Here is a 64683-nt window from a genome sequence, read left to right as displayed (position 1 = left end):
TGAAATAAATACTTTTTGGGTATGTACAAGGTATAAAACATATATAGAGGCACAGAAAGGGGGGCACCAAATGAACCCAGAAATGTTCAAGTGGGACTCTTTTTTACTCCCTCTATCATTTGTACTTGAATTTAAAAGAAGTGCTTCTCCAAGCCATGTCTCCATTGTGTCTGTCTTTGCTCCCAGCACAATAAGTTACTCAAGAACACTCTGGAGTCTAGAGCCAAAGTAATGTGGATTTATTTGGCGCCAAAATATGTTCAATACATGGTACACAAATGCAACAAGTCTCATTTGTAGAGTTGCTTCAATCGACTCACATTTTGGTTATCATTCCAATCGCAAACACAACTTTCATTGAGGTTAATTAGCTAAATCAATATCTCCATGTGGGACTGTTTATCTTTCTGTCAGGTAATCTTATTAGTCTGCACACAGAGTGGTTGTGTGTTCACTTATACTCTCACATCCTTTGCTGAAATGAATCTTTTATTGATCAGAGAATTGCATGTCCAACTCTTGCATTATACATACTGCAGTTTGTGCACTTTTAGAGTACTTTAACTCTTTATTTATTGTGGAATACATTGCAGTATATTTCAATTAAATGGGTTTAAAAGAAAACACATATGGCACTGGTGCTTGTATCTTCTTTCCTGAAGTCAGTTTTTAAGTTGAAGTATGTTATAAATGTTTCTATTCCATCATAATATGCAGAAATTAATAAATTTCAGCCAAAAGTAAAAAAAAAAGAAAAATGTGGTTCTATCAAACATTGCTCTGTCCTGATACAGCAAAATTGGCTTAACCAGTGGTCTGAGTTTGGAGTGAGACCATCTGTTTGTCGACCAGAGGAAGACAGGAGTGTTTTAGAAAACCTTTTGAAGATGATTATTATTTTTGATGTTTTGTTTGGCACAGATAGTCAATAAATTCTACACTTCTGCTTCAAGCATACATCGGAATTGCTAAAATGTTGTCTACTGGCAAATAGACCCATATTAAACAATAAAATAAAATAAATCAATAACCTGCCTGAATGTGAAATATCAAACAACAGTCTGCTTTCTGCAACAATAGTCCAGGAACCACACTTCTGTTTCTTGTAAAGTCTGCATCAGCCAGTTCAATCATCTTGAGTGGGGCCCTTAATTTATTTTCACTTGCTCTTCATTTTTCATGGCTTCTTAGGGGTTTCAAAAGGATTTCTGTGAGTGGGTCACCATCTGCACTACACAGTAGAAACATGAGTCCGCCATCAGGCCTCACACCTCCTTAGAGAAGTTTATCAAGGGAGAGAAACACGGAAGATCAGCCACATTCATGTTTAAAACAGAAGTGTGAAAGATCCAAGTTCGTGGGCAATGGAGGAATCAGGAGACAGTGAACAGTTGAGTATTTATTCTCTACCCACACTTCAGATTAACACAAAATAAGAAACGGCTCTTAGTGGCCAACTCAAACAGGGCTTTGCGATATATGCAGTCTCTGTATTTTGCTGCTGGTCCTTCAGACACCACTATTCATCGCCACACTCTCCCCCACAATGGCGTTATGGCGAGCCTTATCAGGTCTCCCTCTGCCATCACTATAATGAGAGACAGGTGTTAGAGTAATTACAGCCCAGGAGACGAGCCTTACCACTTTCTCTCTCCCTCCTACAGACAGACACATGACTATGCCCCCCATGCCACATACCCCCACCACCGACTCAGGCCGGGGCAACATCCGGCCTGCCTAGCCCCCCAATCATTTCTGGAAAGTCAGCCACAACCATCTGCGCCCCCGGTCTGTGGATCACCTCGAATTTAAAGGGTTGAAGAGCCACATACCAACGAGTGATCTGCACGTTAGGATCCTTCATGCGGTGGAGCAACTGCAGAGGAGAGTGAACAGCGAACAGAAGGTGAAGGCCCGCCCTAGCAGATAGTAGCGGAAGGTAATAACAGTCCACTTAATCACAAGACACTCCTTCTCGATGGTACTGTACTTTATCTCTCTGAAGAAGAGCTTGTGGCACTAGCCGTTCCTCTCCTCCCACCTCCTGCGAGAGCCCCCTGTCAGATGCATTCATCTGCAAAAAAAAAAAGGTGCATGTAACAGCGGCCCCCCACAAAGTACAGACTTTACCTTAAGGAAAGCCTGTCGGCACGACTCTGTCCTCTGAAACGGAAGCACTCTTTTTAGTAAGGTCAGTCAGTGGGCTGGTGACATCAGAATAACTAGGCACAAACCTCGTGTAGTAGCCAGCCAGCCCCAAAAACTGCCTTACCTGCTTTTTGATCTTGGGCGTTGGCTAAGCTGCAATTACTGCGGTTTTATTAACTTGTGGACGTGCCTACTGTTGACTCAAGTGGAACCCCAGATCCATAACTTCCACCTGCCCAATTGCACACTTTTTTGGGTTAGCCGTGACTCCCACCTGTCGCAGTGCTCTCAGGACAGCCCTCAGATGTTGCATATGCCACCGCCAGTCATTACTATAAATGATGAAATCATTTTCATTCAATCATCGGACTGAGCTTGTTGTTATTGTAGGATCTCAATCCCGTTGAGCATGTCTGGGACCTGTTGAATTGATGAATTGAATAGGGTGAGGGCTAGGGTCATTCTCCCCAGAAATGTCTGGGAAATTGCAAGTACCTTGGAGTGGGGTAACATCTCACAGCAAGAACTGGCATATCCGGTGCAGTCCATGAGGAGGAGATGCACTGCAGTACTTAATGCAGCTGGTGGCCACACCAAATACTGACTGTTACAAATTTTTACCCCCTTTGTTCAGGGACACATTATTCCATTTCTGTTAATCACATGTCTGTGACACTTGCTCAGTTTATGTCTTAGTTTTTGAATCTTTTTTGTTCATGTTATGTTTGCTGAAAATAAAAGCAGTTGAAAGTGAGAGGACATTTCTCTTTTTGCTGAGTTTTGTTCAAAGACGCCTACAATTAGGATGTTTTGTGTTTTGTTTTGTGTGTGTGATTTCTATACCCTACAAAGTAAATTTTCACCATCTTAATTTTTTTGTTATAGCTCTTGGATAAACAAGCAAACATAATCAAACCACACTGGCATACATTCAGACAAGGTCAACTTTATAATGAAGGTAGATTTTAACTGTTTCAATGTTTTTTTCAGCAATGAATCAACATGGAACCTTACTATTCAATGTACAGTCACAGGTGTGTTTATTTGCATTTTTATGACGGCTTTGAACGCTGCACATACAATCAGAATTTAGTCTGAACTATCCTATTTATATACACAGCAATTTTCCACCACCACAAAGTCACTGAACCTTCCAAGATTTACAGCTGTTCCTTTCCACACTTATTCTCCTTCTGACTGTTTCTATACAATTATCCTTCCATTCTGGCAGAAAATGATTCCTTTTGTTCTCAGAGTGCATGAAACTGTAATGCTGTCTGCAGGATTAGAGTTGCTACCGTGTTTGGAGGGGGATTGTCATAGTTCCAGGTTGAACTCGCTCTGACTCCATCTCCATGCAAAAACAACTACTCACCGTGGGATTAAATTCCATTGTTCAATGAATCTTAACATGGGCACTGTTGTATCTAAGTATAAGCTTCTAATTATGCCAAACACCATGCTCTGCCAGTTCTCCATCTTTGCCTTCAAATACAGTGTATTAGTTTTGAGAGCCTGTGGATTTGAGTGCACAGGTGAAATGGAACAGATGGGAAAATGTATGGAGCCCCTATAGTTACTACCAAAGTTTAACCATGGTATTAGTAGTAAAACCATAGTAACCACAATAGTAACCATGGTTAATCTGTAGTAAAACCATGGTTGCTATATGGATACAGTTAACTTGTCACGGTTCCGGTGAGTTTGATGGATTGTTTTGTACGTTTTGTCATATTCTCTCCCTCATGTCTCACAGGCACGGCCGGCATGCATGATCAGCATTTCCATGGGAACACTGATTGTTCCCAGGGCAACGCTGATCATGCCACTTATTAACGTGCTGAGCAACACCTGTTTTCCCTTAATTCATTCCCTTCTTAAGCCCGTCATGTTCTTAGTATCTTTGCTAGATTGTTGAAATGATGAGTACTAAACTCACTCTTCTGCCTCATTGGTTCTGTATTGTGTATCTGTTGATTGCTTGCATGTCGGGTGTGTGGTTGCCTTCCAGTACTGCTGCGTGTCAGCTGGTCTTCCACGAAGGATACCTTGTCTCTGCCCACGTGTCGGGAGAAAAGTTCGCTCTTCTCTGCTGGGCGTTATTCTGAATCTCACTAAGCTTTTAAGGAGAATTCTACTAATCTGTTCCTGACTTCCACAACACACACATTCATCCTACGAACACACTCTTCACAGATGGTCCCTTGCGTGACTACGATGTGCACGCCATTGATGATTGCTTCACACTGCTACAGCCGGTGTTGGGATTTTCGACATTCCTCAACCAAGTGACTGCTCATAATTGCTGTTAATAAATCCTTTGAACTGTTCCTCTGCTCTTGGATCTGTTTGTTTCACTATTGTTCGTTACAGAACAATCTAGCCAAGTAAGGACCCAGTGGAGGAATCCACTCTTCGCTCCGCACACTCAGCGGGGAGTCTTGCTGGGAAGACAGCAGGATTAAATTGCTGCCTCGAACTGGGATTTGAAGATGATGGCTTTGCAGCTCGCCAAGCTCACCTCCTTTGTTCAGCAGCTCTGCCTATCTCCTGATGCTGGCTCATCTCAGGAAGCAGTCCTCTGGCTCCTGGATGCTTTGAATCCTGCATTCCCCCTCCAGCCCCGTATTCAGGTGAGGCTGAATCCTGCAGCACATTCCTTTTGCAATGTTCCCTGTTTTTCATGTTACAGCCCTCCAGGGGATTGCCCCATGCGCAATTACGATGCGCACGCCATTTGAGATCGCTTCCCGCTGCTGCAGCCGGAGTTGGGATTTTTTTTGGGTTGCACTTCATCCATCATCTGTTTTCCTACTACAGCTGTGGCTCAAGTGGTAGAGTGGGTCGGCCACTAATCGCAGGGTTGGCGGTTCGATTCCCGGCCCATATGCCGAAGTGTCCTTGGGCAAGACACTGAACCCCAAGTTGCTCCCGATGGCAGGCTAGTGCCTTGCATGGCAGCTCTGCCATCATTGGTGTGTGTGAATGGGTGAATGGGACACACTGACATGCTTTGGTAAGGCGCTATATAAGTGCAGACCATTTACAGTCATAGTTACTACAATATTACTATAGTAAAACCATGATTTCCTCCAAAAACTATGGTTACAGTCTACAATACTGTAGTAAAATCATGTTCCTGCCAAAAACAAACATGGAATTTTCATGGTTACAACTAGAGTAAAGCCATGTTTTTTGGCAAAAAAAAAAATTGTTGCTACAATATTACTATTATTGCAAGGGGATGCTAAATGTATTGCAGAGGAACTCAAAGTTATTGCAAGGGAATGCAAACTATTGCGTGGGCACTCAAAACTATTTCAGAAAAAATACATCCCACACTGTCCTCTAAAGGGCTCCATAATAATTACATTTTTAAAATAAAATGTGACAAATTCTGTCATTATTTACTCAACGATTATCATCATTATTTACTACATTTATTTACTCATAAGACTTATATGAAACTCATTAAGAGATGTTAGGCAGAATGTTAGGGACAGGCAGGGTCAGTCACCATTAACTTTAATTGCATCTTTTTCCATGGAATGTAAATTAATGGTGACTTAGGCTAACATTCATCCTAATGTCTCTTTTTATGTGCCACCAAGTTATATGGGTGTGGAATGACATTAGAATGAGTAAATGATGACATAATTTTCATTTTTGGGTGAACTATTCCTGATAATGAGGAAGAAATGGGATTGAGAAATGCCATGAGCGAGACTCGAACCTGCTCACACGAGCACATAACCACTAATCTCTTGGCCACATCTCCAACAATATTACACATTGATAAGACATGAGAAAAGAACAATGAAATAATTATTATTGTTTGACCTAGATCCATACATACAGAGTTCCAGAAATGAGAAAAAGACTTCACATTCACCTGAATTGAATTCATCTTTTGACATCCATGTTCTTAGTCAAACAAACTCCGTTTTACTTTATTGTGCTTTATTGTGACAGCATGTTAAGAAAACGCCAGAAAGCAACAAAACGTTCACAGGGCAGCTTCATACCCTGTGTGCCCAACATCAAAGTAAAAATGTGGCCATACAGAGAAGAAACACAATTCTCAATATCATTCCACCCTGTCAGTTCGCAGTTCGTCTGCCCTAGTTTTTGGGTTCATTCAATCGTTTCGGTTTTGCTCCCGTAGATATGGACCTGTTTTTCAGAAAGTTCAGAGAACTGGAGCTTCAAAAACATGGCAAAGAGATGTCACACACACACAAAAAACCTTAGGAAGAGATAGTTAATCCCAAAATTAAAGTCCAAAAATTCTTTCAACATCATCCTTTGTGCTCCACAGAGAAAAAAACAACATGATGTTACGCAAATGATGACAGGTTTTTTTGGTGAACTATGCCTTTAAAGCAGATAAAGCTCTTCTGCTATGCAGGTGAAGTGTGTACATCACAGAGACTGACAGCAGTGCTCTCCATTATTCTTTGTAGTACAGCAGGATGAGAGACAGACAGAAAGACAGAAGTGAGAGAAAATAAAAAGGCACTTTCTTTGATATCCCTTCTCCCGTTTCACACGTCTCTGCTCTGTCAGTCATAATGAGCATTTATGAATAAATGAATGTGAAAGAGAGCCTTAACGAGGTAAATGACTGGCACACATACATAATACAGCATCTTTTCACCATATTCAGTCTAAGAGAATATCCTTCGACATCGGGACCATAACGCAAGTCAGAAGCAATTTCTAGAGAGAGTAATTAAGATAAATTTATAGTGCTGAATGTTAAGCTCAGGCCAAAGTTTGAAAAGACGTAAGATGGATATAAGGCAAAACCTAAAAAAATGGAGAGGATATATTAAGAGTTGACTGATCCACACACCTACACATGCTAACATATTTAAGAGGGTATTCTGTGGTATGAATTTTCTGGCACTCATCTAAGTTAAAAATCTGCAAAGTTCACCCAAAACTGAACATTCTGTCATCATTTACATAGGCCATGTCCACACTAATAGTTTTCATTTAAAAATGGATCTATTTCTCTATGTTTCTTCTCTACCTTTGAAAATGCTGTCTTTGCTTGTAGTGTGGGCTGGAAAAATGTATATATCTGAAAACGATGTGATCCATTCAACCAAAACAATCAAGATGGTGGCCTGTGTTATAGTGGTGCTGTTGTGCTTGATTTCACATTGATAGCATTGTTAAAGACAAATGCTACTTCGCACAACATTCACATTGCATTCCTTCAAAGGCGACAGAAAGTGTACTCGGAATCGGCATCCGGCAACGGTACATGAGAACAATTGCGTTTCAGACCGTACTTGCAATGGCGATTTTTTGCATGCACAGTAAGGGGATTTAAGTGTTTTCATATGTTTCAGTGTGGATGAGCTACTTTTGGAAAATGCTTAAAAATGGCGGTGTGAATGAAGAGCATTTCAAAAACAAAAAAAGTTTTCAAATGTATCCGGATTAATGTAGATGTATCCTTACACTCAGGCTGTTCCAAATCTGCATGACTTCTTCTGTGGGACTAGCAAAGAGTTCATTTCATTCTCAGTCACTTTTCTCTTTCATTACACAGTATAATAAAAAAATGCAATAAAAGTGATTCTTGACTGATGCTGTCAGTCCCAAATATTTTGTTCCACTGTATTCAACAATCAATGCCAAAGTCATGGGTTTAATGCCCAGGAAACACACAAGCTGATAAATGTATGCTTTGAATGCACTTTAAGTCACTTTGGATAAACTGTATCTGCAAAATTTGTAAATGTAAAAACGTTTTCTAAAAACTGTATCATAGCTTATTAAAATTAAATGGTTTGTTGTTTTTAAACACTAGGCAACAAACACATTGTAGGAAATGAATTTAGGACATAAGTGCAATAAAACATTTAATGAGGATAACTAATAAACTATAAACCTGACCATAAGAATAAGAAGAACTATGACCTAAAGCATGGCAGCTAATTTACATAAGCTTTTCTGAAAGATCTGTTGAACAGGAAATAGACACTTTTGCATATCGTTAACAGGAATGACAGTCCAGTAAGGGTGTTTTAAGGGGGTACTGGGTTGAAATCATTGATCAACTTACCCAACACAGCAAAGGTTTACATCATCCATGCATGAGATCCGCAGTAGCATTATCACTTTGAAACAGAAGCAGACAGGTCTTTAAATGCAGCACACATTCATTCCAAAGATGAAAAACATACGACTTCAAAAAGCATCCACCCTCTCTTACTTTTTCTAACACAAATGCACACACCATCCTCACATCCTCATGAGGTTTCAACCATTCCAGACAATCAAAATAATATGCATGCTTTACCCTTTAAATTTGAACTGATTAAATATTTGATTTGATTTATTTATAAATCTTTCCCAATCCTGGTCCTGGATTACCCCCAAAACTACACATTTTTAGTCTTCTTAATCAAACACACCTGATTCAAATCATTAGCTCATTAGTAGGGTCTATGGTGTGTCAGATTAGGGAGACATCCAAAATGTATAGTGCTGGGGGTACTCCGGGACCAGGATTGGGACACACTAGGATGTATGATGCATGCAATCATAACCTTTAGCGGTTTTTGGTTCCATTGTTCAAAGAGCTGACAATGGCAACTATTTTGTTATTTATTTTGAGAATTCAGCTCTATGCTTTCAATCTTTTCAGCATATATAATGAGAGTGATGCTTATCATGAAAATATCCTCAAAGCCTTACAATTGTATTCAAATGGGTCTGATATTAATGTTACTGTCTGACAGGATGTCAGTTTACCAATGACATGTGTGGTATTTGAGTTGAGATGTGAATTGGACAAAGGCCAATGTTGTCTAATTATGTAATCACAATTAATCCTGGCAATGTGATTCTTGATCTTGATCTTAATTAGTTCAAGCAGTCAATCAAGAACAATAATCAATCAAATCCCTTAACTTTGTAGAATTTGTTTTAGAGATTGCAGAGGATGTAATAATTGGGGGCTCGTCCAGGATTTGAATTCGGGACCTTTCACAATACAAATTCTACAAAACATAATTTGAGAAGGAAGGATTACAAAGCTGTTAATGTTTGAGTAATATAACAATAATTTATTCCTTTTTCCTCGCGTTGCACACCTAGAACATGTCTTATACATCAAAAAGACATTGAAAACATGACAACAATCACTCAAGGTCTCTCTTCAAAACCTGTTGTAGAAAAATGGGCCTCAATTCAAGGCACAATGAGAGTGGTAGAAATTATATATTAACTCCATGTTTATCTGTTGAATGAGATACAGACTGGATCATTTGGCATCATAAAGATGGAACAAAGGCTGCATAACTTATAAGATTTAAAAATATATATAATGTTCATTAGTTACAGAACAGTACAAAACCTGTACGTATTGTATCCACTACCTTTACAATGTGTTATGTCAAAGAAATATTTAAACCTGATAAGTTGAAAAGAAGACCTTTACCTATGTAGATATTGATAAGAATAAAGGATATTTAAATTTCTAGAGTTAAATGACAGAATGGCAGCAAAGGCTGACATTGTACATTCAAGTTCAGTTTTTTCTTAAAACCCCATGAAAACTTGCCATTTATAATATACAAATGTATGAAAAGAAACAATGCTGTATGTAAAATCCTTTTTAAAACTGTCCTTTAAGCATTATAGTAAGAAAACACAGCGAGAGTTTGAACATTCACATTTGAGTTTTGAGACCACAGCCAGTTGAGTTGAAATGAGTTTACACAAAGTGTTACTCAGTTTCACAAAACATGAAAAATATCTACATCTTCACGTTTATAAAATGGCCACTTGGAATGAGGCAAGTACTTTAAAGTAAGACCACACAGGGTGGCGATCATCAGTTCAGAGTGTCACTCTTTGCTAAACGGTTGTGACTGAGAGGAAGGCATTGTGGACTTTAGTGCCCTCTGGTTCTCGAGCACCATGGCTCATTAGCTCTTGAATGGTCATCCAATTGTCCAGGATCTTCTTGTTTCGTTTTTTCAGCATCTTCTTATGGCTGAGCTCCAGGATGCTTACCTCCCCGCTAGCTGTCCCCATCGTTTCCCTGAGGCATTCCAGTCTGCTCTTTTGCATGAACTCCCTCCTTCGCCGCTGTTCTCTCGCCCTTGCTAGCTGCTGCTTCCGCTCTTCTTTACTCCAGTACCGGCCCATCTTCAGCTCGCTAACTGCGTCGTCATCTGTGGTCATGCCACCACTACGTTCCTCACGGATCCGTAGGGCCCGTTCCCGTAAGATACGGTCTCGCACAGGACGACGTGCTACGTACCTGGTTCCGTCTGCCCGTACTTTGACCTTCCATTCAAGTCGTCCAGGTTGCGAAGGACCGGGCCGACCACGGAGACTAAGGAGACTGAGCTGGCTCTGGGAGTATTCCAGAGAGGAAGAGGAATGTTGTTGTAGAAGTTGTAGGTAGCTTTGATAGTGGCATGTGGTGGGAGGTTGGGTTGCTGTGGTGTTGTTGTGGTAGGGTGAAGGGTGGTGGCAAGTGGTTTCAAATTTTCTACGGTTCCTTTCTCTTTCACAGCGCTCGTCATCTGCAGGAAGGGCTGGGTCGGACTCTGAAGGGTTGCTAGGGCTTTGCTCAAGGCTACTGGAAAAGGCTTGGCTGGGGCCTTGTGAACCAGGACTGGTAATGGGAGTCTGTAAGGGGGGTGTGGAGCTGGTGTAGTTATGGGCACGACTGCAAGTCGGGCTACTATGGCTGGGTAACGACAAGATGGAACTACTGTATGGACTCTGTGTGTGTTGGATGCTTTGAAGGTTCCTCTGATTGGTCAGGTGGATGCGACGCTGTAGCGAGTGGTCGGGTGATCCTTCTGTTCCCAGCGGTGTTGAGCGGGAGCTTTCAGCTGTGTTATAGGCACTAGAGCTGTCTTTATCTTTCATCTTCTCACTTTGTAGTCTTTCAGGATGTTCATTAATATCTTCAAGCTTACCACGGTGCAAACGATTTTCCATATCTGTTCGAGGTGAGTCATGCTTGCTCCTGCGCAGCTGGTGCGCCTGCATGATGCTCTGGCACTCGCGTTCAATGCTACGTAGTTCCTCATTGAGCATGTGCAGTTCCCTTGCTACACTGCCTCCACCCTGCTCCGTTAGGCTACATTCGATAGTGCTGCTTCGCCTGTACACCAACCCGCACTCTCCGCCATTACGGATCTGGCACTTGAGCTCTAGGAGTTGCTGGAAGCTGTCTAACCCATTCTCAGTCACTCTGCTGTCTTGCCCCAGTTCCTGCCTGGCTAAGCTGATGGTGTCCATAGGAACCAAATGCGAGCTCGCCTCCCACCTGTTCCGAAGATGCTTATGAGTCCTTGTTTGGGTGTGAGGGAGTGGTTCATGTTCTGAGCTCTCTTCAAAGCTGCATTTCACTCCACTGTCCTTCCCTAGAACGCTAGACGAACATGTTGTTGTATCTGTGGTTGTTGAGCTTTCCTCACATCTTTTGGACTGCAAAACAAATATATATGATCCCTTTAATGCCTGTTAGAAGACTTTGAGGTACTGCTAAAGAACATACAGTAGCTACAGTGGTCCTAAAACGTATTTGGACACTTAAGTCTTAAAAATGTATGAATTTCATAAGATAACAAAATATCAAACCAAGTGGCATCTGCATGATACTAGCCATCACAGTACTAACTTATATTTTCTGAGCCATTTAATATTATTACCTTTAACCAACTAGTCCAATGTAATTTTTGTTCACAGCACACAGCTGTCATAGCTATCAGGTGCAGTTCATCACATTAACTATGGACATGTTTCACTAAAGTTTAACAACCAGAAAGTGTCCAAATATTCTGTTGTCTAAATTTTTTATGGTATACCTAATATTTGTCATTTAAAACCTAACTGTCTTTTTATGTTTTGCTTGAATAGTGGGATTGTGCTATCTTTAAATAAATGTCAATTGGTTTGTTGTCGTTTTATAAACAAGGCTCGGGAGGAGCATGGTAATTTAATCCGACCAATCACATCGCTACAATAAGTGTACATAAACAGCCGCTTACCTCTACATGGCGTAGAGTCTTCTGGCATTTGGCCCCACCCATTGCCCACAAACAGACTCATGCAGTGACTTGGATAATCGGATGTAACTTTGCTGCAAAGCATTCTCTTTCATCAGAACAGCTCTTCCATCCAAACAATCTTGTTATTCAAACAGAAGCTGCCACAGCAGCTAATTTGTTTTTGCAGTATTGACGGCTACCACGTTAAATGTTATAATTTTACTCTGACTTTATTTCTATGCTCCGTTCACCGAAGCAGTTTATAGCTTGAAGTTGCTTAAGCAAACAGGCTGCTCCGGCGATGTATACACGTGAAACAGCTCCCTATGACTGCTTATATCTTCAGTTTTTTGGCAATTTCAAGCATTGTATAACCTTCATTCCTCAAAATAATGATTGACGGATGAGTTTCTAAAGAAAGCTGTTTCTTTTTTACAATTTGTGACCTAATATTGACCTTAAGACATGCCAGTCTATTGAATACTGTGGCAACTCAAAAACAAACACAAAAACAATGTTAAGCTTCATTTAACAAACCAAATAGCTTTCAGCAATGTTTGATATAATGGCAAGGGATTTTCTAGATCCAAATTAGCAATTTAGCATGATTACTCAAGGATAAGGTGTTGGAGTGATGGCTGCTGGAAATGAGACCTGTCTAGATTTGATCAAAAATAGCTTTTTTTAAAGAGTGATGGTGCTGTTTTTTACATCAGTAATGTCCTGACTATACTTTGTGATCAGTTGAATGCCACTTTGGTGAATTAAAGTACCAATTTTCTTACGAAAGAGCAAAATCTGTACATTATTCCAAACTTTTGGCCGCCAGTGTACATTTCATGGGGAACTACCTTATAGTAACTTAAGTGTTGATGTAGATACGTTGTGATAGGTTAACACACATGTATTGTTCGATTGATATGAGCATGACAAGCAATATAAGCTTCAACAACACTACCAGACAACATATCCAAGCATTAAAGCAGTTAAACAACTTCGCCAAACAGATAAACATCCATCCAGACAGCAACAATGCTGTCCTGAACTGTGTGACAGTGTCTGACTGAACTGAACGGGGTTAGGAACAAGTGACAGCGGTACTTCTATTCTGTGTTTACAGATATGACGTATTGACGCAAGGTTAAACAACTTAACCCGGATATTTCACGCCACATCCGACCCAACAGCTATATTTGTAGGCTTACCACAGTGAATCTGTGTGAGCTAAGGACATTGTTTTGAACACTGATCTTTTTTATGTACTCAATTAATAATAACATTTTGTTCAATTTTAACAAAAATAATCTTCTGAAGTGCAGCTTTAAGTGTCCAAACTCTTTCTGGGGCCACTGTATTCATATAAAAAAATTCACTGCTTCATATGTTTATACTCACCCGCTTTATGCAACCTGCTGTTTGAAGAAGTCCATCTTTGTTCTGTTCCTCTAAAATCTCCATCTTCAGCTCCTCTAGGAAATCATGATGGTCTTCATCAAGCCAGATTCCATCCATCTAAGTGAGAAAAGACCAGAATTCAGTCCAGATTTCAACTAACGTTCAAAACCAGTGGAGTTGCAGGTATATTAATCAGAGTGTATGTGAGGGCGCTTTACCACTGTGGGTAAAGTTCAGCAAAGATGCCTATTAGCTCACCTGTCCTTCAGGTCTGGTGACGAGAAACACAATGGATCTGGAATTTTCATTTGAAAGGAGAGCGACAGCATCTTCCCTCTCCTGCACATCATGACCATTTATCTGCAAGAAACATGGACACAGAGAGACAATCAAACACACATAAAGATAATGACAGACTGTCAGGATTTTCATACCGGAAGCACACTTCATAAGTGACAGAAGTGGCACAAAATTGCATTTCCTTACACGCACACTCACAAAACTAGGCCCCCTCTGCGAGATAACGATCTCCAGTCAATTATGCATTTACTGATTGAGAGACTTGGCATTGATTACTAAGACTGCCGACTGGGCTGCGGGAACCACAGCGTTTATAAAAGCATTCTGGTGGTACATGCCCAGACACACAATTAAGCAGCCTCTGACAGGTGCCGTTCATCTTTTCTTCTATAGAGTAATGGCACTGTCAGGGGAAGATAATAGGGGTGGAGCGAGTGAGACAGAAGGGTGTTGAACCGCTGTATTCATCTCCCTCACTGTTCCATCCACAGATGCCTTGTGTCCTGTCTTTCACGCTTTATCTTCTGCTGCTTATAAATTCTCTATACCTTTAACCCTACTGTCTCTGATAAATGTAAACAATTGGAAACTATATATTTAACTGCAGTTTATCACGATGATCCAGTTTATTTAATAGTGGCTGGCTTAGTTAATTCAAGATTCATACAGCTGGACACATTCTTTATAACTGTTCATCATCTGTAATCATAGGACAATGGAAATACCTTGTAAGATTTCATGTTGGTTATATTTTGGGACAAAAACATAAAACTCCATTTGGAGACATATTCAATTGGAAAATGATTCATAAATACAGTAAATATTGCTTTTCCCCTCCCTGTGTCCATCTACGATTTTATGTAACCCACCTGTAAAATTCGATCTCCTTCTCTGATCCGTCCATCCCTTGCAGCTATGCTGTTGGGCTCGACCTATAAATGATACCAAAAAAATGGCATTAATATGCTGTGACGAGGAGGAGAGCATGGCTGGGCCGTGAGGACGCACACCCGGCACTGAATTGTCATAATTATCTGGGAGCGGGATAAAGACGAGCTGGAAATGCCAGTTCAAGAGAACACACGGCCACTGTGTGTGAGTATGTTCATGTTTCTTTAAGTTCTCTTATGTCATTAAAGTTATGTTGACTGTCCTGATGGTTCTTGCCTCCTCCTTGCCCATCCTTTACCCATTATATATGTAAAATGATAATAATTCAGCTTAACACACCACCATTAATTCTATGACTCATCGCTAAATAATTCATTATTACAATATATTAATTTGCATATCTAGAAATATTTGCATATCTAAAATAGTAGAACTATTTCTCCCCCTGGAGAATGAAAGCATTTTACAAGACCCATAAATGAACTATATTCCAAACACACATCTATATTTTAGATTATCTTATGTATTTATATGTACTGTAAGTTAACTTTTCTTACTCTTAAATGCCAGTCTCTCACATCAGAGAACAGCTGGTAAAGAACAGGAGCATGAAAACCTAACTGCAGTACATTGACACAAGCATCATGTTTGCATAAATGTATTTTTAATAACAACCATTAGCATATAGGTACTCCCCCCACAGACATGTATTAAACCTATTTCTGTAGGTTTTTGTTATAGACCCTCTAGTGAGGATACAAAAGAGAGAAATAGTCAGGTGGTCTGCATTTACATATCTCTGAGTGAGAAATTGTGTAAGAAGAGGCAACATCTGTACAATAAGACAGAATTCTCCCCATCTCTGTTGAAACACAGTCCTTTTGTTTGCCTTTGGTGTGTAAAGAAGGTGAGAAGGAAAAAAGTGCCATTTTACACTCCACAGGCGATGAGAGGGGTGCCATTGCCTGCTAATTAAAATCAGCAATTAAAACACTGAAAAGGAACTGTCTGTATGCCGAATCATTTTTCGAACTTGACTTGCTCTCTTCATGCTTGGCTCAGTTCTGGGAGACGTTTTCTGGCATTTAAACTTTGGAAAACAGGACATTTTCCACACATTTCCATATTAAACACTTTCAATTTCACTCAAGGAATATGTTGATTTGGAAGAATGAGAACGGATCAGAGCCTTCATCTTTTAATTAGTTTTCTGAAAATGGAAATTGACATTAAAGAGGGTTTGGTCAGATTAATTTGATTGCCTGCATCAAATCTGATGCTCGGTCACACATCCGATAGGTGACAGCAACGTCTTTTTAAAAAAAGAAATTAATTATCAATGGATTTATGTTTATAATTGATGCCTAATTTTACCATTATAGCTGAAGTATTTAATTTCTGCACCACTAACGTCACCAAATAGAATTAGAAAAAGGATTGATTTAAAACACATTTCCCAAACTGGTCTGAACTTGGTCAGGTAATCCTGGCTCAAACTCTCGCCATTGGTTGCGCTAATGATACTATATTGGAATGCTAAAACTAACAGAGCAATGTTTTGATAGCACCACACAGCCACAGTTTTTATACTTTTTTGGGAAATCATAAACAATTGTTCAATCAGGACCACTTCCATCAAATGAATACTTGACTTGACTACTTTATTCACTTATAGACGATTAAAGCAATCTGCTGGAGTTGGCAGTATGGTTCTGTTTTGGGTAAACTCTCTGCCCATCCATGCAGCCATGCACAGACAGAGCAAGTGCAGTGAATAAATATTTTCTTGACAGTTAAATAAAACTAACATTACCCACCTGGCCAATAAAAATGGCTGCATCCTCCTTATCATCAGTGTGGTAACAGAGAGTCAGACCCAGCTTTTCCTGAGTGTTCATTCGACAAAGCTCAACCTCCTGTAACACACACATACCCAGATAAAAACACGTGAATCATCCATGGATTGCTTTGTTTATTCTATTTAAAATCTAACATAAATACTGCTTTCTTTTTTATTTCAAGGGGAGGGAAGATGAATAAACACAGTATATACTGTAAATAGAAATCTCAGCTGTAGCAACATGTACCATCATAGCAACTATGATTCAAAACCAATCAATTATATTTAAGGGTGTTTTCCTGGTAGATATTTTGTATCAATTAAATTTATATGAAATTGAGGATCAGATAAGAACAGTTCAGCTCTGTTCAGTTGCTAAAAAACATTGAAATTGACCTCTGAACATGGCAGAATAACACATCAATGGAAATATATTACTAGCACTGAAACCACAGTGGACCAGAGAACATTCTTTTGTGCACAATCAAAGAAAGAGTTCAAATAGCCTTTATATTATAGGAAAACAATAATAACAAATCCTATAAAATCTAATCATAAAAGAATCTTATGAAACCACACAAACACTTCTCATAATTCATGGCTATGATTAACAAATCTCTGGCACAGCTCAGCAGGAATAGATACTCTCTTGTTTAGAAGATAAACAGACACAGTAATTTGTCCTGGGACACTTGCTTTCAATTATGAAGATTTTTCAGATGTCCTATTCTGTTTTAGATACTACAAAAAAACAGTAAGTACACCTTTAAAAAAATAATTGATTATGGTGTTGATTTAGAGCTTTAATCTCCTATTAAACAGTTTTGGCTTTCCATTAGATTGAAATGGATGACCAGTCTGGTTCCTTTAGCTACAAAGAACATCAAATGTGTCCTACAAAAACATTTGGTCCATCTGAAATCCGATCAATTTAGGCACAGATAGGGGAAGATATGTCAGAACTGATTGCTGATGTTAGTGATGACTGCATTTGAGAAACATTCATTTGTCAAAGGAGAGCAGTTAGCCATAGGTAGGTGTACCACTAACCCTGAGCTCGGCTCAGTCAAAGTAAACGGCTCATTTACCGGTCGATAGTCCTGTTTGAGCACTAGTGTCATACACCAACCAGACCACCTGCCACATTAATTAGATATACATATACTACTACAAGTATATAAAGTTCCCCCTCTTCTCTTTCAGGAACACATACACCAAACTATCAAGAGTCCGTATTTGGTGAATCATTTCTAAAAATGAGATACCAACGCATTAACAGCCATGTCTATGGTGTAACATAAATAGGCAAACTCCTTCTCGTATTTTAGCTGAACCAGGGTTACTGTCAGTCCATACACTGGGTGCGATTAATCACCAGCAGCTTTAATATGGCTTCATATTGATCTGTTCAGGAAGCTCAGCAATACCTCATATCTACTCCAAGTCTATTGTTTTAGGCCACATGCCTATCAAACTGGATCAGCTGATCTGCTCAGCAGAATAATCCACACAATCTCCCTTAAACTAGAGCATCCACCCAAAAATCTGCCAAATCTTAGTAATAATTTTACAGGCAATATAATTAATCCAAGGATATCCTGCACGTTCGGATGGCTAGAGCTGTTCTCTCAGACTGTCATTAGTTTCCTCTTGACCTGATAGAAGAGATCTGCTCATGATAGACAGACGGAAGCCATCTTGCGTAGAAGGAGCTCTGCAAAGCAATACAGACTGATCCAGGACTCAAAGAGGACAGAGATTACTTAAAAATCATGCATCTATTGTGAAGCAGTATTCCCACTGCACAATTTATAATGTGTATTTCATGATAAATCCAATTTACAGCATAATCTTACTTATAAAGCAGTTAGTTCCAGTCCTATCTGATTGAGTTCCAAAAGTGATGATATTTAGTTTATTATTGTTTATATGACATTAGATAAAACAGTATAGCATGTCACTGTGTTACTTTGGAAAAGACATCTGGTTGCACAAGCTGTAGCTACAAAAAATCTTAATAATGAAGATTCATTAAGAGATATTGATTTGTTTTCCTAACAAATACGAGCAATAAGAGACTCAGTAGGACAGAACATTAATGTCACTGAAACAAAATTAATTACACCTCAGTGGAGTCTAATCTGGCCCCCTGTTTATCAGTCAGAGGTATAATGGCATCATTTGGGAGTTCTCCTGCTGTAACATGCAACTTAACTCATTAATAGAAGTGGAATGTGAGTTTTACACTTAAATAAACCAAAACATACCCTTTAGCTAAATTATGAATCTTTCCCTTCTGGGGAAATGGTTAAACTGAGTGTGTGTTTGTGTGTGTATATATAATAAATATAGTATATATATATATATATATATATATATATATATATATATATATATATATATATATATATATATATATAAACAAGATTTAAAAATAACTTATTACCTGTAATTATAAAATAATGCAACAAAAACAACTGATAAAAAGCATTCATGTTCCATATATAGATCACATTTTTGTACATTTGGATAGACACTGACAATATGGATGCATTGATAGCTTTTAAAACATAATTATTTGTTATATTTATACAGCTTTAAAAGTGTAAAATTATTTACAAATGCTTTATATTATAACTATATTTGTATAGTTACATTACTACTAATTTGTAGATATTTTAGAGAATTGAGAATTTTCATTCATTTTAACATTTTAAGTTTAGCGTGATGGAATCCTTCAAACAAGTTTTAGATGACACTGAAAACCACAGAATAAATTAAAGCCATTATAATGTTAAATTAGGTCAGTGTGTCAACTGCACTAAGTAAAATGTGATGAACATCTTACATGGAAAGGATTGACAGATTGATAGCTCTTTCACGATTCTGTGGGTGGTGGTGCATGGCAATTCTTGTTAGTGGAGCAATTTGTCTGGTTAATTTCCGATAACGAATGAGACTCCGGCATGCTAAATAATTATGTGCAGTCAGTGTCCAACTTCTTAGAGGGACAAGTGGTATTCAGCCATGCAAGATGGAGCAATAACAGGTCTGCGATGCCCTGCACGCACGCCACAATGCTGAACCCCAATATTGAATTCCCAATAAGCGTGGGTCATAAGCTCGCATTGATTAAATCCCTGCTCTTTCTACACACCACCCATCGCTACTACCGATTTGATGGTTTAATGAGGTCCTCGGATCGGCCCTGCCAGGGCTCCTCGCGGGCCTTGGCGGAGTGCCGAGAAGACAATCAAACTTGTCTATCTAGAGGAAGTAAAAGTCTCCAGTTATAAATACCTTGGTGTCATTATAGACTCAACTCTCAGTTTCAGAAAACAAGTTGTGCAAGTTGTTTAGCTTAAAGAATTTTCTATTTATTTGTCAATATCTGACACGTGAAACCGATAGGAATTAATACTGCTATGATTCTTTCGCATATAACATACTGTTTAACAACATGGCCTTTCACTACTGATACAATAATAAAGCCTGTACAATCTGTATGCAAACAAGCTTTTAAGGTTCTGAATAACAAATTGAAAAGCCTTAGCTGGGAAAACCTTATTAAATTTCATAATGCTTGTTATGGTAATGGATTAGCACCCATACAATTGTACACATACATATTTAAAAAAAAATATTTGGGACAGATTACAAGATGGGGACATTGTCGTCTCAATTAGGAAAACATCTTTTTTGACATACAGCCTTTACAATAAGAGTTTCCCAGTTTTGGAACATGCTTCCATTAAATATAAGATACAGTGATTTGTATCATTTGTTTGCATGTAATTTTAAAACTTGGTTAAAATGCAACCAGACCTGCCATCATACTTAGTAGCCGCACATTTGCCTCGTCTGTCCTCTTTTGCTTTGTCTGTGTTTGTCAGATTGTGTCGTTTCTGGCTTTACCTTTGTTATCAGTAACATAACTGGAATTTTATTATGAAATATGTGTCTGTGCTAACTGTATGTTCAATAGTATTTTACATAAACTGTTTGCATTTTATATGTTTTACTTTGCAAGCTGCATGCTTCATTCTTTTAACTTTTCTAAACTGTTTGTGTTTGTTTTCCTCTGTTTTACTTTTAAATGTTGTTGCTAACTGTTAAATATTGTTCATTGTCTATGCAACAGTGTTGTATGTGAATTGCTTGTATTGTATTTGTTTTACTTTGCATGCTGTTTGTTTGTTTGCTTTATCTTGTACTACTTGTAAATGTTGTTGTTTTATTATTGTTTTAATGGCTAATTTAACATCTGGACAACAGTTCAAAGTTAGCCACTTGGCTAACACTGGCACATTTACAGTGATGTCGATTAATGTGCCCTGTCCCTGAGAAAATAAATAAATAAATAAATCTCATTGATTACACACAATACAATTCATAGATTAATTACATGAATTCAGAAGTGTTTATAAACATGGACTTCTTTAAAGTTGTTCATATGTAAAATATTTTAATTTTAGATCCTATCAGTATGTTAATATTGTAAGTTTCAATGTCTAAGCAAATATAAGTGAGCTAGAAACATAGGAATCCCTACAAATACGCTTGTGATCACATTGCAATATTAAACAAAATAGGGACTGTGGCTTTTTACTCACCTCACACTCAAATTCATCAGCCCTGTCCACCTCTGCCTGAGTGCTGGATACATACTCTGGACAATCAAAATATTCATGCTCCATTGTCTGAATTGAATGACAGCTGGGAAAAGAGAGAATGAGAGAAGGAGACGTTATGCACTAGGCTACATTTGTGCCCAGTATTCTATTTGCAAAACCAGCTGAATCAGTGAATCAATTTACACAGACCCTGAAGCCATGCGTTACACTCCACAGAGGATAACAGAATTTGCTTGTAGTCAGGGGACATATATAATTACAAACAATACTCAATAATCTGTTAACACATTATGCTGGGGTACAAGTGCAAATGGTCTGTTCCAGGATCCAGAGCAATCTGTGCGAAGACTGGATGCAAACACACACACACACACACACACACACACACACACACACACACACACACACACACACACACACACACACACACACACTACAGTATATGGTTTTCCAACCTAGTCTCATAGAATTAACCTTACTATACAGTAACTACTACATTTTTGCAAACTGACTTTTATGTGCCACGTTCTACATTTCGTTGTAGTTTCCTGGTGAAATGAACTCAAGAGGTGCTACAACAACTGTGTGTTTTATACTTAGTTCAAATGCTGATTATTGCTTTATAAACACTTATTTTTCAAACTATTACTCACACATTGTTATTTTATGACAATCATACACTTTTACTCTAACGCATCATTTGAAAAACATAAACTTTTAGCGCTTGTATTACAGACTCACCTACATTTACACACTTATTTCTAGGTGATTAGCTTCTGCCGTAGCTAACCTCATAGAGTGTTGGACTTTGGACTCTGAAGTACACTGTTCGAGACCAGTCAAGCACGCAAGCTGACACATGAGATGAGTGTCATAGAAGCAACATGAAATGATGTGGTTGCTTTTCGTTTCGCATTTTGTTTTTGGACACGGTTAGGTTCAGGTATTGGTTTAGGGTAAGGCTGTCTGTTTTGTGTAATTCTCATTTTATTTGAAATAACTATTGGTTAGGTTTAGGTTAAAGTTTTAGGTTAGGGAGGTATATTTTACTCATTAAAACATCCATCAGTTATTCACATTAAAACCATGTCTGATTACAACACCATTTCACTGGCTTTCGGTGCCTACGCTGGACATTTCACTGGGAAACTGCAGACAAACATGTACTGAAGCAAGTCATTAAATTTTTCCAAAAGTGTTGCCACGGTCGCATAATATTCATGAGACCAAGCTGTACTTCTCTGTCATGGTGGGGACACTGAATTGACTTTTATTGTTTTTATACTGGGCTAATGATATTTTATAACCTCTACTCCTGAACCTACTGTAACTCTCACAGAAACATACATACAAACAAATGAGTTGAACCCTTAGTGTCAGGATATCAGAGACTTAAAAGCAGAGGTGAATGAATAAGTCTTTAATGAAAAAACAGAGGTTCAGAGAAAACAAAACACAAAAAAATAAAAACAGAATAATATCACTGTAGGATGCTGGTTGGCAGTGGGGAACAGATTCAAAAAAATTAGGAGAGTTCCATACAAAATACTTAATCAGGAACTTGGCCAGTTCAGGAGACAGTCCAATTAACAACTAGTGTCGTGAAAAAATGAGAAAATCCAACAGGGTCTGAGAACAAAGACAGAAACGCAACTGACAAAACACACAAATGACAGAGCGAAAAAAACTGGTCAACTGAGCGAGGCAAGAGGCACAAGACAATTCGATATCAGACAGCAAACAAAGGGGAACTAAAGTAGGGAGAGAAATAAAAAGGTAGGTGCCGCTGATAAATGAGCGGCCGCGATAATCAGACCTGAGTGAAAAAGCTGCGAGGGCGCGGCCATGAAAAAATCCCCAAAAAATAACACATGAGGTGAGGGAATTCACAGAGACAGACAAGAGAAAAGAAGGTGGATCACTCTGCAATCCTGACACTTAGTTTTGTTAAACAGTAACTGGACATACACAAATATATATATATATATATATATATATATATATATATATATATATATATATATATATACAGTATTTAAACTAACGTAACAAACACAAGTACATAAGGGGCTAAATGATCTGATTTGGTCCATCAGGGGCTGGAGGAGTTGTCTTATTTAACCAATGTGCCAGTGTGTTTGATATTTTAACACTCCATTAGGTTTTAATCACCCTGTACACTACTCATTACAGGGAATGGATTAAGTAAGCCACTAAAATAATTACACATAGGCCCTGGCGTGACTTTACGACGGCAGTGGGGGATATTTAAATGGGGCAGGGGGTTATGGTGGTTGCCTGGTGATGAAGAAATTCTTGAAAATAACATGCACTGATGGGACACCACTGATATTCATATTCTGTTGGTTAAAAGAGACTTACATGTACTGTTTAGGTAAAATTCCACATGTTCTAAGAACAAAATGAATTTGACAGAAAAAAAAACAAGATGATGATTACTGGTAAGCCTAAATGCCTAAAATCCCTTAAAAAACAAAACAATATTAAGCGTTTGCATTTAAATGTATGGTGATGGTCATGTTAATATAAAATCATGGATGCTAATAACATTGTTATAACATAATAATCCATTTGTAATAACATTATTAACAGTATATACCTGTCTGACAGTAGGAAGGGGCAGATGTCTGGCACAGGTGGGGTAGTGGGTCTCATCTTAGCCAGAGCCATGATGTGTTCAAAGGTTATGTCCGTCTGAGTACACACATCCACCAAACACACTTCCTGAAAGTTGCTCTGGTTTTGGGATGAGGGGCCCCGCCTCAACACTTGCACCACAATGGGGTCTTTCTGCATTGCTTCCACCTTCCCCTCATGTCCGGAATTTGAAAACTCACGCCCATTCACCTAAAGAGAACAGAGGCCAAAACAAAAGAATTGCAATATAATTATTTACTATTATTTCAAGGTGTTTGTACATGCTCCATATATTACTGCAGGGAATTCCTATCGAAGTACATCTGGCATTGTACATTGGCTCAATTCACTTTTTAAAGCCTTTTTTAAAAGGCAGGCAGATTTAATTGATCATACTGCACACAATAATATGTTCAGCGTTATTATTTCAAGAGAGTTTAATATTCTTAAATAAATGCATGTTTGTATGGGTATGATCATCTGTCAAATGCATTTAACATTCAGCATGATCGTTGTGACATCTGACATGTTGCACTTGACACCTGTCAAAGCTGCAATTAGAGTTCACTCACCCACATCAAACAGTTCTCTGCCTAACCAATTAAATGAGCTTGTTATAAACTCAGAGTGCCCATCTTTTCAACCATTTATTTTGACAGAAACATGCCTCAGGCCAACACATACACGTGCACACACTTACCAATCTCACTAATGCAGATCTGTGACATTTATGAAAGAGTGACAATATCATACATGCCACAACTGAACATATTTGTATTTTTAGTCTTCAATATTCACGAAGGACCATGGCCCAAAACATACACAACACAGAAACCCAACAATACGCAAGTAAGAAAGAGTTTAAGAAAAATTGTGCAAGAAAAAGGTACTTTTCCTAAATTCCATCAAATGTATCTGCACTTAATAAACAGACAAGTTCATCACACCTTTATTTCACCCCCAAATTGAGTTAATAGCATGTATTTTCCAAAAACATAAAAGGTATCCACAAAATAACCTTTCACATCAGCCTTACTTGCAAAAGCATTGAGCTTCTAAAAAGCTCATTCAAGTGATAAATTGCAGCTTTCATTTCCTGAGAGAAAATACCATCAGTTCATCCCTATGTTCTTTCAATTAATTATGGCTTGCATTTACAACAAGTTCTGCAGAGCTGCTTCACATCTTGTCCTTGAATCACATTTATTTTTGCCCTGAACAACCCATATTTCAAGCCAAAGAATCCCCTTTCTCCTTAAAATGGACCACATTCCGAGTATGCCAAACTCAAGTTAGACAGCACTAACCCAAGCTGCCATTCCCATTGTGACAGGCATGACGGTCAGTCTGCAGCTGAGTCCTGGAACATGGAGTGCACGTTACGAGTGAACTGATTCTGTATTAAGCAGCTGACGTTGAATCAAACTAGGTCACATAGTGCACAGTGAGTCTGCAAACTTAGGGGAACTCCAAAGCTCTGTTCCAAAATCTACCCCTACCTTGCTGTCTACTCCTTTAATAGGCAGCTCATTTTAAAAAGTGGTGAGGACAGTTTGGGGGTGGGGGTGAAGCATGAAGTAGCAAAACTCATGAATCAATATTAATTAGGTTATGTGCAGATAATGTCATATAATATTTTACTGTTTGATAAAAAGTCATTCTTGATCACCAATTCAAACACTCCAAAAAATATTTCACATAATTCATTTGGTAACTTTGAGTTGAACATCTAACACTATCAGTCCTGGGATTTTGTTAGTCAGATGATAAATTCATGGATCTGTTACTATGAGACAGAATGACTGATTGGTCACATGGTAACATTTTCACATCTAGTAAAAGGCGTTCCAGGATCTAATCCACCCTAATATAACTTTTAAATTTAATAAACAAAGATTGCATCTGTGCATTAGTGGATGTATATCATGAGCAGGGAAAATGTAAACATCTGTTTACGATTTAACTTAATGGAGTACACCACTGTTAACCGCCATAATGAAGGAGTAATCAAAATAAAAAACTCCAGTGTTGGATCATCACACACACACACACACACAGAATACAATCTCCTGCTTAAGAACTGGAGATGTTTCTTCTGCATTAGACATTAACCTGACAAAAGCAATTTCAAAAAAGTGGAAGGGACAAAATGGTAGTGATATGTCCCAACCATCCCATCCATAATAAATGCTCAATAATAGTCCAAAAACATTCACAAATATTCCATTCTCAACTACATTAATTAATTATACTGAACTGTTTTTGCTATGTGTGCTTATGTCCTACTCGACCCGCTCCAAGTGGGATTCAAACCAGTGATCCCCAGCTTGGGAGTTGGATGTGCTAACTCGCTCGCTAGTGCGTCTCTTAAGTCCAGGAGAATGAGGTTTACACACTGCACAGCTATCACATACCAGCTGGCTACCATGACCATCAAAAAAAAGAAAATGGCATTTACATGAGACTTGAAATCATCAGATTATTCTCTGTAAACAGGCATGCACTCAGTGTCGGTAAAAGTGTTCTAAGTGGAATGGGCAAAAATGTATCTTATATATATGGGCTTATATAGCATAATCAGTGTACGATTGAGCATATGAACATACTCATTGTTACTTGGAATGAGTGTAACAAAAACAAAAACAAAACCTATAACTATATCTTAGATCAGCTTTTGCAATGAGCTACAATTGCAATGCATTCCTGGATTGCCTTCTAAGCGATGGACACATGGTTTAGAATTTGGCCAAAACAAGGTATCTCACATATAAGGCTTCTGCCTAACTCTGGAACAGCCTTTGCATCATGACAGTGCCTATGATGCCTTAAAGGTAGGCAGTGCACTAGGATTTGAAACACAGCTGGGAGGCTTTTGAATACAAGCAAACCCTTGTTTAAGATCTGGTAACACCTGACATTCTCTCTTAATTGGCATCAAAAATGAGTAGCCTGTGGTCCATTTTCATCTTTAATGTTCTTTTTACTTCAGGGGAGCAGTAAGCATTTGACACTTTAGGCTGTCAGGTACAACTGCTGTTGAACACAAGGCAACCAACCTCAACATCTGACATAACATGACAGTGACCTTTTCACTCTTTTATCAGCATCTACAAGTATCCTACTTTAGACTGCACCCCCACCAATTTCATTGGTACAATCTCAACAGACTTCCCCCTCCAAGATGATATCATCATTGTCTAAAGCATCACTATAATCGATCATCCAGTGTTTCTTTCAGGAAAACAATAGAGCAAGAGATCGCCAGCTTGGATGTCTTACCAGATGGGCTAATTATTCCAGCAGTAACTAGGAAACACTCAGGGAATGCACACAGAGATGGAGAGAATCTCTACCTGCTGAGTCTTATCTTCAGAGCAGCCTGGGGTCATATGTTCATGCAAGCCAAACAGACGTGGTGCTCATCTGAACATGTAGAATGAGGGGGTGGATTGGGGTAGTACTTATGTACTAGTATGGTTGAAATTATCTATTTAGGCACAATATAACCAGAAAATGTCGAGATAAAGAAACCCAGACCTTACACCCACAACTAATATGGTATCATGATGGATAAGGCCAGATAAAAACATGCTGCAGCTATTGAGATTAGTGGTGGGTGGCATGATGAAAATCTTTCAGTATATTACTGTATGAGAAAAGCAACATCAAAAAACTTGCTGTAAATGTATATTTAAAAAAGGTTTATTTGAATAACCTAACCATATGGGTGTGTTTTTTAAACTAATGAAAGGCACTTTATCTCATTTGATTATTTTCTTGTTTTAATTGGAACTTGATGGATATAAATCAAAACATAAACTTTCATAATTCATAACAAATTATAAAAATGAATGATAAGTGTTGTATCAGTGCAAAAACAGCTGTTACACATTACATGACACATGAGTTAAACACTAAAGACTAAAATTCAAATTCTAAATTCAAACAAATTAAAACGCTGATATTAACACTGATTGGATTCTATATTAATGTGGCAAGTTGCTCTGACTCTCAGCTGAATTTACAACCCTTAGTTGCAGCCTGATTTCATGAAAATGACTTGTCTGTGGCAACAGTTTTGCAAAATTATATTATGTAGTTCATTACAAAGTGAAATGCTTAGAGTGAGTTAAATGTTCTTACAATCAGATGAGGTTTTTACGATTAATGCACAATTGACCTATAACCGAAACCTAGCCAATAGTTTCATAAAAAGCTAATCTGACAAAAAATACACTATTGCTGGAGCAATGATGTAATTTTGTGATACTTCTGTGACACTTTCAGCTTGCGTGTTGATTTGCAAACTCAGCGGGTCTTGTACCCCAGTACTTTGCATCGCAAGTGCAATGCTCTATCAATTCAATTGTGCACAAACAAAACTGCCGCGATATGTACGAGGAGCCACATTAAAGTCATACTGGAAAAATATAGGTATAGTAACACTATACTTAATTTGTTTGGGACATTCCTTGCTCTGTATTTCTGCATTATGTCAATGCTATGTCGCTCTCATGTGTAAATATAAAGAAGTGCTTCCCAGTAATAGCAGTGCAAATATGTCTAGCGCTTTAAAGCGGTAAAGTAAAATCACGTGCACAGTACATAGCTACATAACACCCACCCCTAATTGGAGAAACCATAATGATACAGTAACTGGTATCAAGATGTAGCAACATTACTTATTCCCGTAGATTAGAAGTTCACTTCGGTGAACATTGATCCACAGTGATAAGAATTCATTAGCTGGTAAATACAAAACCACTGAGGCTACTTGAATGTCTCTGGACATGTTTATATATATATATTTATATATTTTTATCATGCAGTTATGTCTTAATAAGTTAATACAAAATTAAAACTCTAAATGAGTTCATTATGAATGCATGTAGCATAAAGAATGTAGCCTATATTGTGACCCTTCTCTTTAGTCACTTGCTTTCCAGCAAGACGTGACGCATTAGACAAATGCTTTTGGCAATGTCACCGCTTATGTCAAACATGGCAAAACCCATGCGCAAAAAATTAACTTTTATCGGATTACATTGTTGTAAAATTATTCTGCTGTTGCTTAAAGATCATCAAACAGGACTGACTGGACTGAGGAGATCATTTCAACTCAAAAATTTGCAGTATAAATGTATTGTGAACATGATTATTATAGCATAACATTTCATTATAGAAACTGTATCGGTAAGAATATGGTATTTATGATGGTTTTGTGTCACTTTCATTTAATCCTGTAATCTGTCAAATCTAACAACAATCAGTGGGCTTTCTGCCACCACTTACTGCACATGCGCTGACATTTATGTAAATAAGGGAATTGGCCTATAGACCTTATTCCCAGTAGTGCCGTGTTTGATTTTTAATGGAAATGGAAACAAGGCTGTGACTTACCATCTCTTCAATGGCATGCACAGTGTAAATCTGTAAAAAGCTCCAATATCCCATCTGATTTTCCACAACTCATGTTGTCTGGAGTTTTTGTCTACTGAGTGTCCTTGAAAATATATTTTTTCAATGTTTTGTACATGGAACGATCCAAAAACACGTTAAACTGCTGTACAGCCCACTGAAGAGACTGTACGTCTATCCTGCAAAGTCTCGTTGTCATTCCCATTAAAAATCGAAGATACCGCTGCTGTGAATAAGATATAGCATGTGCTGAATAACATTTAGATATTTGTCTTGGCAGATACCTTTAACAAATACTTTAGCAGGTAGTAAAAGGGCAGTTCATTTAAAAATGACATTTCTGTCATCACTGGTCACCCTTATGTCTGAATTAATTTTTCTCTGCCATGGAACAAAAAAGAGATGTTAAGCAAATGTTTATGTTTCAGTCATCATTCGCTGTCACTGCAATTTTTTTTTCATTCAATGTAAGTAAATTGTGACTGAAACTCCCTAATATCACCTTTTGATATCCACTGAAATAAAGTCATACAGGTTTGCAACAGCATGAAGGTAAGTGATGACAATTTTCCTTTTTGAGTGAAATATGTCAAATAAAAACTCAACAGTTACCTTAAAAATGGCTGTTTAAAGTTGACAAGATTTATTGAAAATGTTAACAGATTAAATTATGAAAGAGATGGAGAGGGAGAGATGCTGTGCTGCTGCTTTCCCCTGATTGGTCTGAATAACTCGCAGCATCATGCGGGCTGCTCTGTGCTGTGTGTCCGTGCGCTGTCAGTGTCCTCTTCACTCCGCGACGTTTTTACTGCATGAGAAAAGGGACGTGTGGTGTGAGAGTGTGAGAACAGTGTCAATTGCATTAGCAGCCCTAGAGATGGAGATGAGAAATATAAATTCTGCAGCTGAGTAGTTCTGTTAGCTTTACTAATTATTGTCAAAGGTTGTGTAAAATAAAGAAGCGCAACAATCTGAAAGGCATCAAAAGAAAGCTCCAACATTGTTGGAAACAAAATAAAATTTTCACATATAAATAAAACAAACTAAATTTAAGACTTCTTGTCATTTATTTAAGACTTTTTAAGGCCTTAAATTAAAAAAAGTTAATGTAAAACTTTTTAAGACTTTTTAAGGATCTGCAGATACCCTGACATCAATACAGGACTCTGAAAAGGCAAGGTGACACCTGCGCTTGATAACAAGGTCTGAATCTGGAATGTACAGCAGTCACATTAGATCTGTCATGTTGATTCAAGACTTTCATAATATAAGCTGTACCTCAAGAGGTCCATGTAGCACATCTGAATGCAAAACTAGAGAGTAAAGAATGAAAGAATCTCAACTATCAGCAGTCTAACATCAGTGGTTGAGGGTAAAGTGTGTGTGTGTGTGTGTGTGTGTGTGTGTGTGTGTGTGTGTGTGTTATATGCTTTAGCTGTCATATTTGGGTCAGTTCTTCTCAAGTGACAAATATCCATTTTCTACAAGCTGAATGATTTGCACCGGTGAGATAAGCACCAAGAAGTGACAAGAATGTGTGTGTGTTTGTGTGTGTTTAGACACATGTGCCATTTGAGATAAGAATTGGATGAGAACCTCTTGGACATGAGACCAAACAGCAGAAAATTATACAGCTTACAGGTGCACACACACACAAATGCATACGCACACACACACGCACACACCCTGTACATATAAACACACAGCATTACTTCAACCCAAAAAGTGCCAGTGGTTTTTGGATAAAGACTTGTCCATCTATCTACTGACTGCAACAACAAAAGACTCAGCAAACAATAAAAATCTACTGAAAACTCAGTGGTGTATTCAGGTCAGAGCATTGTCTTTTATGCAGCACATTTGTAAGGAAGCACACTTTGAGTTTTTCTTTTCAACACAGTGAATATATATGAATGAGAGAATAACAAAGCGTAAGCCCAGCTGGAAAGAGTCAGACAATCGGAAAAGATATTCTTCAGTGATTACAAAGACATGTCTGAGCCGAGGTCCCATTCACAACCCCAATAAAATCTTATCTTCTTATTGAGCTCACACTGAATCACAGTCACCATTTAATTCACTGCAAGAACCCAGTAACAATGACACTTGGAATTCTATGAAAGTCTAATCGGAAAGGCAGACTTTCTCTTCAGATTTTCAAAGACTTGCCATATTAGAACTCTTGGTTTCCATCAAAAATAACAATTTAGCACATCATGTTCCTACACACTCTCTTTACAAATCTGCACAAGAGTTAGGACTTGGCAAAATATCTAATTTTCAATATTTTATATGTGTTTTTTGTTTGTTATTAGAGTAGTTTCACGATCCTTAATTGTCTCGAGAGTCGAGAGTATGAGAGTTTAAGACAGACATGTTTTAACAGCATCTCAGAATTAAAATTGAGTAGTAAAAACAGAGTTAGAGTTGGTAAGTTTGATTCCTTTTCATGAATCAGTTCAACCTGTCCATTTCAATTTACTAAGTCAAAATTTTGAAACAATGATTATTTTGTGCATCACTCAAAAACATTCATGAAAGTCTTAGGAATATTCCAGGTTCAACTCAAGTTAAGCATAATCGACAGCATCTGTGGCATAATGTTGATCGGAACAAAAGAATTATTTCGACAAGTCCCTCCTTTTCTTTAAAAAAATCAAGGAAAAATCAAGGGTAGTGTGAGGCATTTACAACAGAAGTGGATGGGCCAATTTTTGAAGTTTAAATGCAGAAATGTGTGAAGCTCATAATTATATTAAAACACTTACATTAGTTTGACTGTTAAAACTCTGTTTTATTTAAGCTGTAAAGTTATTTAAATAGTCAGTTTTATGGTCATAATTTTAATCAGAAAACATTAGTATATTAAATTATGCTAAAATCACGTTAAAACATCTAGTGGCTATACTATTCATTGTTAGTTCCTCACTGTAACCTTTTTTTAAGAAAAGGATGGATGAAAATAATTTTTGTGGTAATCAATTTTATGACACAAATGCTGCCGATTGAGCTGCACTTGTATTAAACCTGGAATATTCCTTTCAATTGCAAGTAAATACAGTATTGTAGTTTTTTTATTTCTTTTTTTTTTTGTATTGGTACATAAAAGAAAATGACATTATTAATTATTTTTCCTTGTGTAAAATTTATGAAAAACTTCTAAGATTAAACATTTTTAATCTACTTTCCAACCATGGCTGTATGGTTAAAAGGATGGTAAAAAGTCATTTTCAGTCCATTTTCAGCCATTTTGGGGCAAATACATAAATACTGCGACATATATTGAATAATATCAAAATCAAAAAATATTGGTATATTTAGCTATATCACCCAGCCCTAAACCACCTGTAACAATCATCATCTTCTTAACAGGTGGCAGAGAATGGTTAGGTTTATCATTAAATACACTTTCATTTAATTTTCTTCATCAGATTTACTCTAGTGACTGTTGACTAACTCTGTTTGTCTAAACACTCACCACCATTAAAAACATTTCAGAAAGAGATTATTAACTAATTGAATATGCTGTTTTCCATGTCATCTATGCACCAATTAATCAACATGGCAAGAAATTAATAAGTAGCAATTGGTCCTATCGAAATGCATGGCTAAGCACAGGATGTGGAGAGGGAGAGGAAGAAAAGGGTGGAGTGAAAGGACTTTCTGTACTGAAGTGAAATTTGGTGCAAATTACTGTTTATGTGTTTACCAAAAATGGGTTTTGTCTCTTGGATCCAAGCATACACAGACTGCAAACAAACAAGCAAAATGAGCAGATGATAATAACTTGGTATAATTAATTAAAATCGGGCTATGCGTATAATCAAATAATCATTATGAATTCGGAGTGAAAATTCTCAGCTTGACAAACCTTAAACAAAACAAGCACGATATGCACCTTTTACAGCCATTTATACCCAGCATTGCCATATTTTTGTAATCCAGTTTGCTACACAAAATCTTAAATTCTAAATCTTATTATGCAAAAATAAAAAGATGTAACACCCAAGCAGGTGTAAGCACCTGTAAGTACAAGCCTCCCACCTCCTTGTAAATTCCTCTTTAACACGTATATCACATACACATTCAGAGTGTTCATTTTCCCACATCGGTATCTGTGATGACACACTATTACCATAGAGATTAGAGATTCTGTTTGTCTCCATTAAATTCTCCATTAGCACCAAGTATGGTTTGATCCTCAGAGTGAAATAAATGCCTCTCATTCTTCTCTATTTTCAGGTGAAAATAAATAATGCATTTAAAATAACAGGCACATTTATCACAGAGAGCCGTGTATATGGCTGTGTATGGCTAACTAATGATTGCTTCAGCAGGGCCCAGCCACAGATGACATGGGTTATGAAGAACTGCATCAACAAAACGTTTATTAAGCCTCGGTCCTCAATGCCTAGATTAAAATAACCTGATGCAAGCGCTCTTCATATATGCATTCATACTGTGTGCTGTCTATGAATGGATCGTGTGCACTGGATTCTAGTCTGAGGGAGTGTGAATAAATGAAATATACTCAGGATGACCTCAAAATTTGTGTTGGGACAAGCACAAGTGCTTGGTGTCAAGCTCAAGAAAGAAAAAAAGCATCATAAAAGTTGCTGAGTTGGGAAGCTGAGTAAAGACTTCCTTTTGGGTGAACTATTCCATTAAAACTAGAAGCATTCAAAACTGCTGATCCTTACTGAACCATAAAAGTAGACCAAGGGCTGAATTTAGCAGTTGGTTAGGCTGTGCAGTAGAGTTCACCTCAAAGTTCACCAATAAAGCCAAAAAGCAAAAATGCTGTGGCCTGAACCAACATTAATCATAGCAAACACACACAATATTGCAAGACTATACCATGCAACAATACAAATAGGGGATCTAAGGTTCAGAGCTAAATGCTTACCTTTTTTTATACACGCTTGATGCTCACTTGACCTGACGGTGAAATCTTTTGATTGAGCCTGAAGGGCAATGCACCCAATGTCTTGGAAATCAGTCAAGCAAGACGGGGAGAGTTATGGGTACAGCAGTCAGGCTGAGAGAGCAGAAGTTGATCTGAGTGTGATTTGTTGTTTCTGCAGATAATTTCACAATTCTCTGATATAATGTCGAGTCTCGTGTCTTTAAAGTGGAGTCGAAGTCAAGTCTCAAGCATTTCAAGGACAGGCCTAAGTCAAGATTTGAGACACTGGTCCAAGTTAAGGCTCAAATCTCTTGAGCTAAGAGATCTCTATAGGTTAGGTTTATAAACCTTGTCAAAGAGCAATCAATTTTGTATTTTGCTGTTCTTAAACCTCTAATTTGAAGTCTTAAGTCATGTCTCCAGTGAACTGTTTATGAGTCTAAGTCAAATCAAATCAACTGAAGTGCGACTTGTGTCTTGAGTTCTTATGCTTCTTTATTTCATCACATTTTTCTGGTAAGAGTGTCACACCATGTCCTCCAAATGACACTTATGAAGGATTAGTGTGAATTCAGTGAATTCGGCAAAAGTCAGACGAAAGTTCTTCAGCTAAAATTGGTCAGTGCTTACGATATTCGAATCACTGCCCCTAGTGGCCGAAGCTGGAAGTGTTCTTGAACATATGTGTGCGTATGAGTGAGAGTGATGCCAAAAGTATTTTTATTTTTATTTTTAGTTGTAAAGGATGAAATACAGTCAGCAGAAATGCTAACTTAATGAACTCTAACCCCTAACCCAAACCCCAACTCTAAACTTAACAGTCAGTAAAAATTGTAATTAAGGGTAAAAATGCAATCTCTAAATCATGTTCACCATTGTTTATGTGAACACAATTACTTCCTGGTTCCTACAGGACCAGAACCCGTGTCTCTGAGGTTACTCGCACAATCAGTAGTGCTAGAGGGAAAAGTATTCAGGGTTGAATTGATGCAAACATGTCTGATGGTGCTTGTGAGTAATTCGGCTGAATGTGGTTCATTTCAGGGTACTTGAAGCAACATGACAATCAAGTTCAATATGCGAAGAAGACGGGTGGTAAAGACTGTCTAAGAGTTTAGAACTGCAGAGGAACAAAGAAGAAATAGAAGCTGAAGAAACTAGTAGCCTAGTCATTACAAAAAGAGAAACAGAGAGAGAACATCCTAATATAGTGGCTGCTTATCTATCCTCTGTGAACTTCAGTCATTCAGTGTCTGAATCTAATGGATGTGGTGCATCTGGTGCCAGCGGCTTATTGTCTGTTACTTCCTCCTTCCCTCCTACACATATTAGACACATATTAATCTCATATCATTACACCACAAACAATAGCTCTATAAACATTAATTCTCATACACACACATACACACAATGGACCAGGCAATCATTTTCAATTATCTGAGTGGAGGGATACAGTAACTGCTTTATTAGCAGATGTATCAGGGTTCAAGAGGAGTTTAGAGCCAATACCGTTGACCATTTGGAGATAGAAAAATATAATGTCCTGAGATAAAATGCAAAAAGCAATAAAACCACGCATTGGCAACACAACAAACAGTCATTCCAATAAAGGTTCAGATATGTTATAATTGAAGTCCCAGACACGGCTTTTTTGTTTTCTATAGGGTAACCAGATTTTCAAAGTCTCAGACTGGGACACCTGGGGGTTCAGTGTTACATTCATATATATATATATATATATATATATATATATATATATATATATATATATATATATATATATATATATATATATATACTATATCATCTGATACTATATATATATATATATATATATATATATATATATATATATTGTAAATAAAAACAATAAATATATTGTTTTTAGGGCTGGGCGATATGGCAAAAAATAGGATCTAGATTTTTTCAACTTTTAAATGTGCTCCAACATGATTCAGATTGTATGTTCTTTATTAGAATGCAAGGCAACCTGGTTAGAGAAATCCAAGTTCTTTCATTATAGGAAAAAAAGGTGTGAATGAAAATGCACCAAATGCACCACAGGGGGAAGTTGAGTGTAAATGTAAAATAAATTAAAATCTAATAAACACAAATGTTCAGAAATAATAGAATAAATGCGGTTTTACATGGGATGTGGTCAACGCAATTTCCCTATTCATTTTCAGTAAGAGAGAGGGGGCAGTCAAAGTGGCACCGCTTTCCAAGATCTTTCACGAGAAACCTGTCGCTTTGTTGTGCACAACTGCTTGCGGCGCACACCGCAAAATATACAAAAATGTTATCTTTCAATGGCCACCGCTTGTCACTGACCAATCAAAGCTGAATTTATTCACAACCAATCAAACAAAATTCATGTTGCTGAATTTCGTACTGACATACAACGTTTCTTTGAGCCTTTAGAGACATAAATAGGAAAACAGCATTATGGAAAGCTGTGAGTGGATGAGTTGGTGTACCAGGTGGAAATAGACTACGGAAACATGTTTGGAAAATTGACGACTGTGCAATGTATACAAATGGTTCATGGACCGTCTAATTTCATTTTCTTTTCTGCAACAGGTATGTTATTGGTAGAGTGTTTTGTGGACTTTGAATGTTCATTTGTAGGCCTCCCATTTTATTTATTGATGTGATGTTATTTATACTATAACAATTTACCTATAAAAATATGAAGTAACCTGCAGTAAGTTGCTTGAGTCATTCAAAACATTAGGAACTTTAAATGTGGAGACAGGTGGCAAGGCGGCATCAATATTTACAATTACATTGTTTAGCCTTGATACTATAATTTTACATTAATATAAAAAATAGCTTATTACAATATTTTTAGTTATAAGACATTTTATTATAAACAAGTGGTATTTTATTTCAGTGCAATCACTTACATGAAAACTAATATAATATTTACAGTAATTGCCTCATAGACACAGTAGCTGAGCTGAAACAGTGGGGGGCATTATTGCACTTATACTGGCACGTTTCGCACTGCTTCTTGTGCAAATGGAAAACACCTGTACGAAGATTGCAAGCAAACCCTGCCGCCCACTACGTCCCGTGTAAATCCGCCTTAAGAAAACTGCTAAATAATTCTTAGCCATTGTAGGTATTAATTTTTTCTAAGCCAAGTCTATCTAGAAATGTATCTAGAAATCAATACCTATAAACGATCAAGTTTATCTAGAAAGTACTCTTTATCAAACAATTTGTATGTATATTCATAAACCCCTGCCCTCTAGCGGATCACATGGAGCATCACAGCAATATGAAATCATTTATCATTAAAATTCAACTCAAATTTGTCAAAATGATCGCTTGCCAAATGTTGGCTTTAGATATACACTTGAAACATGTCACAGAACAAAGCAATAATTAGCGATCTATCTTAATAATCATGGCAAAAGGAGCGGCGGATGTTAGATTCTTCCATATATAGCCTCTCCATGATTTGAAATGAAGCGGCCATAACTGTCATGTAACTAATTATTTTTTATGGGGAAAAAGAAAAGATAGGATACCATTCATCAACATCGTCGTACTGGGAATATTACCGCTGTCTTTTATCAGTCTCCATGTTTTTAACCTGTAACCTTCATTTGGAGCATGCCACACACATGCAGTTGATCAGATCGGGAGCAGCATTAAGACAAGTGCTATGAATTCTTTTCCTCTTCTTTATTCAGCCTTTGGTGGATTTTGGAACTGAGGATGACATTCATGCTGACTCGCATAAATAAGACTGCTGACAAAGATTCATACAACTGCACTTTTACATTTTAAGGCATAAAAGTAGGGTCTGCTCCAAAACTTAGTGAGCTGCCTTGATGTCTCCTGCTTACATAGGCAGCTATTTTCTATGGCAGCATGAAATGATTCCTCATAAGAGAGCGATTTGGAATGCTTTATATAGGGGGCAACTCCACGCGCCTTTCAAATAGCACTTCTCACGTGCAGCACATCAACACAGGTGACGCAAGAGGAAATAAGCGATCCTCTGATGAGTATAAATACACGTTTTGGGTAAAATAGTCAGTTTTCTATGATATTAAACAATTTGTTTATCAATGCTTTCACGCATTGAATGGATTATAAGTATGTTTATAATACAAATTTCTCTGGCTTCATCCGCCATCTTGGATTTATTTTTCCACCGAGCTCATCACGGTGCATTCTGGGATTGCCTACCCAGAGAAGGATACTTACGATGCTACCTTAGAATTCATCCAAAACAAGGTGTCTTGAGGCAGCAAAATTAAGACACTAACTTTTGGAACAGCCGTTGACTTAGGGAGTCTATGATGCTTTAAAACGTTGCCTCAGAAGGAAGCTTACTCGGCTTTGGAACAGGTCCGTAGAGTTGCACAAATCCAAATGCATCTCTACACACAAACATCATAATCCCTGACAAAATGAATCTCTACATCCTCATTATTTTGAGTGAATCTTTTGTACCACATCCTTGTTTGCAAATCCAAAATTGATGAATGAATCTGGCAGTTCAGCGTGAGCTGGCACAGACCGGTACAGGCTCTGCATGTAGCTAATGCACCACTACAGGTATGGCACATGGCAGTCACCAACTACATCTGCTCCTGATCAAACCTGAAGCCCGATTTTCATATTAACACAATATTAAGCCACATGGGCAACATCACAGTGTAATGTGCAGATCAAAGAGCACTTTCTGAGAAAAAACAGGTAAACTGTTTGAATAATGTGTGAAAGATTTCAATCAAATGATTACATCCTAGATTAAAATCAAATGATAACAAACTTGAAGCTCCAATTTTAAGCCACTCAGATGGGCAACAGCACCATCCAGTTCTGAAAATCTACAGTTCCTTAGCAAATCCAGATAAGTTATGTCAATGGTTTAATGTGCAAAATATAGATTGTAATCACATTATAACATTTCAATGAGCTGCAAGCTGTGAGATATACAGTATGTGCGTAATAACTGCCTCTTCCTGTTACATGTCAATTAGTATTATTCTTCATGTGCGGAGATGGATTCCATTTTCATATAAGGCAGACTGAAAGAATAATATATGTTTTCACACCTGAGCAGTCTCCAAGAGCACAGCAGATGTGTGTGAATGATCATCCAAACACACAGACACCATATTCAAGATTGTGTCTGACTCACACAGCTACATAACGCTAACTGCGCTGGGTTGTTTTGTTGTGCAATTTAGCTCCATTCAGCCTGTCGGCAGTCAGTCAACACCTGCTTTCATAGTTGCTCTACAGATGACTTGAAGTATGAATTGGGCATAATTGGCTAATCAGATGTAGACATGGCAGGATTTTAATAAGCAGATTAGGGCCATTATTTTTAGATACATTTATTTTAACAGGATATTTGTTCTGTTCCATCGCTGCCTCACATTTTACAGCCTAAACTGCATGGAAGCTGCCTTCTAAGTAGGGTGACCAGAATTCTGCTTGTGGAAAACGGGACAGCACCCTCTAACCTAAGCACAGATCCATGCAAAATAGAGGGTGCATCCACCTCTTTAACTATTGTCATCTTGTACTTTTCACTGGCAGCAATTTTTCTCAATGTGTGCTTGTCTTTAAAGAGTTTAGCGTAAAATGCAGAGCAGTCCAGTCCAAAATTAAGACATACGAAAAGAATTGCCTTCATGACTTTTACACTGAGTCCAGATTTATCCGGTGGCCATGCTGCGTTCATTAATAAGAACACACGCTCCACAGATGCAGATGTCCCATACAGGCATAAAACAAACTCCACGACCTTGGCTAAGACTTCGATGTTGATGGTCTTGCTCTCCAGCTCATGAAAAACGTCTGTCCATCTCTTAGACATGGCTGTCTTGTTCATGTTCCACTCGGTGATGCGACGAGTGACAATGTTTTTCGCATAAGCCCACTCATTGAAGAGCGTGGTTTTGTCGATCATACTGTGAGTGGGATTCTGGAGTAGAAGTGTTCTAGGCTGCTCTGAATGTCTTGCCACTCTGAAATGTCTTTTCTCAGGTCATGAATGTGCAAAGCCAATTCTGTGGCTGATTTGTTGTCTTGCTCTACCAGTGCATGGTTAAAAGTATCTGTTTCCTTGAGTGCGAAGCCAATCCAAGGTTTAGTGCTAGGATCACTGAAAATGCCTCTTAGAAACTTTGGGCATTTTTCTTGAGAAAGAAAGTATGCACGCAGACCATTGAAAATGTATAGTTTTCTTTCAAGAACTGGACCAAGAGAGACAAAACATGTGTTGCCATGCTGCAGTAATTTATGATAGTCCAGCTGCACAAAAGTGAGTACGTTGCATATGACAGCTTCAGATTTGGTACGGGCAGAAGAAAATTTCGGGTCATACAATTTCTTGATCAATTTCGCAGTGCAGTCAGCCGACCGAAAATTATGGCCATGCACAACAGAATGATAAGCAAAAAGTCGTTCACTTGCGTGCACCTTGTTAGATTCAGAACTTTGCTTCACAACAAAAATCACAAACACTTGGTGTGGCACACTTACTTTTAGCCACATGCTTTTTTGTATGAACATGCTGCGCGATGTCGGTGCAGCCTCCATGGGCACATCCAGTGTCCACATCACGGAGGAACTCACATGGTCCATCCACACAGGGGCCATTGTGAAGAAGGCTCACCAGCGCCTCTTTTTCCTGAGATGGCTGAGGAAGTTTGGAATGAACCACCGCATCCTCACACTGTTCTACACCTGTTCTATGACTGGCTGCATCACTGCCTGGTATGGCAACAGCACAATCCTCAACCGCAAAGCCCTGCAAAGAGTGGTGTGAACAGCCAGACACATCATCGGAGGTGAGCTTCCCTCCCTCCAGGACATCTATAACAGGCGGTGTGTGAAGTAAAAGCTCAGAGAATCATCAGAGACTCCAGCCACCCGAGCCATGGGCTGCTCTCACTTCTGTCATCAGGCAGGAGGTATCGCAATATCTGGAGCTGCACCAGCCGACTTCATGACAGCTTGTTCCCCCCAGCGATCAGACTTTTGAACTCTTGATCTCTCATGATCAATATACATCAGCACTGCACTTTATTAATCTCACACTGGACAGTCATAAATTATATTCTTTCTTAACGACACACAACTGAATATCAACTAACCGATGTCAATACAGCACATACAACCAACTGTATATTTTATATATACTATTTTTATTGTATACTGTAAATTCTATATTATGTGTATGTGTATTCTATATTGTTTGTATTGTATACTGTACATTGTATATTATTATTTGTATATTGTGTTGTGTGTAATTATGTGTATATTACTTTTGTAAATTGTGTCGTGTAAATCTGAAGTTTATTGTAGATTGGTTTATGTCTCGTCACTGTCATGACTGCTATGTTGCTCGGAACTGCACACAAGACTTTCACCTACTGTTGCACTTGTGTATAGGGTTGACCCGGTTGAGTGACAAAGTGATTTGATTTGATCACTTCCTTGATCAGGACATCTATTGATTGGGGATTGTGATTAGATAGTTTAATCCAATCATGTACTTCAAATAACATGGTGTGATTTTATTGGTTTTACAAGCCGTATCCTTGGCTACCTTTGATTAGAATACTCACATGACTGAGAAAGCTGCAAAGGCGATAGAGAAATTTTAGGAGAGGGGAAATATGGAACAAAACACAATTTTTTTCAGAATAAATCAGGGCACTAGAATAAGTGCTTAAATATGGGACTGTCCTGGAAAAAAAGGGACATGTGGCCACCCTACTTCTAAGGCAACATCCTAACAGAGATGGAACCTCATAAGTGACTGACTTTGAACTCTCTACATAGGCAGCAACTCCACAAGACACACAAATAGAGCTCCACATAGGAGACAGAGTTTCTTGTTAGTATGTTTCATAACACAATGTATGACACATATGAAAGCATGGAATAGGACATAAAACTGTTTGTTTCCCAGAAAGAAGCTGCTCTAAGACATAAATCCCACTGATGTTTCATGGATCAGATCTGGTTACGGAGCGGAGACGCCACTCGGTGCCCCACAGATGGGCCGCCTGATATTTAATACGCAAGCAGTCAACGCAAGAGACCTCAGAGAGCCATTAATGACTTTTTAAACATGCAAGAAACCCAACACAAGTGTGATGGTGGCATAGTATCGAATGAACATGCAGATCTGAGATGCAACAAACAGATTAGAGTTCAGACTCTCTGACAGAAAACACCTGAGGGTGAGGGGCATGTGAATATGAGATGTTTGGAAGGCTGCATGCTAGGTAGGACATGTCCTTTGAAGGCTGCAGTATACCGAGTGTCCTCCTTTAAACAAGCCTCGTTTAAACAAGACAGCCTTCATAGGACAAACGGAAACGGACCATAACATGGTTGCTATGACAGCACGGCACTCTTTAACAAGCACTTTGAGTGGGAAGTGAACAAAGTCCCTCTGGAAGGGAATGCATGAGGTATATTTTAGGAGCGTTATAATGATGTAAAGAGAAAAAAATATATATTTTACATACTTTTAGTCTAATACTTTATTTTAATTATATATTAATATAATTATACATATTATATACTCTGCACCATCTACTGAGGATTTGGGAATTAACATTCCTAGCGTTTGAGGCCATGGTTCTCAGCAGGAAACCGATGGAGTGCGTACTCCAGGTAGGGAATGAGGTTTTGCCCCAAGTGAAGGAGTTCAAGTACCTGGGGGTCTTGTTCACTAGTGAGGGGACAATGGAGTGGGAGGTTGGCCGGAGAATCGGGGCAGCGGGGGCGGTATTGCACTCGCTCTATCGCACCGTTGTCACGAAAAGAGAGCTGAGCCGAAAGTCAAAGCTCTCGATCTACCGGTCAATTTTTGTTCCTACCCTCACCTATGGTCATGAAGGTTGGGTCATGACCGAAAGAACTAAGTCGCGAGTACAAGCGGCCGAAATGGGCTTCCTCAGAAGGGTGGCGGGCTTCTCCCTTAGAGATAGGGTGAGGAGCTCAGTCATCCGTGAGGAGCTCGGAGTAGAGCCGCTGCTCCTTTGCGTTGAAAGGAGTCAGTTGAGGTGGTTTGGGCATCTGGTAAGGATGCCCCCTGGCCGCCTCCCTAGGGAGGTGTTTCAGGCACGTCCAGCTGGAAGGAGGCCTCGGGGAAGACCCAGGACTAGGTGGAGAGATTACATCTCCACACTGGCCTGGGAACGCCTTGGGGTCCCCCAGTCAGAGTTGGTTAATGTGGCTCGGGATAGGGAAGTTTGGGGCCCCCTGCTGGAGCAGCTGCCCCTGCGACCCGACTTCGGATAAGTGGTTGAAGATGGATGGATGGATGGATGGATGCGTTTTAACATCATACTTGCGGGCAAATTGCCGTAATTGTTTTCGACATTTCCATTGAAGCAAAGAATTGTGGGTTATGAGTGCCCACAAAGGAAACACCTCATGCATCCTCCGAATTCCCATGAAAGAAGATCGCATTTGAAGGCTGTATTCGAAGTGTCCTACTCACTTTGTTTTTAAACTAGATGACGTATGCGGACGACAAATGCAACCTCTGGACGACACAGCCTTCCAAACAAGACACAGCCCTTGAGTCCTGAAACTAGGACAAGTGCACATAATTGGGTAATTGGCAAATGGACAAGAACTTATTATATATATATATATATATATATATATATATATATATATATATATATATATATATATATATATATATATATATATAAATATATTTAGGTTAAAATATATATTTGTGCAGATAGCAGTGTGTGAGTAATAGTGTGAAAAATAAGTTTATCTAAAATCATAATCAGCCGTTGTAGTCGTGATTTGTGCAAAAGTAAATAAAACGCACAGTTGTTGTGTCACCTCTAGTGTTTATTTCAACTACAACAAAACATAGAATGTGGCTCGTAAATGTCAGTTTAGAAAAATGTATTCTAGTAAAGTACATTCTATGAGACTAGGCTGGTGATTTTATGTTTAAGTACAAAATCAGAGTTCTTTACTGTTCAGCCTTTTCATGAAAATACTAGGACTGTTAAATTACATGTCGTGCCTATAACACCAGTCCAACACACTACAAAGTTCAACACACACAAGGAATGTTTGAGTGATATCAGCTCAGTGTTGTTGTTGTTGAATAAAGCATGTGTCACGGTGTATTGGTGTCAGACTCGGGCCAGTTTGTGTCACAATGACAGACTGTGACTTACACAGGGGGCCGGGGCCAGCCAAGAGAAACAGACAGGAGCAGTGACCTCCCTGCATATGTGTGTGTGTAACTGATGAAAGGTGAAATGTGTCCAAATCTGTCTGCAAGAGCCAGACTTAAGACAGCATGTCCACAGTGAGACACAGGGTTTATCTCTCTTATCTCTTTATATCTGTTTTTCCCCCCATAATAAATAGTATTATTTTTAAATGCAATAGATTATTGTCACAGCACCTGTCACAATATCTGTCTCACCAATTTGACCACTACAAAACACATGCATTGAACACACATATATATACACACAGCATGCACCCTGTCTTTGATACACACTACATTTTCAGGGTCCCTCAATTCTTCTGCCTTCTGTTCACTGTTCTCTCTCATAAACAGAACATGTCTCACCTTTGCAAGAACAAAAGAGAGAGTTGGGGGATGGGTATCATCCTTGTGTTTCCAGACACAAGAATCCACTGAGAGCTATTCTGGTTCTTTAACCTTGCATACTGAGAGGCTTCATTATTTAGTCTGCATAGCAATATCACAACTGCGCTACTGGGGTGAACTGCAATTCACAAATATTTTTTTTTGTAAATATTGCAAATACAGCACACATGCGCCATAAATTAACTGAATTTGTCTGAAGAGCACTTGAACTCTAATTCTCCTTGATACACACCGGCAGCTGTACGATGCACAATTAATTTCCTAGCTCAGTGCTGGCCAGATGGGACATTAGGAATTGTCATCTAGAATTGTGTACCTGCTAATTGTGTGTTAATTACAAATGGACCAATCCACAATGCTCCAGTGCACTATAAAACTCACAGTTTATGGAGCAAATTAACAAATCAATATAGAACAAATAAACACAAATAATCAAGACAACATTTAATGATATACAACTTTTGTGTAATGCATTTGACATGTGATATCTGGGTCAATTTAGAAATATAGGTCATTATTTAATCCAAGAACAGCCTTACATTTCAGACTTGTCCTCACATAAATCTATTGTATGGCTTCAGAAAACTTGGAATATAGTGCATACACTACTTTGATGGAGTTACAGTTTCGTGTAGTGCTCTTGTCTGAATGAGGTGTAATCAGCCCCTTTCTTTTCAGCAAGTGGGCAACTCACACAGGACTGCATGACTGAAGACAAAAACTCCATAACTTCTCATAATTACCAAACAGCACTAGAGCCCAGCACTAATTACATTCCAGTGTGTCTATGGCAGACAAGCAGGTCCTTTCCTGTGCGATTTCAGGCAATGAACTTTTTTTGTCTTGTTTGTTGAATTCATAACATGATTTCCTTAAGAGTGGGTGGCAGTTATGCCGGAAAAAGGAAGGAAGAGATAGAGAGAGCACTACATTTTTTTAATGTTCATTGGTGTACAAAGTTTAAAGTTGGAAATTACATTCATATTCCATTTTACTTTCATGATGTGACGCATTTCCGAGTGAAACAGGACTTACAATGAGCAAAATACTTTAACCAGGCATTGACTGGAGTATAGTTAACTCATGGTGTCAACATTAATCTATAACGTGTTAGTTGTAGTGTAAAAGTTTAAAAATAAAGAGGGCTTGGCGATGTTTTTTGGATTTTTTAAAGCAATCCATTAGCATTCCAATTCAATTCTATGGCAACTGCTCAGCTAGAACAGGGTTTCCCGGACGTTTGTGATCTGGAGGTTGCCATCTTTGCTCGTGGGCATTCAGTTCCGGGATTGGGTGTCATGTGACCGTTCATTCAACAATGGAAGCAGATAGAGCAAAAGTCAATTTCACGCTTTTAAGAGCCCTTCAAAAACAACCTGTTTCTTTGCAAAGGATATACTCTAGTTTAAATAAAATACTTGCAGAAAACATAGGAAAGCATGACTACTTTTAAATGACCTTCAATGGGGGAAAAGTGCTTTTTGCCATCATAGGGTGTAGTTCCAGCATCTACCAGTAGGGGCTAATGAGACCTTTTAGCCTTTGATTCAGAAAATGAAACTGTAATGATTTCACAAATGTAAGCACATTAAAATATGGCCACTCATATACATTTACTTGTACTAGAGTGTGAACCTTTATTAGTGAACAGACATTTAATATGGCCCTTTTTTGCAAGGCTTGCAGGTGGTGTATGTGGAAAGAGGAGAGAGCAGACAGAGGGGTTTATGAAGACCTTCAATTAGAGGTTCTGGCATGTCGAGTGGGTTTGCAATACAAATGTAAAGGTCAAACCAATGCTTTTTAAAATGAAATAACACAAAAAAAAAGAAAAGGTCACTTAATAATTTCACTCAAAAGACTGTCAGACAGAAGTGTAAAATTCAATGAAACTCAATATGGTCGAGTTGAAGAGACAGTTCTCTAGTTCTGATAACAGCTTTGCAGTGACCATGAGGGAACTTTATGTGGTACTGAATGCCATACAAACAGGATCCAAAATAAACTTTTTGCCAAATTTACAAGCCATACATAGTTTTTAAAGGCCATGGAAAAGCATTTTGCATTAATTTCCTTTAACTATAACTATAGCATATAACATGTATTATATTTATAACATGTACTATAACTATAACATAAATGTTAGATCCAATACAAGCTAAACTCTTAAAAGAGGTATTTCTTGTTATCTCAGAACCTCTTTTTAATATGATGAACTCCTCGCTATCCTTAGGATATGTCTCAAGAAACTTTAAAATGGCAGTTATCAAACCACTTATTAAGAAATCAAAACTTGATCCTGGAGAGCTGGCTAATTATAGACCAATTTCAAATCTCCCATTTATGTAAAAATTACTAGAAAATGTAGTATCCTCCCTGACTCTCGATGTATGTTCTGTTACATCGTCTTCAACAGCGTAAAGCTTAAGTGTTATATTTGATACCAATCTGTCCTTTGAAAATCAAATGACCAATGTTTGTATAACAGCATTCTTCCAACTAAGAAATATTGCTAAATTACGACATGATGCTCTCTGTTGCTGATACCAAAAAACTGATTAATGCGTTCATGACCTCAAGACTAGATTATTGTAATGCATTACTGGCAGGATGTCCAGCAAGATCAATAAATAACCTTCAATTGGTTCAAAATTCAGCAGCCAGAGTGCTGACGAGAACCAAGAAATATGATCATATTAGCCCCATATTATCGTTGTTACATTGGCTAGTTTCGTATATTAAAATTCTGTTAACTACATACAAAGCTTAAAATGGTCTAGCTCCACAGTAATTAAGTGACCTTCTACCATGCTAGTATATTCCATCATGTTCATTACAATCACAAAATTCTGGCCTGTTAATAGTTCCTAGAATATCAAAATCCACAAAAGGAGGTAGATCCTTTTCATATTTGGCTCCTCAACTATGGAATAGTCTCCCAAACACTGTTCGAGATGCAGACACACTCCCTCAGTTTAAGTCTAGTTTAAGTTAAAACTTTTTACAGTGGCATACCCCTTCAAACCTTCAACATCCTTTCGCATACCTGATTCACGTACCGCGTGAGCCTGGTTTCACCCAAGGTTATTTTTCTCCATTAACCATCATCTTATGGAGTTCCTTGCCACAGTTAGCTTTTCTTTGGCTTTGGCTTGCTCACTGGGTTTCTAAATACAATTATTTAATTACTTATTTTTAAACACAGTTCACAATCGTATTTTTTCAACTACACAATGATGAAGACATTATAGATATTACAATTTCATTTTCTGTTAAAGCTGCTTTGAAACTATGTGTGTTTTGAAAGGCGCTATACAAATAAAAATGACTTGACTATAGAATTATTTAGCTGCTTTTCCCTTAATAGTTCTTTAAACTTGTCACAAAAACATGATTTTGTACCTCATATTTTGTTTTGGTGGCTAAATAAAGATAATATTCCAGATATGTGTTGCCACGTGGAATTCTAGGGATAAAATAACAACATTTGCCTGGATGCTCCCTGGATGCATTGAACTAACGGAAATAAATGTGTCTAGACTGCCACAAATGGTGATCTAAAATGGACGCATGGACCGCTGCAATAAAGTGAGATGGCTGGATATGTGCAGTTCAAACAACTGTGGGATATGTAGCAGCACACATCTAATCTCTGGTAGGTGAATGACATTGTTACCAACTAAAGTAAGTTTGATAGGTAGAGTTTAGCTGGCTAGTTAAGTCAGAGTACTTCTTTACGGGCTCTAAAAGTGACTATAGATTGCTCCCATTATAATGAATGAAGCCTTTTCTTTAGAGGTCCTTTACATTTACATTTAATCAGTTTATCAAAAGTGACTTACAAATAAGTAATAAGTAATTTTTTCACACAAGTCAATAATATCTGCAGTATTGCACTGCCAAGATCTCAGAGAAGCTGGAGTAGTATAGAAGCTACCGCCAAAGAAAGAGACACACACAAGGGAAAAATTGTAAAAGAAAATGAAAACATTAAGCTTACAGCGCTAACAGCTTCATTGATTATAGTAGGACCGATCCCAGACCTTGCCGATGAGGAAACAATTGTGAACATCTATACTATGATACTCTTTCATCGCCTCTCTCAAGTAGATGCTCAGTATAAACATCATGTCTGAATAAGTCACTTCAGGTAACTGTTTGATGTTCTTTGATTAAATTTGTTGACTCAAAGTCTTATTTAAAGGATAAAAAATGACACCTCATTACTTTTTTTTTTTTTTCAGTTTTTGCACATATCTTATTTGTTCTGTTTTAGACTTTAAAAATATGTGCTTGTAATTTTCTTTTGATCGTTCTGGGTTATAAAAATGCCACTACCGGAAATGCTTCACAGCAAGATATGTGCAGTAGCATTTTAATACTGGACAGTGACTATTGAAACACACATGGCAGAAGGTAATACTGTGTGTCTGGTAAGGAAGATCAGTAGTTTTGTAAAAGACATAAGACAGGGGTTTAAATAAGGTCATCTACTTTCTTTCCTGAACAAAAGAATGGGATAAAAAGATGAACTCAGCATCTGCTATATCAATAAATCAGAAAATAAACCCAGACCACATGAGACAGAGAGAGAAGTCTATTTTTATCAATAATTATGCAAGCATTCCATCCACCCTAGAGCCAAGAATAATAATATGAGATTTCCATCTCTCACACACACATATTCACTTCACCAGGGCTGGAGTTGGCAGGGTCTACTGATACGATCACCCAAGGGCCTGGGCTATCTGTCAGGCTTATCATCCAGTATGGTCACAAGATCAATCATATCAGCTACATGTTTCTCTGTCTTTCCTCTCTTTTGCTCTACACCCATCTCGTTTCATCAGCAAGGAGCATCATTCAGAGAATTGCTTCGGGACAGGAAGATGTATGAGTATGTTGGGAGAGATAGAGAGGGGACATGGCCCAATGGTGACAATTCCAATAACAGAGGCCTCGGTTCAGGCTTTCTCACATAATCACACACTCAAACCTAGAGATAATTTATACAAATTATCAGTATGATTGATGTTTTTTACATACACTTTTCAGCTTCATTTGGATATTGGTTCTTAAATATCGGGTTTACTGATAAATGCTGCATTTGGTGAGTCTCTAAAAATAAACTCCAAGCACTGTGTTACAACACTGTGTTCAACAGGAAGCAATGTTATTCAGAGGTAAATAACTGAATATAGTTTGCATAAATAATTTTTTTATGTAACTGCCATTCATTCTCAATTGAGTGCATATTAAGCTTAACAAATAGACAACACCTGTTATGTTTACCTTGTCTTGTTTCACTGTTGCCCTTTTGTTTGTCATTTTGTTCACTTTTGTTGTTCCTTAGTTTTCACTTTTGTCAGCCTTGTACCTCCATAGTCTTCCTGTCAGCCCTCGTGTTCACTGTTCATTGTTTTCACCTGCCCTCGTTTAGTTTCCCTTTGGTTTCTGTTTATCACCTTATCATCTTGTTTGAGTTCTGTTTGTTCATTGGTCCCTTTTTCCTATGTTCATGTATTTTAGCGAGTGTCGTGGACTTCCCAGACTCCTCCCTGGTGGCTTTCTTCAGGGGCAATCTGAACAGTTCGCTTAAGGAGCGGTTGCCACCGGCGACACACGGCTGGACTCTCCTGGAATTCGTGGAGGAGACTTTGCTGGTCTGCGGCTCGTCACTCACTGTGGCCGTTGTTGAGGAGGACCCTGCCTCTCCTCCCGCAGTGGTGACCCTCCAGTCGTCCATGGCTCATCCTTTCGCGCCTGCCCCACCTTCCAGCAAGCCAACCTCCACGCCTGCCTTAATCCACGAACCAGCATCGCCAGCTTGGTCCGCTCCAGAGCCGGTGTGCTCAGCTTCCTCTGCTCCTGCGCCAGCGCGCTCAACCTCGTCAGCCCGAAGGAGGAGGAGGAGGGCAGAAGCTTCTGCTCGCTACTCCACACCTTCCACGGCCAGCGAGCCAGAGCCCACGCCTGTCGCGGCCAGCGAGCCAGAGCCCACGCCTGTCGCGGCCAGCGAGCCAGAGCCCACGCCTGTCGCGGACAGCGAGCCAGAGCCCACGCCTGCCGCGGCCAGCAAGCCAGAGCCCACGACAGCTACGGTCAGCGAGCCAGAGCCCTCGTCTGCCCCGGTCTGCGAGCCAGAGCCCTCGTCAGCTACGGTCAGCGAGCCAGAGCCCTCGCCTGCCCCGGTCTGCGAGCCCTCGTCAGCTACGGTCACCCAGCCTGTACCTGTCGCCTCAGAAGTCAGTGAGCCAGCGCCTGTAGCCTCGACCGTCCCTGAGCCAGCGCCTGTAGCCTCGACCGTCCCTGAGCCAGCGCCTGTAGCCTCAACCGTCCCTGAGCCAGCGCCTGTAGCCTCGACCGTCCCTGAGCCAGCGCCAGTAGCCGTAACCGTCCAAGAGCCAGTGCCTGAAGCCTCGACCATCCAAGAGCCAGTGCCAGTAGCCATGACCACCAAGAGCCAGTGCCAGTAGCCATGACCGTCCAAGAGCCAGTGCCAGTAGCCATGACCGTCCAAGAGCCAGTGCCAGTAGCCACGACTGTCCAAGAGCCAGCGCCAGTGGTCGTGCCCGTCCTAGAGCCAGCGCCTCTCGAGTCTTCTAGGGCTCCTCCTCCCGAGATTTCCAGAGCTCCGCCTTCCGAGTTTCCCGAGCTTTCCAGAGCTCCGCCTTCCGAGTTTCCCGAGCTTTCCAGAGCTCCGCCTTCCGAGTTTCCTGAGCTTTCCAGAGCCCCGCCTTCCGAGCATCCTGAGCTTCCCAGAGCTCCACCTCCCGAGCTTCCCAGAGCTCCGCCCTCTGAGCTTCCCAGAGCTCCACCTCTCAAGCCTCTCGAGCCTTCCAGGGCTCCTCCTCCCGAGCCTCCCAGGGCTCCGCCTCTCGTCTCTCGAGCCTCTCGAGCCTTCCAGGGCTCCGCCTCTCAAGCCTTCCAGGGCTCCTCCTCCCGAGCCTCCTAGGGCTCCGTCTCTCAAGTCTCCCGAGCTTTCCAGAGCTCCTCCTCCCGAGCCTCCTGGGGCTCCGCCTCTCAAGCCTCTCGAGCCTTCCAGGGCTCCGCCTCTAAAGCCTCTCGAGCCTTCCAGGGCTCCGCCCCTCAAGCTTCTCGAGCCTACCAGGGCTCCGCCCCTCAAGCCTCTCGAGCCTTCCAGGGCTCCGCCTCCTACGACTCCGCCTCCCGAGCCTCCTACGGCTCCGCCTCCTATGGCTCAGCCTCCCACGGCTCCACCTCCCGAGCCTCCCACGGCTCTGCCTCCAGAGCCTCATACGGCTCCGCCTCCTATGGCTCATCCTCCTATGGCTCCGCCTCCCGAGCCTCCTACGGCTCCGCCTCCCACGGCTCTGCCTCTCGAGCCTCCTATGGCTCAACCTTCCTCGGCTCCACCTCCGAAGCCTTCCAGCTCACCGCCTGAAGAACCTCCTACGGCTCCGCCTCCCACGGATCTGCCTCTCGAGCCTCCTACGGCTCAAACTTCCTCGGCTCCACCTCCGAAGCCTTCCAGCTCACCGCCTGAAGAACCTCCTACGGCACCACCTCCCTCGGCCCCGCCGCAAGAGCCACCCTCGGCTCCGCCTCCTAAGCCCCCCACGGTCCTGCCTACGCCTCCTTCGACACGCCTCCCAAGTCTTCTACGGCTCCGCCTCCGAAGTCCTCCTTGGCTCCGCCGGTCCCTAACTGGCGGCCACCACCCAGGTCCCCCAAATCTACCCACATCCCGTGGTCAACCCCCAGGCCTCCTGAACCTATCTTTGCCCTGTGGCCCGCTCCCAGGCCTCCTGAGCCCGTCCTTGCTCTGAGGCCAGCTCCCAGACCTCCTGAACCGGTCCTTGCCCCATGGCCATCTCCTAGGCCACCTAGATCGGCCTCTATCCTGTGGCCTCCTCCTAGGCCCCCTGAGCCGGCCCTTGCCTTATGGCCAGCCCCCGGGCCATCTAAACCTGTCCCTGCCTGGTCGATACCTCCCTGGCCCCCTAAACCTGACCCTCTGTGCCCTCGTGGACTGTCTCATTACCCTTTGTGCCCTCGTGGACCGTCTCATTGCCCCTCGTTGCCCCCCTTGGACTTCCTGCCTGCCCTCTGTGCCCCTTGGACTGCCTTCTTGTTTTTGTACCCCCCGGTCTGCCTGTCTGCCCCTGGTGCCCTCATTGTGTTTTTTGTGGGTTTCCTGTCCTTTGTTTTTTGTCCCTTAGGATCGTCTGGAATCCGATCCTTTTGAGGGGGGCTCTGTTATGTTTACCTTGTCTTGTTTCACTGTTGCCCTTTTGTTTGTCATTTTTGTCACTGTTGTTATTCCTTAGTTTTCACTTTTGTCACCCTTGTACCTCCATAGTCTTCCTGTCAGCCCTCGTGTTCACTGTTCATTGTTTTCACCTGCCCTCGTTTAGTTTCCCTTTGGTTTCTGTTTATCACCTTATCTTGTTTGAGTTCTGTTTGTTCATTGGTCCCTTTTTCCTATGTTCATGTATTTTAACCCTGGTTTTTGGTTCAGTCCTTGTCTATCGTTGAGTGTTGTTAGTTGGTATGTTTTCCCTTCCCGTATGTTCAGCTTTATGTTTATTTCCCCATTGAGGGTTTTTCCTTTGTGTTTATTTGTTTATTTTGATCATTCAATAAAGTTAACTGCTTTTGGATCCGCACCTCCTCGTCTGCCTCGCTGCTTACTCGTTACAACACCCAAAATAAAGATGACAATAATTTGGGACCATTTAGTTCACAAAACTAATTTGCATAAGTATAATGGCATAAATAATATTTATCTAAATATTTATAATTATTATTAATAATAATAATTTATTATTATTATTAATTGCTTTTTTTATTTAAATTATTATGTTGTTATTATTAGTCAAAAGGCAGAAATTAAACAATTAAAATTGGTTCTTATAATAATATTTTGGTAATGCATATTATGTTTTTATTGTTTATTTATTAATATTCAAATTATTATTTTGTTATAATTAGTCAAAAGGCAGAAATGAAACAATTAAAATCAGTTCAACATATTAGAATATATTATTCAACATAAAAAAATCTGTATTGTATTAGTTATTCTTTAGACAAAACTTAATCTCTCTCGCTCTCTCTCTCTCTCACACACACACACACACATGTTGTGTTTCCATGTTTTATGGGGACTTTCCATAGACATAATGGTTTTTATACTGTACAAACTTTATATTCTATCCCCTAAACCTAACCCTACCCCTAAACCTAACCCTCACAGAAAACTTTCTGCATTTTTACATTTTCAAAAAACATCATTTAGTATGATTTATAAGCTGTTTTCCTCTTGGGGACCGACAAAATGTCCCCACAAGGTCAAAAATTTCGGATTTTACTATCCTTATGGGGACATTTGGTACCCACAAAGTGATAAATACACACACACACACACACACACACACACACACATAAATGCAGTTCCTTTTTCTATTTCTCTCTAAAGGTCATCTTCCATCTGGACACCCATTAAACTTAAAGACTGTGATACACTGACTGCACAATTCACTTGCACAGATCCAGATCCATATGGCTGTCAGGGCTCTCGGGACTGATACTTCGTGTTCGACCCCCGCTGGCCACCATAGGGGGTGCAAAGGTAAACTGGTAGTTGCCAAAAGCACAAAAACAATTTCGACTCGGTGCCAAGTTGATGAAAATTACATTTTAATTTAATTGAGTGAGTTTGGAGTTTTTTTTTGGGGGGGGGGCAAGGTGAATTATAGGTCATTTTGAGTTCTGCTAATACAATTTCACAACCAGCACCACCAAATGGAATAGAGAACATTATGATTGTTTTCAAACATGTATCCCAAACCATTGGTTGAGCAAATGTTGCTATATCGGCTGGTTGGGATACTCAAACTGAGTAATGTTTTGATAACGCCATATTCACACTTTTCAGGGACATCAACTTACCATTGGCTTATATTTACAGTAGGCTGGGATAAGATAAATTATTTAAAAAGCAGAATATATATATATATATATATATCAGTGCACATATATATATTTGAGAGTGATTTCACTTTTGCTTGAAAATATCTTGGAATTTCACTTTTTCAGAAAATCTCTGAAATTTAAGTAACACTGGATGCTGAAATTGAGTCTGTGAGTGAGAGTGAGTGGGAGGTGACATCTTTCTCTTTCTCCACCCATGCTGATCCACAGACTGGGAATGAGACAGAGCATCTGTCCCCATACGGACACATGACCACGGCTGTAAACTTCACTGCTCCCCCGGGCCTCAGTGTCTCAGTTTCACTCATTTGTGTAAAGAGGAGGGAAATTATTCTACATCTCGTTTGATTTTAATATATGTCTGTGTCTGTACACTTTGCAATTCAGCCCGGCAGTAGATCAGTTCTTTGCACAAGGTAGTTGGTTAAATGAGGCATCAAAATAAAGAGCTTTAGGCAACCATTTGCTAGTAATTTATTAATAAAGTGGTGGGTCATGACCAAAAAATGGGATGCAGGCCTATTCTGTTAGGATTGCGGACAGCAGGGAAAATACATTGTAAATGCAAATAATCGTATATAATTATGATCACAAAATAAATAGGATCAAGTTTTATTACATGGGAGGGAAAAAACACTTTCCATTTATTGCTGTTGACGTCAATAGTTCCAATCAAAAACCCTGCCCTGATTCTCAAAAACCATAATATTTATACATTTACTTTAAATATTTAAATTGAATGACTTTTTTTGGTAACTTGTGTGTGATAAACCATTTTGATAACATACGCTGTCATGGTCACCACTTGATGTGCAATGCAAAGCAAAACCAGTATTAATAAGCATCAGTAATATGGCCCATGTCCAACTGTATTATAGGTAATTGCTGTATTATTAGGTACACTAAAAACTAAATAATTGACACATTTCAATTTCATAACAAAAGTCCATCAAATTGAACTGAGTAACTCTTTAACAAAATAAATTATGTAGTTTTTTGTTTTATTAATTTAATTTAATTAAGTTAAACACTACACCGTTCAATTCTATTTCATTTGGTTATGACATTGAAAGCTTTAAAATAGGCCAAAAAAATTTTAGTGTAAAGAAATTTGTCATTTGAGAAAACATGTTTTGTTTTTTGAAAGCTGTCATTTTAAGAGGTTAGCTGACATCAATGAGCCTACACTTCACTCTCAAACCATACCTCACTTGTAATATGACTTATATGACATCACATATCACATCATAGTCCATAAAAAGCATGGAATCAGTGAGATTTTGTCAGTCAGATCTCTACCAACTGAGGGATCAAACTGAGGTGAAACAGCTCAGACTGAGCTCAGACCTAAAAATCCAAAACCTGATCTTGCTGACTGAACACAATCACACAGCCAGGTCCTCTGAGATAAGAGAGAGAGAGAGAGAGAGAGAGAGAGAGAGAGAGAGAGAGAGAGAGAGAGAGAGAGAGAGAGAGAGAGAGAGAGAGAGAGAGAGAGAGAGAGAGAGAGAGCATGGGATGTCTTTGTAATGTGGGTAACAAAGAAAGAATACATTTCCATGGTGAGCCCGTGGAGGGGTGAACACTCACACTAAACTCATAAATCTCATGGACCACTGGGGCTAAATGGGTTGTGCTGCCAAGAATAGTGTCAAAATTTTCAGAGAGCGTGAAATTGCAGTGTATGTTTGTGTCTGTGTTTATACGTGTATATTTTCGTTTTTGTTACACTATGCATGCCTACTCCTCTTGATGTCACATTTTCTGTGATTTCTGCTTGCAAACATCAAAGCTTTAGAATTGAAATTGGCGAACAACTTATATGGAAAAATTTGAGGCAACGATTCTCTGACACACTTTTGTGTCAGCCTGGGAATTCACTCCACAGAGAGTAGATCTGATCTCCTTGCCTCCAACCTTGTAGTACTTTTATCCTTGCTGGAGACACTGCATTATTTCTTTCTCCCCGTGTTCTGTCTTTCTTCTCTTTCTATCTCCATCCATCAAAAATCACCAACATATAACAAGGATAAAAAGTAATTTCATGTAATTTAGGCAAATTTAAAGTCACTACCCTGCTGAAAAAAAAAGATCTAATCCAGCCCAAGCTGGTTTGTCTGTTTTAGCTAGTCTCCCATCCTAGCCAGTCAAGTGTTTTTGATGGTTTTAGAGGGGTTTGGGGCACTTCTCAGCTAGAGGGGCTGGGACAAAAGCTGCCCAACTGGCTAAAACCAGCCAAGCACCAGTATGTCAAGACGAGGAGAACAGCTAGACCAGCTGAAGTCTAGAATGGCCAGGCGAGGAGAACGTCATGGCCAGTTGAAGACCAGCTGGACCACCTTAAACCAGCTTGGTCAGTCTAGAAGATCAGCTAGACCAACTTGAACATATTTGTCCAGACTGGGCTACCAGCTAGACCGATGCAAACCATCTCAGACCCACAAAAGTTTTGACAGTTTCTCTTTTTTACACACTTCACTCTATAGTGCTGCCTCAGAAAAGAATAAGTGTGTGTACAAATCTCTTAATCACAGCCGTCACAGTACCGATTAGAGCAACAGTGGGTTCCAGCTTAATACCATCTAAACCACAGTCACACCAAATAGAACCCTACTGTTTCTAATCAGTATGGTTCAAACTCCTGTCATCTCAAGCCAGCCACCAAGAGGGATCATCTTCCAATTTGGCATCCGCACTGACAAAAGGCACATTTTAACATCTTATTAAGGGCCAAAGTCATTTTGTACAACAGCTTATTGAGGCTACGATCAAGGCAGTAAGAAATATTATTTTGCACGCTTGGTGTTCGGGAGACACTGACCTCCTGTGCAACATTGGAACATTCAGCTTTTGAGAGGAAAAGGTTGTGCTGGAATAAGACCAGCATCATCAACCCTAAATCTGAGCAATGACTATAACTCCCAACCCATGCTGAGCTGATAAATGAACTGTGTAAGCAGGCAAGGCTTTGGGAAATTATTTAGCAATAGCCTGGACTTGCCTGGAAAAAATGGCTTTAGCTAAATAAGCCAATATGTCATGAACATTTCTGAGCCATTTTCATTTTCGACTTTGAATATTTTTGATAGAGATTTCAGATCCAATTTCTGCAGCTTGCAACTTAGGCTTCTTTCTTCTAACACCCACTCTCACTTGCACCCACATACCAAAAAGGCAAAGCTGTGCCAATGTGTGCAACCCTAGAGTTCTCATCTACCTGCAAGCACCGCGTATAACAGTTGTCTAAATCAACGAGCATATGAGCACCATTAAGTGTGTGTGCTGCAAAGATTCCTTTGAATACCATTGGGAATTTCTCAAAAATCACAACAACCATTAAATCTCCTAAAGATCTACAAATGTACGACTGTACATTTTCAAACAAAATAACTGAGATCACATATTTGAACCAATGAACTAAATGTCTTAGAACAGTGTTAACAATCCTGGTCCCAATCCCGGACTACCCCTAACACTGCATAATTTGGATCCCTGATTTGATACACCGAGTTCAGGTCATGGAGCCTCTACTAACTAGCTAAAGAGTTGATTCAGGTGTGTTAGATAATGGAGACATCCAAAATGGGTCCTCTAGGGCCAGATTTTGAGACAGTGGCTGAGTTCGGATTGGAATACTACCACACTACTCTAACTATTACTGCCATTAAGAACTATAGAGTAGTAAAGGTAGTGTGCCATTCTGAACTTTTAGTAGATGTAGTGTTCCTTCTTGAATTCTTGTACTTCTTCCTTGGATTATTTGCACCTACTTGTATTATTCTTAATTGAAAGTCACTTTGGATATAAGCATCTTCTAAATGAATAAATCAAGTCTTCTTGATTAAAGAGTCTTCTTGGTAAGAAACTATATAGAGAAAATATATCTAGTGTACATACAGATGCTTATGGTTTCATCTGTACAAGTCCCATCTTATCTACTGAACTCACAATCTAACTCTAGTTCTCCAGATCTCATATTAAGGAGTGGTTTAAAGAGGTGGACTCACCTGTGCAATCTCGTACAGCAGCTTGTAATGTTCCTCTCTCTTCTGCAGCGTGCACAGGTTACAGCCCATCGTGTCGTCTTGGGTCCCCCAACCGATCTCTGACAGCAGTGCACGCACACACACACTCCGGGGAGTTCCCTCAAACGTGGAGTAATGTATCTCATCAGTGGGTACTCTCACCCTCTCTTCTTTGTGTAAAAATCACACACTCAATGGCCCGCCCAATGTTGTAGAATTCCTTGTAAATGAGTGTTTGAGTGCGTGTGCATGTAGTGTGATGTGTTTTGTGTCCCCTCTGTCTCCCTGTCTTTCTCTCATCCACACTAGCCGACAAGCAGTCACCTACACATGCTGTATTCACCCCGTTCATAGAGACACACCTCCTTCTCTCGCTCACCCATCTCTCTCTCTCTCCTTCTATCTCTCGGTTCATTTCTCTCGCTATCTAAAGCTCAGCGCACATGCCTACACCTACTTGAGCTCATGAATAATAATGAGTATCTGTTGGTTATTCATAAAAGATGGTGTGTAGAAGGCACAGTGTGTGTTAACTGGGTAGTTATCGCTAGGCATTAAATAGAGTGTTAATGACTAGTAGAGTCTCATCTAAGCAATGAAAATAACAAAAAATGGTTCAGTGTTCAGATTATCTTTATTTACCCACTGGTTTATTTATGCTATTTATATGTATGTTTACAGCTATTGAACTTTTTTACATTTTAAATTTTGTTTATAAATTGTATGTTAATAAATATGTTGTTATAAAAAAAACAGCTGCTGAGGGAGTGATATTTGGCATCTTTCTCTCTATTTCTTCCTCTTTTGGAAAGTTGTGGAAACAAAATTGTGGACTTTTTATTCTGCTGTCTAACCAAATGTGAACGCAAAAATATTATATGCTTTTGTGGTCTTAAGACCACCCCTTAAGATGGTAAATGGTCTGCAATTATATAGCGCCTTTTTAACCTTACCGGTATTCAAAGCGCTTTACACTGTGACACATTCACCCATTCAAACACACATTCATACATCATTGACGGCAGAGCTGCCATCCAAGGCGCTAGCCTGCCATTGGGAGCAACTTGGGATTCAATGTCTTGCCCAAGGACACTTTGGCATGTGGTTAGTGGACAACCCGCTCTACCAACTGAGCCAAATCTCTACCAACCAATGCTCTACCAACTGCCCTTTACCCCACTAGTTTACTTCCACATTCCAAACCCAGAAATGTGAAAAGGGTCCACAATGCCATCTAAAATGATTCCAAAATCTACCATAGCTTGTCAATGAATAATTAACATGTTTTTAGTGAATTGAGTAAATATGAAAAATAAGTGTTTGTTTCACTTCAGCAATTTCTGTACATCACATTAGTCATTATTAATGTATTAGTATCATTTATGTATCATAATTACTATATAATTTATGCCACCCTGCTCTCTAAATATCTGTATTGGCTTTTAAAACACCATATTGGTTGACCATTAGATGTATCTACATTCTGGATTGTGGTACTATACATAATCATTTTTTAATCAACCACTGAAAAACCTATATTGGTCAACCACTATTATGAATATTGGGGGGATGTCCCACTCTATCTCTATGCTAGTTCCAACCCTGCTATATTTGTCCACACAAGTGTCAGTGGTTAATACATTTGATTAATGTTGGCAGAGTATTGAAAGACAATGGGCCAGCTAACATCCAAAAGACATAGGAAAAGGTGCAGACTACTATTGATTGTGCTTAAATTAGTTTCCTGACTTACAGTGAGGGAAAGAGAGAGAGACTTGTGGTGATAACAGGATACATAGAGGAAGTCTGCTGGCTGTGAGATAGCTCTCTTGGGAAGGAACAATCAGATTTGCAGAGCTTTAATTTTCCTCAGCAGGTATGAAGAGGATCTGAGCCAACTGGAGCTTTTCTTTCCTAAGCACACCTCTCTGCAGCCCTCCACAACACATGTCTGGACAAAATGAATGCTGGAAGGCACTTACTAACTTTTCTGTTCGGACAGACTAGAATTAGACAGAGCTGCTGAAGTGGTTTTAAAGGGATATTTCACTCAAAAAAGAAAATTCAATATTTACTCACCCTCATGTTGAGATGTTAGGTAGAATGGCAGCCTCAGTCACCATTTACCTTCATTACATTTTTATTCTATACAATGTAAGTGAATGATGCCTGAGGCTGTCAGTTTCTACCATTCTGCCAAACATCACCCTTTGTGTTCCAGTAAGGAGAAAATGCCATACAGGTGTGTAACAAAAATAAAACCACAAAATCAATCCAATGTACATATTAAATCAATAATAATAATAATAATAATCTAGTTCAATATACCAATCAATACTCAACAGATGCATTAGGTTTCAAAGGGATTCTTTCTCATTCAATTCCACTCCACTCCATTCTGCCTCTTTCTGTTCCATTCAACGCAGTAATTCCATTCTATACAAGACCACTTCAAAGTTCTAATGCACATTTGCCAAGGAGAGACAGGTCCTCTACGAGTGCTGTTGCAGATTGTAACATGGTTAAATTGGGCAAGGAGGAGGCGGGAACAAAGCATCAAAGTAATATTTTAATGAAAACTTAAACAAAAAACACAAACATAATCACACACACACACACACACAGCAGCAGCTGAGTGTGGCTCGCTCTCTCCCGAACTGCCACATCTGGTTAAGTCTTATCCCTCTCCTTGGCTGATTAGCTCGATTGTGGGGAGGCCGTGTGGATTCACAGCCCGGCCCGGAACAAAAATTGCTCGCCGGTTCCCAGACATGCCGTCGCCTGGTCCTTGACCACTCCTCCACCCTCTGGCGGACGACAGCCGCTCCTACCCGGGCAGACCGAAGCGAATCCTCTGACCCCTGGCAGATGGGATGGCCCTCTGCGTTCAGGCAGCCGGCAGCAAGCCCCTCCTCCCCTGATGGATGGCAGAACTGCTCCACTACCACAGCATCAAACATCCTCGGTGACGCGAACCTCCATCTCCGGTGAGGGCTCTCAGATGGCACGTCTTCCTCCAGTCCCAGGCAACAGTGTGGCATACAAGCCTCTTGTTAATCGGGAAAGGAGGAAGCAGGAATCGGATTAACAATTAAAAAGACTTTAACAATATCTTAAAACACTGAACCGCAACATAATAACAGGACGACACACACATTTGACATTTACATTTACATTTACATATACATTACCAGTTATGTGCTTTAGCCCACTACGCCACCACCCACTGGAGCCAGATGGATCACACACACACACACACACACACACACACACACACACACACACACACACACACACACACACACACACACATACACATATGTTGGTCTACCTATCATTATGAGGACTTTCCATAGACATAATGACTTTTATACTGTATAAACTATAGATTCTATCCTCTAAACCTAACCCTACCCCTAAACCTAACCCTCACAGAAAACCTTCTGCATTTTTACATTTTCAATAAAACATTGTTTAGTATGATTTTTAAGCGATTTGAATTATGGGGACACTACAAATGTCCTCATAAATCACATTTATAGCATAATAACCTTGTAATTACTAATTTGTAACTTACAAAATTGTCCTCGTAAATCACAAAAACATGCACACACACACACACACACACACACACACACACACACACACACACACACACACACACACACACACACACAGCTCTGTGTGTGTCTCTCTCTATCTCTCTCTCTAGCACTCCTGACTCCTCCTCTTATCTCTCTCCCGCTGATTAGGCCACTCAGCACCACGCGCGCACACTCACAGCCAGGCCATGCCCTCCTCCTCGTCACACAGATAACATCAGCTGTCGACCTAACGGGTCACTGAAGATGACTTCCTAAAGAGGAAATCATCAATGATAAAAATGGCCACCAGAAGAGGTGACTCATTTCTGTTGGACACTGTAGTCAAGTGCTTAATGCTATCATAGCATTTCTGAGGATGATAAGTTAACAATGTGGCTTTGAATTACAGGAGTCTACAGAAACTGAAGTTGTGATTTAAAATGCAATATGGTCCCACAAGTATGTAATCACATCTTTTGGATGGGGGGAGGTGACACAAATGTAATTACTAACAAATAACCTATTAAAAACTTTCCATTGGGTTGGAACCTCCCTTAAAGAGTTAGTTCATCCCAAAATGAAAAGACGTCGACACACACACACACTCAGCTCTGTGTGTGTGTCTCTCTCTCTCTCTGGGGTCCCCGGCTCCTCCTTCAGCTCTCTCCCACTCGTCTCACACACCGGAAATTTTATCGGACAAGCCGATTCAAGTGGTCTTGTTGTTTACGACATTAAACATTTATAATTTTTTTATTTAGAATGGCCTATTTGTTCGTAAGGAATCAGAGTCTGCGAAAGGGCGTGATGAGTCTGAGGGGTTTTGGCAAATGTTGTTTGAAACATAATTTATTTTTGTAAATCCGTTTGGTTCCCCTAGTAGTGCAGAAATTACATACTCCACCTTTAAATATCGAACTGTTTCTCAACCACACTTATCATATTGTGTCTGAACATATGTATTTAACCAGTGGAGCCATATGGATTACTTTTATGCTCACTTTATGTGTATTTTGGAGCTTAAAAATGTTGGCACCTATTCACTTGCATAGTATGGACCTACAGAGCTGAGAAATTATTCTACTAAAAATCTTAATTTGTGTTGTGCAGAAGAAAGAAAGTCACACACATCTGGGATGAGGGTGAGTAAGTCATGGGAGAATTAACATTTTTGGGTGAACTATCCCTTTAATGTCTACAGTAGGGATGTGCAAAACTACATATTTTCAAAATTGACTAGCTGGTTGGATGCCGGAACAATTAGTCGACTAATTCGTCATTGAAAACTTGTTGAAAACTCGTCGTAGTAAAATTAAACTGGTTTGAGTTCACCTCAAAGTTTAGCTGAGGTAAAAACATTTTCAAGGTCACATGTCTATCTATCAATTAGAATTAGCATTCACACTTGCATCCTGTTTTTATCAATGTGCTCAAAGTTGCAGGGGCACGCAATCTTTCATGTATTACTCAGACACCTGGAGAATTGCACCTCTGTTCTTTCGTCAGAAAGGGCAGGGGAAGAAGTGAAATGCCCTTCAGAGTGTCATTCTTTATGTTAAAATTAATCCTAAATCCAGCAGACTCTAAAACATCATCTGGAATTCTGATCCCTTTGAGTATAATGCAACGTGTTCTTGAGAGTTATATCTGTTAAAATAAGTAAAGTTAATTAAGCTTTAAAGCCAGTAATCATTGCACAAATGCATAGGTTATCAGATAACTTTTCCCCATCATTAGGAATTCTATGATGACAATGAGACATTTTGTAAATGATATGGATTATTTAAAGGCTATTCGAAACCTTCATGTTTAAGTATGTGAACAATCTTAAATGACGTTCACACGGCACACGTAAACGAAAACAGGTGGTGTTCAGATGGAGATATCAGAATAACTGAGGCCTAATGTGCCATGTACTGTATTTCAATAACCAAAAACATCAATTATTTAAATGTATGAATCATTAATCGGAGCAAAAACTCCTTGTTATTGCAGCCCAGGTGGAGGCGTAGAAACGTGAAAACACTCCTAATACTGAAACTTCAAACAAGGATCATCGAGTACCTCAGGCAGCAAGAGTTTCACAGAAATTCACAGAAATCATCGAATCTGTTATGAAAATATGTCATATAAAATGATTAAATATTAATATATTATCTATTACATTTCTATTTGTCCACTTTGTACAAGACATTTCAAATAAAGTTTAATTAAGTTTATGCTACTCTATTTTGCTGTCACCTGA

At 39.3% G+C, this 64683-nt stretch overlaps 1 protein-coding gene across 1 annotated transcript; it reads right to left on the bottom strand.

Moving 5' to 3' along the window:
* Positions 1 to 9354: 9354 nt before the first annotated feature.
* Positions 9355 to 59138, bottom strand: pdzrn4 (PDZ domain containing ring finger 4). Its single transcript, XM_052121061.1, has 8 exons — positions 58837 to 59138; positions 23863 to 24110; positions 21222 to 21324; positions 16586 to 16684; positions 14747 to 14809; positions 13836 to 13937; positions 13578 to 13694; positions 9355 to 11619 (listed from the first exon to the last, which is right to left on the bottom strand). Exons 1-8 carry the CDS (start codon positions 58903 to 58905, stop codon positions 10027 to 10029), a joined length of 2394 nt encoding a protein of 797 aa, XP_051977021.1. The 5' UTR covers positions 58906 to 59138; the 3' UTR covers positions 9355 to 10026.
* Between the last annotated feature and the right edge of the window lie 5545 nt (positions 59139 to 64683).

This window comes from Xyrauchen texanus, chromosome 47 (genome assembly GCF_025860055.1).
Source record: "Xyrauchen texanus isolate HMW12.3.18 chromosome 47, RBS_HiC_50CHRs, whole genome shotgun sequence".
Taxonomy (NCBI): domain Eukaryota; kingdom Metazoa; phylum Chordata; class Actinopteri; order Cypriniformes; family Catostomidae; genus Xyrauchen; species Xyrauchen texanus.
The sequence above is the reverse complement of the archived record's forward strand: the minus strand, read 5'-3'. Positions and strand labels throughout refer to the sequence as shown.

Bases quoted from the DNA above. Each gene is read 5' to 3' on its own strand.
- pdzrn4 (XM_052121061.1), bottom strand. From the start codon at position 58,905: ATGGGCTGTAACCTGTGCACGCTGCAGAAGAGAGAGGAACATTACAAG. The intron at 24,111-58,836 runs GTGAGTCCACCT...TGTTCTCTTTAG, and splicing joins TGCTGTACGAGATTGCACAG to GTGAATGGGCGTGAGTTTTC. The intron at 13,938-14,746 runs GTGGGTTACATA...TGTTTCTTGCAG, and splicing joins AAGGAGATCGAATTTTACAG to ATAAATGGTCATGATGTGCA.